The sequence below is a fragment of the Chlorocebus sabaeus genome, chromosome 2, assembly GCF_047675955.1.
Source record: "Chlorocebus sabaeus isolate Y175 chromosome 2, mChlSab1.0.hap1, whole genome shotgun sequence".
NCBI classification, from domain to species: domain Eukaryota; kingdom Metazoa; phylum Chordata; class Mammalia; order Primates; family Cercopithecidae; genus Chlorocebus; species Chlorocebus sabaeus.
The window spans coordinates 48,067,221-48,139,309 of record NC_132905.1 but is presented as its reverse complement, the minus strand read 5'-3'; the positions used below and the strand labels follow the sequence as shown (position 1 = coordinate 48,139,309).

The following is a 72,089-nucleotide window of genomic DNA, read 5'->3' as shown; positions in this document are numbered from 1 at the left end:
TGACTAGGGATGGATGATCCCTCTCTTCAGGTGCTTCGTGGTGCTCTCGCTGCCAGCATAGGTGGTCCGCATCCCTTTGCCCATCTTCCCTGTGACCCCAGCAGTTCCGGGTGGGTGCTCTGGGAGCCCTGGGCGCCAGGTGGTTTCATGACCTTCACGCAGCCGATGGAAGGCGGGCCAAAGTCGACAAACAGCGGTCTGAAAGGGACAGCAGCTCCTGGCACTGAGCCCGACGGCGACGGGACGCTTCCTGTAGGGACCAGGGTGCCCAGACCAGGGGTGCTGGAGCCGGGGGTGCTGCTGGGGGCAGGCGTGATGGGTTTGTAGGACATCCTCAACTCCTGGGCGCTGCGGAGCCAGCAGGCCGCTCCTCGGGGGTTGGCTGCCTGGCCGCTCAACGGAGATCTGATTTGCAAGGTAAATCTATGTTAAACTTTTTAACTGCAATTTTTATTAATCTAAATACAGTTCAGATATTCTTGATGAAAATTTCACATTTGAGTTGAGATGTACTAAAATGTAAAATACACAATAGATTTCAAAGATTTCATATGAAAAAAGAATGCAAACTATCTCTAATAATTTTTATATTGATTACATGTTGACAATATTTTGGATATATTGAGTTAAATAAAATATGCAATTTTAAAAAAATATGCTACATTTTTGTTAAAACATTTCAATAAACTATGAAATTCCTTCTTGGGATAACGTGGAGCAAACAGTGGCCAATGTGTGCAACCAGCCCGCGCAAGTCTGGGTGCCACGAATGTCAGTGACAGCCTTGCGTTCCCGGCAAACTTCGTGGGAATTGGCCGAGCCTTCAGGCTATTAAGGAGAGGCCTCTGGTTGGAAAAAGCCTCTTGAAGCAGGACTGGGGCTAGAGCGCCTGGAACTGGAGGATGCTGAGAGGCTCCTCTGAGGAAAGCCCACAAGACACTCCTGGCGATGCTGTTGCGGGTGGCCATGGCTGCAGCTCAGAGCTCGGGCTTCTTTATCATATTTGTTTTGGTTTTATTTTGCTACTATTTTCTACTTTCTTGATGTGATAGCTGAAATTTTTGTTTGAGAAATTTCTACTTTTCCATTATACACATTTAGTGAAATACATTTTCCTGCCAGCACTGGCTTTACCTGTGTTAAATCAACTTTGATATGTTGTATTTTTATTCACATTAATATATTTGTTTCCCTTGAGACATTTCCCTTAGGAGTGTGCTGGTGTTTAGCGCTATTCACAATAGCAAAGACATGGAATCAATCCAAATGTCCATCAATGATAGACTGGATGAAGAAAAGGCGGTACACATACAACATGGAATACTATGCAGCCATAAAAAAGAATGAGATCATGTCCTTTGCAGGGACATGGGTGGAACAGGAAGCCATTATCCTCAGGAAACTAATGCAGAAACAGAAAGTGAAACACCTAATGTTCTCACTTATAAGTAGGACCTGAACAATGAGAACACATGGACACAGGGAAGGAAACAACACACAATCGGGCCCCTGGATTGAGGAGGGAGAGGGAGAGCATCAGGAAAAATAGTTAATGCATGCTGAGCTTAATACTGAGGTGATGGGTTGATATGTACAGCAAACCACCATGGCACAAATTTACCTATGTAACAAACCTGCACATCCTGCACATGTACCCAGAACTTAAAATAAATAAAAATTGAAAAAAAAACAAAACTAAAATGTGTGCTGTTTATCTTTCAAGTATTTAAGTATTTAAGATTTTGCTATTATCTTACTTTTTTATTTTTAATTGGATGCCATTTTGACTAGAGGATACATTTTACATGATTTCAGTTCTTTTAAAATTATCATGTTTGTTAAAATCCAGGATACAGTCCATCTAGTTTATGTTCTGTGGGCACCTAAATGTTCTGCTGTATTCTGCTGTTAGTGGGTGGAGGAGCTGGTTTTGTGTTTTGGTTTTTGGTTTTTTTGAGGCAGAGTCTCGCTCTTTTGCCCAGGGTGGAGTGCAATGGCCTGATCTCGGCTCACTGTAACCTTCGCCTCCAAGGTTCAAGCGATTCTCCTGCCTCAACCTCCCAAGTAGCTGGGATTACAGGCACCCGCCACCACACCCGGCTAATTCTAGTATTTTCAGTAGAGGTAAGGTTTTGCCATATTGGCCAGGCTGGTCTCCAACTCCTGACCTCAGGTGATGCACCCGCCTTGGCCTCCCAGAGTGGTGGGATTACAGGCCTGAGCCTCCGCGCCCAGCCAAGGGTGGAGTACTTTATAAATGTCAGTGAGCGGCAGCCGCCAATATCAGTAACTGCCGACGCTGCCTGCAGCTGGGGCGACGGGGGCCAGAGCCGGGACCCAGGCTCCGCGCCACCTGCGCGTGCGGAGCACACCTGGACGCTGTCCTCCCGCAGCCTACACCGGCGGGCACAGCAAAGCTGGGGCTCATGTTTGAAGGAAGGAAAAAAAACGAACAAGTAACCCAGCACTGTTCTTTCCAGATCCATCCCCCTGGCCCTCTTGTTTCCCACGTTTTTGAAAACTGGCCACTCTGACCTCAGATCCCTAAATCGGCAGCCACTGAGACCTGGCTCTCAGAAGCCAAAGCCCTGGCACTTTCCAGGCTGAGCGGGACGAGGTGAAGGCAGGCTGGAGGCTGGTCCAGGACAGCTGAGGGCTGATGGTGGGGGGTCCTGGAGAGGTCACCACTGGGGCCGCTACACTTGACGTGGGATTTGGGCCTTTGGGTAGAAGGCATGGAGATGTGGCGCTGCCATAGGAGCCAAGGAGGAAAGAGAACACTCTCCAAATTGTCTTCCAGGGTTTCGGTGAGTATTTTATTAACCCAGAATCTGTCGGGAATAATACTAGGGAGTTACCTTTCCCTGGAGATGGCTCTTGTCAGGGGAGTGAGATAGGCTGGGGAGACGAAGAGGAATGGGAGGCTCAGTTTATAAATATTAAGATCAGCAATGGTGTGCCGCTGGCAGGAGCAGAGCGAGCGTGGAGATTTGGGTGGCTGCAGTTGGTAAGTGGTTGCAATCCAGAGGGTGGGACTGAGGTCCTCCTTTGTCATGTTAGCATCCCGTTTCCTGGGCGCGGGTCTAATGCTCTGCAGGTGGTCATTTCACTCATGGCGGCTTTGTCTCTCTTCTGTCACCCCAGACTCAGCTTCACACTCCAGGGCTGCACACCACCAGCCACCGTCATGTTAACCCCTTCCCAGGTCAATGTGTCCCTCGCCTGGAGCCCAATCTGCTGGACAGCCTGGGACCGTCCATTTTCGGGGTGGCGGGCAACCTGGTGGCCATCGTGCTGCTGTGCAAGTCGGGCAAGGAGCAGAAGGAGACCGCCTTCTATACACTGGTATGCGGCTGGCCGCCACCGACCTGTTGTTCACTTTGCTGGTGAGCCAGGTGACCATCGCAAGGTACATGAAGGGCGGGTAACCTGGGGCCAGCCCCTGTGCCAGTACAGCATTTTCATCCTGCTCTTCTTCAGCCAGCCCGGCCTCAGCATCATCTGCCCCCTGATATCTATACAGGTAATTTGTGTTGGACATTCTCAGAGGAGTTTCATAAGCTTTATGTTTTATCTTGGTTATAAACAGAGTCCTCAAATGCATAAAAAAGAAATCATGCCAGGATTGAATTTCAGCAGGAATAAGTTTATTTTACCTATTCAAAATTAAAACTTTTATTTTCTTTGAAAATGTTTTTGTTAAACATACTTTTTTGAAAAAAATTTAAGCAAATAATAATGTCCCTACTAAATCCAACCAAGAGCAGAACCCACATGTCTGGCATTACTCCTATGTTTGCAGTTTAGCTGCTTGCTTGTGCATTTGCAAATACCAACAGGGGCTCGCTATAGGCTGCATTTGATGGGGGCAGCTTACCTGATGTTATGGTCTGAATGTATCCCCACACTTCATCTGGTAGAAACATAATCGCCAGTGCAAGTGTTGGGAGGATGGGTTTTGGGGAGGTATTCAGGTCATGAGGGTTCTGCCCTCATGGGTGGATTAATATCAGTATGAAAGGACACAATGGAGGGAGTTTGTCTCTCTCTCTTTTGTCCTTCCAACCCTTCCACCTTTTCTACTTGGTGAGGACACAGCATTCCTCTTCTTCAGAGGATGCAGCAACAAGGCACCAACTTGGAAAGAGAGATTAGGCCCTTACTAGATCCGAACCTGCTGGTGCATTGATCTTGGGTTCCAGCTTCCATGAAAAATACATTTCTGTGCTCTATAAATTACCAGTCTAAAGTATTTTGTTACAACAACACAACCAGAGTAAGACATCCGGTATATTCTGCTCTACAGCCCATCCATCCTCCTTTTGTGTAGCTAACACAGACATGTTCTACTCATAGTGATTGCAGAAATGCTAAAAACAAAATAGAAATGCATGCAGGTGCTTACCTCAGCAGCACATACACTAAAAGTGAAATATTACAGAGATTAGCATAGCCTCTGCGCAAGGATGACACACAAATGCATGAAGCATTGCAGATTTTTGTAACACAAAGGATAAATGCTTAAGGAGACGGACACCCCATTTCCCATCATGTGATTATTATACACTGCCTGCCTCTATCAGCATATCTCATATACCTCATGATATACTTAAACATCTATTATGTACCCACAGACATTTAAAATGAAATATTTAAAAAATGTATGAGGGCCTTTGAAGCCTAGGCTTTGAACAGACATATCTTCATTTCTGCCTTCTATTAATTAAAGCAAGTCATATAGGGATATATATTCTGCCTTTATCAGAGAAACTGTAAAGTCATATGACAAAGAGCTCAGGGAGGGGAGTGAAAAATAAGGATTATTAATAAAAATTCATTTCTAGCTTTTCCCATATCCACATAGATTAAGAAATAAAATATTACTAGGACCTTAGAAGTCGCTCTAATGTCCTTACTCAGTGATTATCTCTGACCTTCCTCCTCCATGTTAACAATTATCTTGACTCCTAGCTACATAGATCAGTTTTGTTAACTTTTATAAAATGGAATCATAAAATCTGTATTTGTCTCTGTTGGGACTCTTCATTTTAATAAAATTTAGTGAGATTCATGCCCATTGTTATAGGTAGCCGTAGTGAGTTAATTTTCATTGTGATTTAGTGTTACATTTTAGGAATATGCCACAATTTGTTTATTGTCAGTCATCTACCATTGATGGATATTTAGGCTATTTTCAGTTTGGGGATATTATAAATAATGCTGCTGCAAACACTTAGCAAACACCTGTAAGCTTCTCTTTTGCCTGTATACTAACAATGGGTTTGCACAGGTTAGAAGACTTCTGACTGCTCCACATTCTCTTTAACACTTACAATTGTTAGTGTTTACTTCATTCTATTTTTATTACTCTTTTTTCTTTTAGACGGAGTCTCACTCTGTCACCAAGGCTGGAGTGCAGTGGTGCGATCTTGGCTCACTGCAATCTCCGCCTCCCAGGTTCAAGCGATTCGCCTGCCTCAGCCTCCCGAGTAGCTCGGATTACAGGCATGCACCACCATGCCCAGCTAATTTTTGTATTTTTAATAGAGATGGGTTGGCCAGGCTGGTCTCAAAGACTTCCTGACCTCAGGTGATCAAAGATCTCCTGACCTCAGGTGATCCGCCGGCCTTGGCCTCCCAAAGGGCTAGGATTACAAGCATGAGTCATTCCTTCCAGCCTATTTTATTTTAGTTTATTTTTTTTAGAGACAATGTCTTGCTCTGTCACCCATGCTGGAATACAGTGGTGCGATCATGGTTCCTGGCAGCCTCGACCTCCCAGGCTGAAGTGATATTCCTGCCTCAGGCTCCCAAGTAGCTTGGACTACAGGTGTGTGCCACCATGCCTAGCCAGTATTTTAAATTTTAGTCATTTTGGTAGATATTCATTAAGTGATTTATATTTTGTACAATTTTTATGCTTTTGTGAGTGGTATGAATTTTAAACATAATTTTACTTGTTTATTGATCATATATAGAAGTATAATATTGATCCCTGACCTTGCTAAATGTACTTATTAATTTTAAGTTCATATGTGGATTCCTTTACATGTTTTACATGCACAGTTGTGTCACTTACAAATAATGAGTTTCTACTTCCTTTTCATTTTTATACCTTTTGTTTCCTTATTGCACTGGCTAGAACCTGCAATATGATGTTGAATACAATGTTGAAAAGAAATGGTAATAGACGATATTCTCATTCATTTCCAGGCTCTCAGGGAAAAAATATTATTTTCCCAATAACTGTAACAATTGATGCAGTTTTCGGTAGCTACCCTTTATTGCTTAATTCCATTCCCCTACTTAGCATGTAAGCTCTATGTTCTTTCAATCTCCGTTTGGGGTTGTCCTAGTGATTTCAATGTGTTTTCTGACTTGTTAAAATCTAATATATATTAATACTATTACCACTTTTGAGAAAACGTAAGGACTGTATTACTTTAATTTCATTTTTTCCTCCCCTTTTGTGCTATTATTGCCATGTGATGTATATATTGCCAAAATGCTTCTTTTATCATTGCCTTATATAGCCAATAACCATTTCTGTTTACCCATATGTTTACATTTGAATTGTTCTCAGCCTTTCAGCTGCTGCTTTTAAGTAAGCAAATGACTGGCGGCAGGTGAAGTAGTAGCAAATGTCCACAGATAGCTTCTCCTTGAGAACCTGGGCTTTGCTACTCTGTGGGATTGTGTTCTAATTTCTTGCCACCTTGGTAGATCTGTAATCTCTACCAATAACTATAACTTTATGTGTTTTTATATTTTGTCTAGTTTCTGTTTGTTTTCAATGGGAAATTTTTCCAAAACAAGGTCATCTAGTACTTCTGGAAATACAAATTCTAATATGTGTCTCACTTCCTAAGATTCCAAAAAGTGAGGACTTCCATTTGTAGCCACACTGCAGATTAGATACTAAACTCCTGCTGAAATTGACAAATAATCCTGTGTGTGTGTATGTGTAAAAATGTATATATGTATGTATACATTTGTATATATACAGCATACTTATGCCCATCTGGCAGGAAATCTTCTAATGCCCAAGATTCAGTAAAAGCGGAATCTCAAATAGATGGGTATAAAAGTGAACCAGTCTTCAATTGAATTCATTCATCAAGTTAAATAAACTTCAACTTTTATGCTCTTAGCTTTGTAGTTGTGACCCTGGAGGGTAACCAGAAGGTTAACAACCTAAAATAACGTGGTATAGAGTATAAATATAATACAATAGAATAAAAATATGAGACTGCATTGAATAAGAATTACTTCTGATGTTTGTGAAACTTTTGGTTTACTTGATTGCCAAGTAAAACAAATTTCTTGTGTTGTGTTGGGGTCATGTATTAGACCACAATACCTGTATATAACTAGAAACAGCCACCTGTATGTAGCCAGGAGAAAACTATGACAGTGTTTAAGTAGCACTGTTTGCATTAAGAAAAAAATGGACACATTTAAATATCTATAAACAGGAGAATGATAAATAAATTGTATTATATCCAGAAAATTGAATAGTAGGTAGAAGGAGAACCAGTGAATAATGGCTAAATGGAACAATATGGTCAAATCTTAGAGATAATTAATTAAAGAGCCTGTACTTAAAGAATATTTATGGAATGATTTCATTTATATGCATTCAAAAACATGCAAAACTGAACAAAATAAGAATAGAAACACATGCAGTAAAACTTTTGACATTCTATAGAATGATAAACACAAATTTTAGAAGGCTCAAAAGGCCTACATTTTTGGGGTCTCTGCTCACCACTAAATAGTCTCCTGACACAACTGCATAATGTGACCCTGAAAATTCAAAATGCCTCACAGCTTTGTTTACTATTGCCCAAGTCTTAAATTCAACCAATGCAGGTGAAATTTTTATGTATTACTTTATTCTTTAATGGCCAGCTGTTACTTGTCTCTTAGTGTTTCTGGTAAAAAAAAAAAAAAAAAAAAGAAAAGGTAAGGGTTTGTAAATCCCAGTATATAAAAGTCTTTCTTCCTACTCAATGGAAAGTAGTTGTTCCAATAAACACTAGGTATAGAGGGGAAATCTATCAAAATTAAGAAGTTTAGAAGACGTAAAACAAAACACAGAGTCACATCAAACAAGTGCCTTCTTGTACTTTCTTATTATAACTCTAGGAAAAGGCAATAGTTTTATGAATGCCATTTATTCTTTGAGAGAGGCAATAGTATGTATTGGTAATATTGTTCCCCTGTAGATGCAATAAAATCAGATACCATGGTTATCCCAAATAAGAAGAATTATGCCAATTAAGTTCACAGGTCCTGGGTTCTGGGTCATAGCCCTGAACAAGTAACATATCAGCAAGTGTGAAATCAAGATTTTTCCTTTTCTGTCTAACCTCCATCCTGCATATAATCTCACGTTCTTTTTCTTTGGAAATTTTCCTTCTGTGAACCAAATTTTTCTCCAAAAACTGCTTTGTGATTACACAGCTGCTACCAGGTAGAGCCAGATTATGAATCCAGTCAGAATAAATAGTGTGGTAATCATTATATCATGTAAAAATAGATTTTTTTTCAGGGAAAATTTTACTTTAAAGTTCACTTCTTCCTTATCTAATGAAACGAATAGCAGAGATTATGTTTCAAAGCACTTTGATGATATATGAATTTATTAGGCACAAAACAGCTTTTAAAAGGAAGTTATTACGATGATGAGTCAGTTTCAAAAATCTAAGTGTTTTGGTTCAACTAAGTGCAATTACTCACATTTGATAATTCATTATAAATGCTAGGCTCCATATCTCATTTTTCTTCTAACTATTCAAATTTTATGTTCATCCAACAGCTGTATTCAAGGTAAATTTGAAAAATGTGGATCACTTTCTGTGCTGCTGGGTACCTGTTTCTAGGAATGATGCTTCCTTGTTTTTCTCTTCAATGGCATTATCAAAACTCTAGTCAGTTAATCATCAAAGGAATTGCACAAACAATATTTTTCAATTGCATCAAACATAACAAAGCTTGTCAAATATGTTTTTTTTTTTTTTTTTTACTTTTTAAATGGTTTTATTTTACGTACAAATAATGAACATACGTTGTACCCATAAATTCTACTTTCCAAAATCAGCAGCTTTTTAAAAGAAAACCACATAACAACTTTTAAAAGGCACTGGGATTCCTCTGCTTCTAGATCATTGCTGGGCTAGAAAAATAAAGTTTGTTCTACCAGGAATCACAAGTGAGAACTGAATATTCTCCAAAGTGGAAATTCTAGAGTGTAGTGTCACTCCAGGCAGATTATTCAGTTCTCATCCCCAACATCCACAACTACCTATCAGAAGGGTTAAACCAGGTCAAAACAGTCCAGCAGAATGTAGGTTTCATCAAACAATGTCATTATGCTCTTCTAAGATGCAAATAAACCAAAACAGGAAATATTAAAACAAAAATAATATCTGATACTGCCATACAAATTGTTAGTTCCTTTTTGTATCCCCCTTTTCTATAACATTAACAAAGGGAGTATTTTACTGCAAAGAATATTTTATTTTATACATCACTAGCCATGAATTTTTGCCATTAGTTACTATACAAATGCTGCCTAGTGCCATTATCCAAATGGCATAACCATTTTACATCCACAATTCACTTCTATAGTTATAAGCAGAATTTTCATGATTTACTTAAGTACATCTATCAGTGAAGATTTAACACTGAGATGCAATCTAACATCCGTAATATCTGATGTTATGTAGAAGGCAATGTAGGAAAGATGTATTTTAATCACTTTTCATTTAAGTGACCTTATGTAAAAAATAAGATAATTTAGCAGTTCCAAGTATCCAAAGGGTATTTTCAAATGTACACAAAAGAAATGGTTACAGAGATTTTTAAGGAGCATCTTCCATGTCCACATCCTCTTGTAACTGCTGTACCATTTTCTCTTCCAACTGCTTCCCTTTGCCTGCAAGAGGGGCTCGGATAAGATGGATGTTTTGCTTGACTTCTTTGATATCCTGAACTTTCTGTAGCTCTTTATTTTTCTTCAATCTGTTCATTATAAATTTAGCTTGGCGTTTCTGTTTGATCTCTTCAACTCTCTTCATTGCATCAATAGTTTTATTCCATAGCTCTCGCTGGTATTTGATAGGTTCATTTCTACGTTTTTCAAATTCAAATGAATTATCCACTGTAAGCTCTTTACCAGCTGCTTTCCGGAATGCCTTGGTCCACCTAACTTTGCGAGGATTGCGCTTCTTTTTAAAGTTTTTATGACATTTAGATTTGCAAAATCTGAACACCTTGCAATCGTTGCGGACGAACATCATGCCGTGTCCAGGGTAGATGGGCCCAGAACAGAAATAACACTTCTCGATACGCATGTTGAACCCGCGTGGGACCCCACAAAACAAACGCCAAGCTTGAGAGGAAGTGACACCACCCCGTCACCGGAAGTCGTCAAATATGTTTTTAAACAAAATTTCTATGACAGTAATGAATCAAACACTAACGTCCATCAGGCATCACAGTTTCTGTGTCATCCTAAACTTGTCAAAATGTCATGACCATCCCTATGCAAATTTATCTGCTTGAGATTTTATATGTTCCTTTACCAAAAAAGGATGCTTGAACAATATGCATATCTTTGAACACTCAAACCTAAATGATAACTAAATGTTACAGGGAATAGAAGGTCTGGTTTTTTACATTTTTATGGGTATGTAGTGGGTATTTTTGACTTCATGTGAAATCTCTTTTAAAATACTCTCATCTATTAAGTCATTAACACAGTCTTATAAATCATCCATTGCCAATTAAATTATGAGATATTTCTATGATGCTTGGTACTTTAAATGAAACCCTAGAAGCATGCCTATGATATTAGAAAAGGAAAAAGAAAGATTAAGTGAATTTCTTGCACCGTTTTTTCTGTCCACGAGGCCCCAGAATGTGATCAGTACCTATGATCCACAATAGATTCCAAACTGAAAATGAAAAACTACATCATACAGGGATCTGATGAGGCGAAAGAAAGTCCTCAGCTCAGACAGCATCCAAGCCTACATTCTAATTTGGTAACTAAATTGAGGGTATTTGAATATAATAAGGGTCTGTCAACTAGTTGGCCCATAGACAAACAACATTGATCTTGGTAAATTGATGTTATTTCTCTATATTTGTGCTCCAAAAGATTATTTCTTGATTTTTCATCCCAACATGAATTAACTCTTCAGTGAATAGTCTTTTAAAATTATTTTATTTTATTTATTTATTTATTTATTTTTGAGACAGAGTCTCGCTCTGTCACCCAGGCTGGAGTGCAGTGGCGTGATCTCGGCTCACTGCAAGCTCCACTTCCCAGGTTCACGCCATTCTCCTGCCTCAGCCTCCCGAGTAGCTGGGACCACAGGCGCCTGCCACCATGCCTGGCTAATTTTTTTGTATTTTTAGTAGAGACAGAATAGATAGGCTATTTTTAACAGCGTATTCAATAAAGATTTTTTCTTTTTACGTTCCTCATCAAATTAAGTAGAGTATACTAGTAGAGTTTAACATCAAGCAGACGTCTGTGTTTGTCTCTTGCTCCTAGACAGCATTCAAATTTTAAAATATTGGAGGTAAAAGCCTCTTCTCTGAAATAATAAAATCACATTTTCAAGCACACATAATAGAGTGAAAAACAATTTCCTCCATGTTACTCAAAATAATGTAATAACAAATCTTAATACTAAAACCAATGTGCCAAAATCAAAATAAATCACAAAGTAACAGTGACTAAAGCTAAATTGAAATATAGTACCAGAAATTCATACTGGAAATTAACTGATTTGTCCTGTCTTAAGGAGGTTTTGACAATAACTAGAAGTACAAGTTCCAATGCTTTAACAATTTAGTTAAATTTGCCATTGGCAAAATGCTCAGACAATATATGATGTTCCATACTACCTAAATACTAATGTGTTTGTTCTGTTTTGATGTTTTTGTATTAATATTTTCTATTGTAATGCATTATGTATGCATAAACAATATTATACTTAAGTTACCAAGAAAATAATATGAAGCATAACATTAAGCCCATCACTCAGCCTTCAAACAAGACCATTTCCAATAACTTGCATCTACCATTGTGCCATTCTATTGTCCCACCCCGCTTGTGTCTTTTTAAAAAGATAACTACAATTCTGCATTCTGTGTTTACCAGCTTCTTCCTCTAGTTTTATCATGTGCCTGAAGAGTATACTGCATAATTTTGGGATTGTTTTTAAATTTTATAGTTAGATATAATAGTGTGATCTTCCAGGACTTGCTAGTTTGTCTTGATGCTTCCAAAGGTTCATCCCTGATGTCATGGTTAGATACAGGCCATTTTTTTTTTTATGGCTTCATGTATTCAACTGTGTGAATGCATTCCAACTTATTTATTCATTTCTCTATCAACATGCTTTTGAATCATTTGCAGTTGTAGGAGGCATATTTCTTCCCAGTCCCCTTCTTTCTTTCTTTCTTCACACAAACGTTGCTTCTATGTTCTCTAGGGTGTATGCACAAACTGTTCATTAAATATGTGTTTCTTCTTTATACTGGGCACACAGCTAGACTACATTTTGCAGATCTCCTTGGAATAGTCATGTGACCGAGCTGTAGCTGAGGTCATGGTGAGCCAAAGTCTGATACATCTGAGGTACAGCTTTCAAGTCATGTGGTTGCCCTTCCAATGACCAGCAGAACAGCGTCTCTTTCATTTGTCTCTTTCCCTGTCCGCCAGCAGAAAATAAGGGGCTCAGAATATATTGGAGACACAATGCACAAATAACCTGGATCTCTGAATGTTCACGTGGAAAAAGTCTCTCATGGCAAGTGATACATATTTGGACTATTATTTGAATGAGAAATAAGCTTCTATATTATAGACTTCATTTATACATTTTGTAATGTAGTTGATAAAACTATTCGTATTCCTCTAACTTAGTGGTTCAGTGAGTAGAATTTTTCTGTTTTTTTTTTGAGACGGAGTCTCGCTCTGTCACCCAGGCTGGAGTGCAGTGGTCCGATCTCAGCTCACTGCAAGCTCCGCCTCCCGGGTTCACGCCATTCTCCTGCCTCAGCCTCCCGAGTAGCTGGGACTATAGGCACCCGCCACCTCGCCCGGCTAGTTTTTTGTATTTTTTTTTTTTTTTAGTAGAGACGGGGTTTTACCACGTTAGCCAAGATGGTCTCGATCTCCTGACCTCGTGATCCACCTGTCTCGGCCTCCGAAAGTGCTGGGATTACAGGCTTGAGCCACCGCGCCCGGGGGTGAGTAGAATTTTTCTATCGCTTAAAGGAACATTTAACATTATCTGTCACATGGGACCACAGTGAAGTGAGGTACAATCCAAGAGCACATTAAATTCTGTGCCCTAAGCACCCCACTCTTATAAGGGCTTGCTTCTGGCATCTAGTAGATAGAAACCAGGATGCTGCTAAACATCCTAAAATGCATTTCCCCACAGCAAAGAATTATCTTACCCAGAATATCAAGAGTGCCAAGGGTGAGAAAACCTGCGCTAATTAATATACAAGCAGATAACAAATGAGAACTTAATGAGTGGTAGTTACCCTAATACAGCTTAAAGTCAACTCTTTAGATTACATTTCTGTGGCCGTCCAATTGCATCCAATGGTTCAATAATCCAAATTCAAAATGGCATGCCAATTAAGTAAAGAATATGTCTTAAATATTTTTTTTTTTTACTTTTTAAAATTACACACATGCTCCTAGAAAGTACAAAATACAAGTGCATAGAAAAATAATTACTCTCATTTTAGTAGTGTTTTGTTATATATATTTAATCAACCAACAGATCAGGAACTAAAATGTAAATACTAATATTTGATAATCCACAAATTGTTTTTTTAAATAATTTTACATACATTTATTTTAATTTTTTTAAAATTATACTTCAAGTTCTAGGGTACATGTGCACAACGTGCAGGTTTGTTTCATATGTATACTGGTGCCATGCTGCTGTGCTGCACCCATCAACTCGTCAGCACCCATCAACTCGTCATTTACATCAGGTATAACTCCCAATGCAATCCCTCTCCCCTCTCCTCTCCCTATAATAGGCCCCGGTGTGTGATGTTCCCCTTCCAGAGTCCAAGTGATCTCATTGTTCAATTCCCACCTATGAGTGAGAGCATGTGGTGATTGGTTTTCTGTTCTTGAGATAGTTTGCTGAGAATGATGGTTTCCAGTTGCATCCATGTCCCTGCAAAGGACACGAACTCATCCCTTTTATGGCTGCATAGTATTCCATGGTGTATATGTGCCACATTTTCTTAATCCAGTCTGTCACTGATGGACATTTGGGTTGATTCCAAGTCTTTGCTATTGTGAATAGTGCTGCAATAAACATACATGTGCATGTGTCTTTATAGCAGCATGATTTATAATCCTTTGGGTATATACCCAGTAATGGGATGGCTGGGTCATATGGCATTTCTAGTTTTAGATCCTTGAGGAATCGCCGTACTGTTTTCCACAATGGTTGAACCAGTTTACAATCCCACCAAGAGTGTAAAAGTGTTCCTGTTTCTCTACATCCTCTCCAGCACCTATTGTTTCCTAACTTTTTAATGATTGCCATTCTCACTGGTGTGAGATGGTATCTCACTGTGGGTTTGATTTGCATTTCTCTGATGGCCGGTGATGATGAGCATTTTTTCATGTGTGTGTTGGCTGTATGCATGTCTTCTTTTGAGAAATGTCTATTCGTATCCCTTGCCCACTTTTTGATGAGGTTGTTTGTTTTTTTCTCGTAAATTTGTTTGAGTTCTTTGTAGATTCTGGATATTAGCCCTTTGTCAGATGAGTAGATTGCAAAAATTTTCTCCCATTCTGTAGGTTGCCTGTTCCCTCTGATGGTAGTTTCTTTTGCTGTGCAGAACCTCCTTAGTTTAATTAGGTCCCATTTGTCAATTATGGCTTTTGTTGCTGTTGCTTTTGGTGTTTTAGACATAAAGTCTTTGCCCATGTCTATGTCCTGAATGGTATTCCCTAAGTTTTCTTCTGGGATTTTTATGGTTTTAGGTCTAACATTTAAGTCTCTAATCCATCTTGAATTAATTTTCGTATAAGGAGTAAGGAAAGGATCCAGTTTCAGCTTTCTACTAATGGCTAGCCAATTTTCCCAGCACTATTTATTAAATAGGGAATCGTTTCCCTATTTCTTGTTTTTGTTAGGTTTGTCGAAGATCAGATGGCTGTAGATGTGTGGAATTATTTCTGAGGGCTCTGTTCTGTTCCATTGGTCTATATCTCTGTTTTGGTACCAGTACCATGCTGTTTTGGTTACTGTGGCCTTGTAGTACAGTTTGAAGTCAGGTAGCGTGATGCCTCCAGCTTTGTTCTTTTGACTTACGATTGTCTTGGCAATGCAGGGTCTTTTTTGGTTCCATATGAACTTTAAAGCAGTTTTTTCCAATTCTGTGAAGAAAGTCATTGGTAGCTTAATGGGAATATCATTGAATCTATAGATTATCTTGGGTAGTATGGCCATTTTTACAATATTGATTCTTCCTATCCATGAGCATGGAATGTTCTTCCATTTGTTTGTGTCCTCTTTTATTTCACTGAGCAGTTCTTGTAGCTCTCCTTGAAGAGGTCCTGTACATCCCTTGTAAGTTGGATTCCTAGGTATTTTATTCTCTTTGAAGCAATTGTGAATGGAAGTTCATTCATGATTTGGCTCTCTGTTTGTTTGTTACTGTTGTGTAAGAATGCTTATGATTCTTGCACATTGATTTTGTATCCTGAGACTTTGATGAAGTTGCTTATCAGCTTAAAGATTTTAGACTGAGATGATGGGGTTTTCTCAATATACAATCATGTCATCTGCAAACAGGGACAATTTGACTTCTTTTCCTAACTGAATACCCTTGATTTCTTTCTCTTGCCTGATTGCCCTAGCCAGAACTTCCAACACTATGTTGAATAGGAGTGGTGAGATAGGGCATCCCTGTCTTGTGCCGGTTTTCAAAGGGAATGCTTCCAGTTTTTGCTCATTCAGTATGATATTGGCTGTGGGTTTGTCATAAATAGCTCTTATTATTTTGAGATACATTCCATCAATATCAAATTTATTGAGTGTTTTAGTATGAAGGGCTGTTGAATTTTGTCAAAGGGCTTTTCTACACCTATTGAGATAATCACGTGGTTTCTGTCTTTGGTTCTGTTTATATGCTGGATTACATTTATTGATTTGCGTATGTTGAAACAGCCTTGCATCCCAGGGATGAAGCCCACTTGATCATGGTGGATAAGCTTTTTGACGTGCTGCTGGATTCGGTTTGCCAGTATTTTATTGAGGATTTTTGCATCGATTTTCATCAGGGATATTGGTCTAAAATTCTCTTTTTTTGTTGTGTCCTCTGTCAGGCTTTGGTATCAGGATGATGTTGGCCTCATAAAATGAGTTAGGGAGGATTCCCACAAATAGTTTAAAGTTCAAAAAAATGGAAATTACAGGACTAAGAAAATTAGAGTGGATGAAGTGAATGAAGTGTGACATAAAAGACAAAAACAACCTTCTCTCATAACCTGTCCATGTCTTACCATGTGCTTCTAACGTGTCGTTCCAACATGAATTCCTGGGTCAACTGGTCTTAGATTTGGTGTCTGCCCAAACTGTAATCCAATTTATTAATTTTCCTGGCTGACCTCAATGTTTGGCTGGAAATCAAGCTCTCTTCCTACTGTTGTGCATCCATTTCTCTGCTTCCTATGCCAGGCTCCATTTAATATTTATTATATTCAGGAAGTCCAAATGGAGGCAGTATAGCAAAGTGTTCAGGAGCAGAAGCTCTGATTCAAATGCAATTTTTACCACTTTCTGAAATAGAGACCTTAAACTGGATGGAGTCTTCTTGTGACTTACATTCCTCTCTGTAACATGATGATAGTAGGATAATGTGAGGGGCAAAAAGAAGTAACATATGTACAATACTTAGAGCAATAGGTACACATAGCAAGTACTCCCAAAAAGGTCATCTTTATTATACTCAAGTACTTCATTGACCATCTTGCTCTCATATTTTGGGATTTTCTTATTCTTGTCTGTGTGACTGCTTGCTTGATTTATATTTTACTAATTGATTTGACTTCTAGTTCCTGATCTTTCTTCTTGATCATTGTCTTCTGTTTTACTCTCTGTTCTGCTTTTTGTTCTCATGTTGTATATATTATTGATTCGCCCATTTATTCAACAAGTGTCTATGGGATGCCAACTATGTTCTACTCTAGTTATGGCAGTGAATAAAGCAGACAAAAATATCTGCTCTCACAAAACTTAAATTCTATGAATGCATAGAACTGCCCTCATAGAGCTTAAATTTTAGTGGACACTCCATTCATGTCTGGAATCATGACAAGACTCTTGATTTCTTCATGGTTACAGATCCGATTTTCTTAGCTAAATTTTAAATTCCATGTATCGGTTGGCTGTTCTCACTATGCCTTCCAGTCCTGTCTGGTATAATAAATGACAACGGTTGACCAAGTCTTGACATTGGTTCCAATTCCATAAGTTGCAAAAATCAGTGCACAGAAATTAAAACTAGGGCAATGCTGGGTGACCATTTCTCTGATTCTTGAGAGATGTTTATTCAATATTTCACTAGGGTTGAAGCAGGTAAAAAGTACTAGAGGTAGCAGACTGCATGCAAAGTGCAAGAAATATTCAGGGGGAAGTTTACCTTGGGATTCTAGATGCTGTGATTTACTTAGATCAAAAGGAGAACTTTTCTGGGCATGCCGTTGGTCACAGGGTATTTGGAAATTTCCGCATCATTTGTAGATGTCCTAGAGATATTCTTACACTTCTGACATTGTGTTTTTATGTCATTGTTGTCCAGGATCCCAGTAAAAATCCCATTCTGACAAGGGTTTTGTAATTTTATTTTTGGTGATTATATAAAATACAAAAACAAGCTGGATAGAGTATATGTCTGATAAAATACACCAATTCTTGCAAAAATTATGTTTTATTAAGCATCACTTCAACTTGCAGAAAGTGAAAATCCTTTGCTATTATACAGCTATCTAAAAGTTAATTTTCTTTTCCTACTTTGGGTTTTATGTATTTCAATGTTGCAATTTTGAAAAACAACCATAGGTAAATTACACAACTGGCTTTAGAAATGAATAATCATGCATTTTCTACATCAGAGAAATGGGGCCTTAAACATATCTTTGAAGCAAATAGAAGATATTCACTTCGCTACTGATTAATGCTAGATGTCTTTTCAGTACACAAGGGAAGGATTAACAATATGTAGGAACATGTAAATGGGGAAAATCAGTCGCTGGTGCCAAAGGCACCATAATGATTGCCTTCCTATGGAACAATAATCCCAGTGTTCATCAAATAGAGAACGGGGTTCCTCTTTGGAATATGAAAATCAAGTTTTGTAGCAGTTAAGGGCTATTTTGTGAGAAAACTTCGAGTTGATAGAAGAACAGCAATGCATGCTCCTGTCATTTGTATCAGAACATTTGTGCTTCAATATAAAGATATTGAACATAGAAACCTACCAAGTGAAACTTCCAAATTCTGAGCAGGAAATAGTAGAGTCAGACAATGTTGAGCACTTTTTAGTTGTTTCTGATGTGGACATTATGTGTATTTTCTCTCAAATTTCTTTAACTTTTTGATTAGCTATGTTAGTTTATATGCAGAAATTGTTTTCCAAGTGAATGAAAAGGCTCAAAACCAGTGACTTAATTATACTATATTATCTAATTAAGGTGAAGTACTTTGCAATCCACACATTTGAAATTTATGTACGCCAAGAATTAGACTAACATTCCTCCCTAGTTCCAACTAGTTCAACAATGAATTTTATTATTTCTTCATGCAGCAAATTAATGCACTACTGGAAAGGTTTAGTCATGTTAGGGTGCATGTCAGCCAGATGACTGTTTAAGATATGACATGTGAATCTCTTGCTCTGTCAATTACATAAATTGTTTTTAAATTATGCTGTAGATCTGGAAACTATCTTACAAAAAAACAGTAAAAACACTTACTAAGCATCAGAGGCCACAAACTATGGATTATGCAACTTAGCTTTTAGTAAAAGCAGACACACAAAGGTAGTACATCCAATGCTGTTTTCTGTCTCATATAGAAAACCATATGAATTTAATCTGGTTTTGGATATTCCTGTGAAATTTGAGGAACCTGTGTTACATATACACCTATAAATCTATCTTTGAAATGGGAGTCTCAATATTTCATTGCAAGGACATGTGAAATCCTAGAATCTTGGTCTATCTAGTGTCTGAATTAGGCTAATTCTAGAAATTTTTATAAGTATTCCATCTAGGCTACCATTGGAAGCACAGTCTTGGCACAACTGAAAATGACAAATGCAACGTGTAAGAGTGTTTCAAGAACCATATTTGTTTAGTTAGCGCTCCTGTAGGTTCTACATTTCTAAGCACCACAATTTTAAACTTTTAACTAATAAAATAAAAATGCAATTTTTTTTAACACAGAGTGGCCCTTTCATTATTTTCCTAAGTGGTTAAAGCAAAGTGATGGAAGGATTCCTCAGGGTAGTGAACTTTCTCTTCCTTAGTGAAAGATTGACTGGATACAGGCTGCTGACAATGAAGTATAGACTGGCTTCATTCAAAAACAGCAGCTGTAGCCAGTAAAGTAGTTTAAAATAGAATAAAATTACTATGTCTGCCTTTCATTGCCTTTGATTCGTCTCAATAAAATTCGCATTTAAACTTAGTAGGATTATCTTGCTTTGCTATGCTTCATATAAAAAACACTGTTCCCATACAAAGAAAGTTTAATTTCTTTTCCAACATTATTTTCATTATACTTTACTACCACTATGTATGTTGGCACTTTGTATAAACATTCATTAGCTATGGTACAAAAAAGTATGTGTGTGGTCAATCTAAATAAAAGGTAAATATTTGTTTCAATAATGCTAGTTGCATTTTCATTAAATATTTGTCTTTCATATACAGCAACCAGATGTAACCTAGGGTTAGTCTCTTTCCAGTATGCAGAATTTAATTAGACTGTTGCCTTAAAATCTTATTGTCTGTAAAAAGCAATGTACCTTCCAAATTTAAAATATTTAGATTCCATTATCTAGTTTGTTGATTTATATATGACATAATTCTGCTATTAGAGCCATGTCAAAGTAACCATATGGAAGAGTCATCATATTATTTATGTTAAAGAAAATCAGTCTTTAAAGTGAAGCTATTTAGCTTTCTCTAATAAAGCAAATATTCACTTCTTAGATATAAAAATTGTATGAAAGGAGTAGTAAGTGTTCATAACAGTATAACACTCATCTATTAGAACATAGCCAATGAATGTATAATAATGACAAAGCAGACCAGTACTGACAGGTGTTACAAGGTCAAACTGTATAACTGTAGAATAACTGACAGAAGAAAGAACGTTCAGTTAACTTGGTTATGTATTAGCATTATTTAAATTGTATTAGTTAATCTTCATTTTAATTTTAAAAGTTGTATTAGGGAAGTCACTTTTCTATAAGTTACCTAAACATATTTTACCATATTATGAATGTTAAACTGATTCTAAATCCACTAGGATAAAATAAAGACATGTAAATTACATACAGCAAATATAAATTTTGGAGTAACTTATGAATTTAGATTGTATTTTCAGGTATTAATTGATGCTTTCACTGCAGGAGGAGGGGAGAGTCAAAAGGGTATGAAAAGAATGAGTTATTTAGTGTGGCTCTACATGACTGAAATTCACTAAAGGTAATTGACAACTTCTTTGTCATGCCCAGCCTGGTTCTCAAATCAGTTAGTGTAAATCGTCCCACGTGGTGAAGTTTATCTATTTATAACACACTTAAATCTGGGAAATCCACAGCTACACAGCATTAACAGCAGGTCAACAGAGAAGTACATCTGAAATTCAAAATAAACAGAAGAAGACCAGTCAATCTTAGGCTTGTTAAGTACATTTTTATTGATTGTATTTTCTTCCTTCAGCATGAATCAAAAGGACAAAAACTGGTCCTGTGGCTTTTACTCTTTCATTATCCCAGACAAGAAAGAAAAGATAGTATAGAAAACAGGAACATAAAATAGCTGTTTCTGCAAAAATGATCACCTTCCTCATAGCTTCATAATTTACTCCAAGTCCATAAGGGCCTCAGTTCCTGTGATCACAATGATGGATGACTCCACTTCAGCTACAACAGGCAAAGGTGCTGCAAAGTATCACTCTGCAGGATACACAATAGAACCAACAAACCAGCAGGACTGAATGACAAGCAGGGGTGCCAAGGGGAATTCTCTTCAGTGGAAGAGTAGATAGTCATTCTCTGGAATTATTGAAAATGCAGCTTGTAAATATTGCTCCCATTGTGGACACATGCATGTGCGACTTGACAGAAATGGGCAATGCTGGCACAGAAGAATGCAAAAATATTTTCCACTTCAGTGCCCATATTTCTCACATGGCCAGATTTTGCATTAAACACAGCTCTAGCTCGATGCCCAGTGGATTGTTGAGAATGTAAGTATACATATTTATATAGCTGGGACTACAGGTGCCCACTACCATGCCCGGCTAATTTTTGTATTTTCAGTAGAGACGGGGTTTCATCATGTTGGCCAGGCTGGTCTTGAACTCCTGACCTCAGGTGATCTGCCAGCTTTGGCCTCCCAAAGTGCTGGCATTACAGGCATGAACAACTTCACCGAGCCTATAGTATGACATTTCTAAATAGGTACTCTGAGAATATGAACCATTCTCTGGAACAAAATTGATTTTATTTCCATGAATATACATTTTATTTATCTTTGAAGAAAGTCCCATAATGTACACAAGGGATATATTTAGCCCATAATGAATATTCATGAGAATGCAGGTTATTAATAAACTTAGTTGTTTGCTTTATACTTCTGAATTATTTTTATATGCACTTTTCAAAATATAAGCAATTTTTAAATGCATTTTCTACTCTGAATTAGGAAAAATGTGTTTTAAGATAAAATTATTTTTATCAATTTAGTATCAATTAAAAACAAATAAATAGGATACATATACATCACCTTCCCAAGCCCCTGATACACAGCAGGCATTTAAAAAGTAGAAAAAAAAAAGTTGTAGTAAAATTAAAATATACATGGATATTACATTATTGTATCATTAATTTTATCCGTTCAGGAAGGGCCAAAATATTATATGAACATCTTCACAGAGACTCACAAATGCTTTTCACTCCAGCCGCAAAGAGTCAAAGTTTTAAAGGAAACTTGTTTTATGTGGTATTTTAATTTAGTTTAACATATTTGATATTTTTTAATTAATTACACATTTTAAAAATTCAAATTACCTAGGGGCTATGACATATACAAAACTGTGGGAAAATGACATTTATGTTTTTCTTTCCTTGAGAGCATAGGTCTTCCTTTCTCCCACATTTTATTATACATCACATATACACACATATGTAAATATATATATCAATCAATGTATAGCATGTATTTGAGTATTGAACATGAGATGGTACTGAGATTTAGCAGGGTCAGAACAACGTTAGAAGCAAAATCAGAAATGATCAGGATAACACTTAAGTCATATCTGCTTAACTTTATTCCCATATTCTTGCCATTCAAAATGTTGGACAGGTGAATGGTTGAGTAAACTGTGGTATATCCATACAATGAAATACTACCCAGAAATAAAGAATATACTTTTGACACATGCAATCACTTGCATAGATCGGAAGGGCATTGTTCTTAGTGAAAAAAAAGCCAATATCAAAAGGACATATAGTATTACTTCATGTATATAACTTTAATAAAATAACATACATAGAGAAAACAGATTAGTGATACCCAGAGGTTAGTGATTGTAGAGGAATGTGAGATGAATATGACTATAAAATGTGAGGAAGACAGTTTTAGTGATGGAAGAGTTCTGTAACTCAATTGTAATAATGGTCATATTAATCAACACATGATAAAATTGACATAGACCTATGTATTCACATTGTACCAATGTCAATGCCTGGTCTTGATATTGTACTACATTATACCAGATGTAACTCTTGGAAGAAACTGTGTAGAATGGTACATGAGACCTTTGTATTTGAAACTTCCTATGGATCTGTGATCTTTTCAAAATAAAAAGCTAAAAAAGGCTGAGTGTTCGATAAATAAAATAGTAACTACCTTTCATCCAATTCTTACCATATAAAAATGCTTCACATACATTAACTCATACAATTCAATCTATAGCAGGATCATATTGATGCCATTATTATTCCTAATTTACAGCCTAGTAGCTTGTTCAAGGTCACATAGTTAATAAGAGGAAGGGTTATGATTTTAATCCAATAACCAGCTCCAGAGGATGTGCTCCCAATCGACACATCACAGCATTTCTCAAAAATAATTCTGGATAGAAGGAAAGAAGGGAGAGAAGGAAGGGAGGGAGGGAGGGAGGGAGGAAGGAAGGACGGACAGTCGGAAGGAGGAAGGAAGGAAGGAAGGAAGATACAATAGCCTGTATATTTACTCAAAGTGAGGACATCATAAAACCCTTTTAACAAACACAGCCTGAGTTTTCAAATTCCCTCTCCATTCAACTTCCTTGACTATAGAGTCCTAATCAGGGTTAAGGGAAGGAGAAATCAAACTAAAGATCATAATGCTGCATGTATGTGGCATCGCATTGCTGGAGTTCTCTGAGTAAACCTTTCTAGAGATGGACATTTTGCATTCTATTGGAAAAGTTATCGTAGTTATAATGTTTCTGAAGATGCATTTGCCGTAATGAAAGTAAGGGGTCACATACAATTTGATAGACACCAGCACAACTGACAGGAAAAACTTCGTAAAGTCGAAGGAACTGCCTTTGTTATATCTAATATTCTGTCACCCCAGATCTGTCTTCTTAAATCTCCACATTACTTAGCCTAACACCATTTTTTCTATTTTCTAGAAGAACCCACCACATTGATCAGGTTGATTTATTCACATTTTTCCCAAAAATGCTAGGTACATTCCTTCCTAAATCCATCAGTGAGTTATAGTCCATATTCCCCAGGGGATGAACTATGTTCACCAGTTATGACTCTTACGGGGAACTTCACAAAAGATCGTCAGTGGCATCTATTGGTACATGTTGGACATTACCTAAAAATTTAGCAACCAACAGGTGCTATTCTTATACCTATTGGTCATGCCCAGGCAGTTACGTGTAAAATAATTACACAGAGTTTCAAAATTTCAAGATGTTTGCCCACCTGTATAGTGCCCTTCACTCTCCTCTCCAGCTCTCCAAATAATATCCATAATTCAAAGACCAGTTCAATCCCACAGGCATATTCCCAGAATAACTTCCCTGAAAACATTGCTTAAATTAATGAAGAACATCTATGGGCAGTGCATCTTCAAGAGTTCAAGATCTAGTGGAAAAAAAGAAACAAAGACGAAATTTCAATACAATGTGATGAAGATTGTAAATTCTTTCTCTCGCGAATTTTCATTGCTTGTTTGAACATTCAGGAGAATAGTACTCCTTTCCCATTAAATGTATAAATAAATGTAAGAATGAAAATTGGCCCTCCCTCCAAATTCATTAAACATTAAATTTTTAAAGTAAAAGATATGAGGGCTGTAAAAAGATTAAAATTCTTAATTATTTCCAATATAGAAAATAATTGAAATAGATAAAAACACAACCAAATAGAAATGGATATCGCTGAAAATCACTTTTTTTTTTTTTTTTTTTTTTTTTTTTGAGACGGAGTCTCGCTCTGTCACCCAGGCTGGAGTGCAGTGGCGATCTCCACTCACTGCAAGCTCCGCCTCCCGGGTTCAGGACATTCTCCTGCCTCAGCCTCCGGATTAGCTGGAACGACAGGTGCCCGCCACCACGTTCGGCTAATTTTTTTGTATTTTTAGTAGAGACAGGGTTTCACTGTGTAAGCCAGGATGGGCTCGATCACCTGACCTCGTGATCCGCCTGTCTCGGCCTCCCCAAGTGCTGGTATTACAGGCGTGAGCCACCGCGCCCGGCCTAAAAATCACCTTCTTAATTAAATTAGTACCAAAAGTGAAATTACTGTTCTATCCATATTGGTGACATTACTTCTTAAATTATTCAAATGAAAATATATTCTACCTGTGAGTTCAGGAAAAATTGACAATAAAGGAATAGTATCATACACAAAGAAATATAGCTCACAGTTTTCACCTAGCAACGAAGTGTTAACAGAACAAGTTACAGATTATTCTACAATACAAAACAATCCTGAAGTGTTTTTATAAAATTCAAATTACAAATGAAATGATGTTCTTATTTCGGCAATGAATACAGAAGTGAAATGACTTGATTTTTCTGACGACTGTATTTTTCGGTGTTCATAGGGGTTTAACACTTTAAAGATTCCCTTTTATTCCTTAACTAATATTCTGTTTGTGAATGTAAACACCTTTTTCAGTTCCACTTATTCTGCAGAAGGACCCTTCCATATCAAGGATTAACACAATATGCATCATGGATTCAAAAAGTTCAATTTTCAGCTCTCCTTAGCAAATCATGAGAACCATCTGGACTGATTAATGTAGAGATTGAAAGTAACTGATCCTGCAATTGAGAAGCTTTTTGAAACATGAAATTAAACAAGATGATATTAAGCATTCTGAAGTTCATCAGAGTGGCACATCAAATGTGGTACTAGCTGTTCATTTTCCTTCGTATTTTTATAAAGACTCTTGACTAGCAGAATGGAACAGAAACAGAAGGTAAAATAGCTAGATATTGATGCAGTGATCAAAGACACACAGCTGGTTTACTTTGTTATAATAAGCATTTTATGGGGTACATGAAGACTTTGATCCCTTGATAAATGTCATTTGTAGGCGAGCAATTATTAATAGGATTGTAAGTCTTAATATACAAGGATCACCATTAATAAAAGTAGACTTTTGTAAAGTGAATTAGCAATCATTTTACTTATGAATAAACACATACTATTTCAGGTCATTTTCTTGTTGTTTCTTGAAAAAAGAAGTCTTTTATAAGTCCAGGTAAATGTTATCTAATTTTCGCATCATATTTCATGGTTAACAAGTCTTATTTTCTTACTTTACTGATTTTTAAAGCTACATTTCATTGGGGATATATCTTTTGTTTAAGGCTGGGTAACTGATAACCTAAGCCAAGACCCAAAGTTTGTTATTTTCTTTATTTCCAGCACACAATATTTTCCATCATGGTATATTACATCTTGCTAAAGAAGCAATGTTTCTTTAGCAAGACAATTGAAAACCATGAACATTGGTTTACTAGAAAGATTTTTATTGTTCCATATTATTTACAACTATTTGCTTATTTCCATGTATAAAATGACATTGATTCAATAGACTTCTTCCACATTTGCATGATATTTAGCTATACCACTAACTCAGGCACTATCCATACAACTCCAGAATTAAAGCAACATCTGACAAGAGGATCCAGTGTGACCTCCCAACTGAATTAGAAGATAGGCATTTTGTGATTTGAAGAAGACACCCTGTGAATTTACAAATGTCCAGAAAGTGATACAAAAGAAAAACAAAAGACTTCAGTCTAGTTAAAAGTAGTGCTACTATTTCTTGAAATGCAGAAAGCTGTAATAAGTATCATTCCCAAATCTGGGGATAAAGTACAGAAAATGGCATCTCCCAATATAATCTTGGACATATTTGTCATTAAGGAGCACAATGAAATATGACAAATGGTACAGCAACTTTTAAAAATTGCTAATAACTCTTTATCTCAGTAGTAAAGTTTAAATACTGATCCAACCTGACACATCTGAATATAACATACCTATTCTGAAAGACAAAAAATATGTATTGATATTTATATTATATTTAATAAAATCATTGAATATAGAATTATAGAATTGTGCATATTTACCTAGAAAATATTACCCCAATTTTGTTTTTTGAAGCTTCAAGAGAGATTTCTTGGAGAAAATGAGATTTTATAAGCAAAGCTAGCAAAAAAAGGCAAGAGATTATGGAGAAAAAGGCATATTTTAGATACAAAACAGCTTGAGAAAAGCTTCGGGGCAAGAAGTAATGCACCACTGGCCAGTGTAAAAGGCAGTAAAATGTGTCCAAGCAAGTGGTGAATCTATCCTATTCTTTTTTGTATATCTCGACAATTGATTTCAAACACCCACATGGAGCCCTGAGACCCTGGGTGTTCACCTAATGTAAGCCCCAGTGTAGGAGCTGAGATCAAGTAATTGAGTGAAAATGCCTAACAATCAATAAGCAAATTAGAATGAGCTCACTGTCAAGCATTCTCACCCTCATCCCTTTGCTGCATTAACTGAGCAAACAGCTCTCTCCAACTATATAGGAGAAGTGTTAGTACTCAAATTAAAAGGTAAATTTAATAATTTTCTTACCTCTGTATGAAAAAATGAAGCAATGTGTACCAGGTTTCTTCAAATATATGCATATTGCAATCCACCTTATAAGTAGATTTACCCACAATGGTAACAGCTAAAAGCAGGCCAGGCGCGGTGGCTCACACCTGTAATCCCAGCACTTTGGGAGGCAGAGGTGGGCAGATCACGACGAGGTCAGGAGATCGAGACCATCCTGGCTAACATGGTGAAACCCCATCTCTACTAAAACTACAAAAAATTAGCCGGTCGTGGTGGCGAGTGCCTGTAGTCCCAGCTACTTGGGAGGCTGAGGCAGGAGAAAGGCATGGACTCAGGAGGTGGAGCTTGCAGTGAGACGAGATCGTGCCACTGTACTCCAGCTTTGGCAACAGAGCAAGACTCTGTCTCAAGAAATAAAAAAGAAAGAAAATATTCTGCAAATGTTGAATTTAAATACATATTTCAGCTTTCATATAACTTATATGATATTCAAGCTATATGCACTAGTTGATATATTGTTTCATATTATATAATATACTATATATATTATATACTGGATAATGTAAAAATGGTACCTATTATGTTGGTGACCACAATTTTGGCAGCCTTAGAAAAACTTCAGAGCATAAGCCAAAACAATTAGAAATAGCATGGCTTTAAATTAATTTTTTAAAAATCTTAAGGTGACAAATATTCTGTCATCTGTCATGCAAAGCTCGTTCCACAGAAGGGCAAATTAGGAATCCATTACCTGGAATAACCATTCCTCATGCCTAGAAAAAGAATCTCTACAAGTAGAATTCTTCTTGTTCAACATGCCCTTATAAAATGGCACCAGACTGAATCATTTTTTCTTGACAATCGACAAGACAATCAGACTGTAATTATAGCTTCGTCACTGAGAATTGGTCAACCATTTCAAAATAGGTAGGTTTTCTTCCTCCGATGCTTCTACTGGGGCTTGAAGGATTGATAAATGTGCTTCTATTCCCTGTCAGAGTTTGAACTAAGTGAGAGAGAGGCAAAGATTCAGGCAGATGGAGATGCGATGGCAGCTTTGTTTTTAAAGAGCTATGGGGAGTCTTTGCGGTAACGATGGATTTTTCTATTACTGTGGACACACATACCTTCCCAGCCACAAGTAGTGCTGGACAACTGCATGCCTCCCCATCCCACCTCCCACCCCAACAGATACATCGGCATTTTCTTTAGATGCTTATGAAAATAATTATTTTATCACTATATCCAGATAATTCCAGATAGCCATATGCTTGTTGAGGTGAAAAAATCTTTCTAAGATACAAACAGAAAGCATATGTCATTGAAATAGACACTAGATTATATTTCACATATGCAATATGAGCTCTGCTTCTTTGACAAGACAGGTGAATGAAGGATTCATGTTTGAATGATTGGCATTAGTCCAAAGTATTAAATAATGAAAGTGTCCATATTGCATATTCTCTGCCCAGTAAGATCTTTTAAAATGTCACCCACACAAATACAAGCAAGGTCGTATTTTTTTACAATGAGGCATCAAATTCAAAGGCAGAGAAGAAAAATAATGAATATACCTCTTAGGCTAATTGTTTACCTTAGAGGATTTAATGATATGGAAAGTTGAAGTTTAGAATGAGAGAAAAGCACCAGAAAGAAAATAATGAGTCTCCTGCCTTTCACATCTGGTAGTCTTAGAATGAATGTCAGAATGGTCACAGGTCAAATATTGGCCCAGTGTGCTTTCAAATAAGTAACACTGAACGCCATGTTTTAGAAGTACATGATTGTCCTTCCTGATGCTAATCTCAACACTTAAGGACATGCTTGCCAAACATCATAATTTCTCTTAATAACTCATATCAGATAAATCTCCAGCAGAGAACTCTGCTCTGGCCTCCAGACTCATGCCAAGTAGCCTAAGTACTATCTCCACTTGGAGGCAAAATAGGCATCTCAAAGTGAACATACCTCGAAAAGAGCTCTTAATCTCCCTCTATTCTGCTCCCCACCTACCCAGCATCTTGCCCATTCTCACCTTCTCTCATCACGTTCCTCATGTCAGGAGGTAATAGACTCCATCCTTATAGTTATACAGTTATTAAACCACAAAACACCTTGCTTATATCCTTGGCTGCCCCCCCCCCCCCCGTTTTTAAAAATTATACTTTAACTTCTGGGATACATGTGCAGAATGTGCAGGCTTGTTACATATGTATACATGTGCTATGGTGGTTCACTGCAACCATCAACTGTCATCTACATTAGATATTTCTCCTAATGCTCTCCCTCCCTTGCCTACCACCCCCTGACAGGCCCCAGTGTGTGATGTTCCCCTCCCTGTGTCCATGTGTTCTCATTGTTCAACTTCCACTTATGAGTGAGAATATGCAGTGTTTGGTTTTCTGTTCCTGTGTTAGTTTGCTGAGAATGATGGTTTCCAATTTCATCTATGTCCCTGCAAAGGACATGAACACGTTCTTTTTTATGGCTGCATAGTATTCCATGGTGTATATGTGCCACATATCCTTTATCCAGTCTATCATTGTTGAGCATTTGGGTTGATTCCAAGTCTTTGCTATTGTGAATAGTGCTGCAATAAACATACATGTGCATCAAAAAGTGGGCAAAGGATATGAACAGACACTTCTTAAAAGAAGAAATTTATGCAGCCAACAAACATATGGAAAAAAGCTCGTCATCACTGTGCTGAGTCCATCCCGCAGACCCTGGCCAAGCAACAGAAGAAAGGAGTACTCAAACACAAGTATACAAGGTAAGAGCCGGCTAAGGGGCTGCCAGCACTAGGGGCAGAGGAGAGTTAGCAGTCTCAATAAGCCAGAGCTGCTTGTATTTATTCAGTACTGCTATAATGTGCAAGGCCTGGAACCAACATAATTGCTGGGTGATTAACATTATTGCTCCCCTAACAGGGGCAGTCTCATGCTCAAAAGTTCAAAAGTCAGTTTCCCAGTGACATAAGTAAACAAGCCTATTTAGATAAACTCCTTTACTTTTCCTTGCACCTATTTCTCGCCCTTAGCCTCAGGGTAAGATAATTAGCTACCTTCATCTTTATTCTCTCATGAAGCTTTTGCAAGACCTTCCAGCCTTTCAAGAAGGCTTGTGTCTTTCCTGTTAGCTTCTCCCACCACCCTGACCGACATCCTACATCACTGGTCACTAGAGAAATGCAACTCAAAATCACAGAGAGATACCATCCCATGCCAGTTAGAATGGCAAACATTAAAAAGTTAGGAAAGAACAGATGTTGGAGAGGATGTGGAGAAATAAGAATGCTTTTACACTGTTCATGGGAGTGTAAAATTCAACAATGAATTTTATTATTTTTTCATGCAGCAAATTAATGCACTACTGGAAAGGTTTAGTCATGTTAGGGTGCATGTCAGCCAGATGACTGTTTAAGATATGACATGTGAATCTCTTGCTCTGTCAATTACATAAATTGTTTTTAAATTATGCTGTAGATCTGGAAACTATCTTACAAAAGCAGTAAAAACACTTACTAAGCATCAGAGGCCACAAACTATGGATTATGCAACTTAGCTTTTAGTAAAAGCAGATACACAAAGGTAGTACATTCAATGCTGTTTTCTGTCTCATATAGAAAACCATATGAATTGAATCTGGTTTTGGATATTCCTGTGTAATTTGAGGAACCTGGGTTACATATACACCTATAAATCTATCTTTGAAATAGGGTCTCAATATTTCATTGCAAGGACATGTGAAATCCTAGAATCTTGGTCTATCTAGCGTCTGAATTAGGCTAATTCTAGAAATTTTTATAAGTATTCCATCTAGGCTACCCTTGGATGCACAGTCTTTGCACAACTGAAAATGATGAATCCAACCTGTAAGAGTGTTTCAAGAACCATCTTTGTTTAGTTAGCACTCCTGTAGGTCCTACATTTCTAAGCACCACAATTTTAAACTTTTAACTATTTTTATTTTGCTAAGTGGCAGGAAATTAAAACCGTGGAGGAAAAGAAAGAGAGAGAGTAGTCAAGGAAGTTAATCGCTACATTCTTGCCAGGCTCTGATTAGTTCTCAGTGAGTCTATGTGTTACATGTGGCAAAAAAGAAGAGGAGGAAGGAGTCAGTTGTGCATTCATCCTGGCTCCCAGTAAATCTACATTTTACATAAGTTAAAGTAAGCATGTGAAATTACAGCTATCTGTTTGGGAACAAAAGGATGGCAGTTTTTGCATGACTCAGGTTCCAAGCTTAATTTTCCTTTGTCATAGTGAGTTTGGGGTCCCGAGATTTTATTTTCCTTTCACACTTTCTCCTAATATAAAGCTTCCTCATAGATGCCTTCTTTTTTCAAACATTAACAGCCCTCGTGGTTTTCTCTCCTTTTAAGTACAGAAAAACATAATACTGTATAATAATCTTATGTGTCTTAAATACAAGACTGCTTAGGATTCACTTAAAATTTAAAAAAGGCTCCACATTTCTGGCTTTTAGGTGGATTATGATTTCAACCACAAATCAGAGCTTTTTAACATTGAGTTTGAGTTTCACAGACCCAGTAAAGTGGAAATATAGACTTTTTCTTAAAACAGTGTTATGACAGTCAAAAGAATCATGGCCAAACTTAATTACGTGTTGTAAACATCATTGCAGTTTTTTACTGAACTATCAGACACTTTCCAATGCCTATCACAGCATATACTCTAAGTAAATATTATGGGTCCAGGCACACTGGCCCAGGTCTATAATCCCAGTGCTTCAAAAGGCCAAAGCAGGAGGATTGCTTGAGGTCAAGAGTTTGAGATCTGCCTGGCCAACATACCACAACCCCATTGCTAAAAAAAAATGTTTTTTTTAATTAGCCAAACATGGTGGCAGGTGCCTGTAGATGTAGCTACTTGGGAGGCTGAGATGGGAGGATCACCTGAGCCCAGGAGTAAGGTTACAGTGAACTATGTTCACACCACTGCACTCCAGCCTGGGTGACAGAGTGACACCCTGATTCTAAAAATAAAAAATAGATTAAAAACACATAAATACATAAATAAGTATTATAGAATCAGCAAATAAATAAATTGAACAAACGATTGAGTAAAATTACTTGGTAATGAGGCCTTTCTTGTCTATCCTTACACAAAATAAATCCCCAGGCCCCGACATCCCCCTTACTATTCATGTTTTCCTCCATACCATTCATAGCCATGTTGTACTACATATGTATTTGTTTATGGTCTTTCTCTTGCTGCTAGAATGTAAACTCCGTGATAGAAGAGATGTTGGTGTTTTCCTTTGTATTTTATTCACTGCTTAATTCCCAGTGCATACAGTAAGCACATAATAAATATTTACTGCATGAATATTTAAGCAAGTCACTTCCCTAGATTTCTTCGAATTATTTATGTCACTTTGAAATTAAAATCTCTCTTCTATGCATCATTTTTTCTTCAATCTTCACTTTTAATATCTGTCACCGGCAAACTTAACAAGTCTGCTCTTTGTCCAGGTCAACAATGAGAATTTTTAAGCACTTTATTCAATATGTACTGAGTGCTCCTCCATAATGGACACTCTACTATACATTTCTGCCTTACTTGTGGAATGTATTCAGTGTAATTACGCCACACACGTAGACTTCCAGATCCTTGTGTCAAACTTACTTTCCTTGGCTTTGTGGGAGAACACGTACTCTTATGAAGCTCAGTTTAAGGCAAATATTTCTTAAAAATACAAAACTGATGGACATATGTATGCAGGGTTCCTTCTTATACGTCTTTTGTAAACAATGAGGTTGCATTTCTCCTTTAGTGTTTAATGTGTTTCATCAGATAATGCTCTACAAGTTTTATCAAAGTTTTCTGTCCACGTTTTGAGGGTGTATGAGAGTGAAAAAACTGCAGTCTGCTGCTTCACTAATAAAACTAGGACAAAGGCCATTTAAACTTAAATATGTGAAACACTTGGTTTTATTAATTTCAAGCATTTTAAATGTCTAAATTTGGACTGGAGTAAAGACATTTCATCGAAAAACAGAAATATTTGTACTTGTTTATTTTTTAATCTTGATAACTTTTAATAGTTTACAGCCACAGTGGCAGCTTTTACATGTGTACATGCATTTAAATATAGTTTCATACCATAAATAGCCATGTGGCAAAATACCTGCCTCTAGGCAAAAAACAAAACAAAAAAAAAACAAAAACAAAAACAAAACAAAAAACAACACTTTGCCATTACATAAACACCTTTAAGTAATACTGAAAATAAACGTGAGGTAATTTTTTATCTAAAGTGACTGTAGCCTATATTAAGACATATTCACTGTAACAATTCAAGTTTTAAAATCCTTGTTTTATAACTCTAAAATGTGCCTTTTTAAAAAAACACATCTTTACATTTATTGCTATTGTACATTTACTTGGCAGGAAACAGGGATGTTTGATGTCTTGCAATGACAAAATTATCCTATTCAATAGAATATTATCTCACATTCTGCATGACTTTCGAACATACTGTAAGACAATTACATAAGTGAAAAACCAATTTGTAGATATCTGAGTGAGTACAACCATTTAATAAATGTGAATAAAAACATTTCAGAACATTTTAATATACACTGCATTTTCTGATAGTAAGATTTTAGGTTAAAATAAGATTATACTTTAAAAAGTTGACCATTTTGAAAAAAATCATATCACTGTTTGCAATGCCATTTTCATACTTGAGATGCTAGTCCAACATATTGCTTATCCATTTGCTTTTGTTTGATTTTATTGTTATTAGATTCATGATAATGCTCAAATACACACATACACACACACACAATTACTTAGGTTTTTTTTTTTTTAATTAAAAGCCCAAAGAAAAGTGCTAACAATGTTCAGTTGAAATTTTGAAATTGGATTTTATAATTCTGCTCACATAGCAGAAGTTGAAATGGTCGATGAAGATGTAGTTTTTGAAATAATGAAGCAAGTAGTGATATCAACAAAACCAAGTGAAAATTATACAAGGAAACACAATAATAAGTTATCAAAGGAATTATATATAATATACTTTTTCTTTGTGTTGACAAGACATGATTTAATCCTTTTTAATATTTTCCCATCTCATAAATAAATAAACTAGCTTGTTAATACTTTGTCTAACTCTAATTTTTATTCTGTTACCAATGTCAGTAATACTTTATTTTTCATTATTTCTCTTATAAAGTGACTTCTGAACTTCCTAGTTTGTTTAAACTATCACAAGGTCAGAAAACCAAACACTGCATGTTCTCACTCATAGGTGGGAGTTAAACAATGAGAACACTTGGACACAGGGCAGGGAACATGACACACCGTGGCCTGTCATGGGGTGGGGGGCCGGGGGGAGGGATAGCCTTGGGAGAAATACCTAATGTTAATGATGAGTTAAGGGGTGCAGCAAACCAACACGGCATATGTATACATATGTAACAAACCTGCACGTTGTGCACATGTACCCTAGAACTTAAAGTATAATAAAAATAAATATATAAATAAAATAAAATTTAAAAATAAATGCAAACATATTAATCATAAGTAAATGAAATATCTGATGATCTCATTATGTCTGGTAGTAATGTCATCTCTGAGTACTTAAATATTCATCTATATATTCCTTTGCTAAATTTCCCTTTATTTCTGTTTTATATTAAACTTTTTTTTAGAGAGCGCAACTCCACATAATCTTTTATTAATGTAGAAAGGTCATATTTAGCAAAAGACACAAGGCAGGGAAGTGTCAGGCCTGAGGCCTGAGCCCCTGCTGAGGGAGGAGGCGGCTCGGGTCACGTGGGAGAAGTGCTGGGAAAGGCTGAGTGGTGGGGGCCGCAGAAAGTTCCAGTGGGCAACCTGTCCGCAGGTCATGGGTAGGACTCACGGGGACCTTGCTGCTAACTCTTGTTGCGTTGGCGGAGTGGGGTGGGGGGAAGGGAAGATCCTTAGTGCTGCTACCTGGAGTGAGAGCCGCCCCTTTGTTCCTGAGGGCACCATCAAGGGACACAGGACAGGAAGCCCAGGATGGTTAGTGCAAGTAGGGATGAGGGCCAGGGAGAAGCAGGTGCTCTGGAGTGGCCGGGAAAAGTCCAGACACAGAGGCTTAGGAGCTTCCTGTTAAGTGTGTGGGTTCCGCCCTGTCTCTGCCAGGCACTCTGACTAGGGATGGATGATCCCTCTCTTAAGGCGCTCCCTGGTGCTCTTGCTGCCAGCAAAGGTGGTCCGGATCCCTTTGCCCATCTCCCCTGTGACCGACAGCAGTTCCCTGTGGATGCTCTGGGAGCCCTGGGCGCCAGGTGGTTTCATGGCCTGCACGCAGCCCATGGAGGCGGTCCAAAGTCGTTAAACAGCTGTCTGAAAGGGACAGCGGCTCCTGGCACTGAGCCCGACGGCGACGGGATGCTTCCTGTAGGGACCAGGGTGCCCGGCCCAGGGGTGCTGGAGCCGGGGGTGCTGCTGGGGGCAGGCGTGATGGGTTTGTAGGACATCCTCAACTCCTGGGCACTGCGGAGCCAGCAGGCCACTCCTCGGGGGTTGGCTGCCTGGCCGCTCAGCTGAGATCTGATTTACAAGTTGGCTGTACGCCCCCTACTAAATCTATGTTGAACTTTTTAATTGCAATTTTTATTAATCTAAATACAGTTCAGATATTCTCGATGAAAATTTCACATTTGAGTTAGTTGAGACGTACTAAAATGTAAAATACACAATGGATTTCAAAGATTTCATATGAAAAAAGAATGCAAACTATCTCTAGTAATTTTTACATTGATTACATGTTGACACAGTATTTTGGATATATTGAGTTAAAATACGCAATTTTTTTTTAAAAAAATCTATGCTACATTTTTGTTAAAAACTTTAAATAAACTATGAAATTACTTCTTGGGATAGAAAAGGGGACATTATTAAATATTTACCTAAATTTTTTTCAAAAACGTACCTTTAACAAAAACACATTTTCAAACAAAACAAAAGTATTTTAATTTTGAATAGGTAAAATAAACTTATTCCTGCTGATATTCAATCCTGGTATGATTTCTTTTTTATGTATTTGAGGACTCTGTTTATAACCCAGATAAAACATAAAGCTTATGAAACTCCTCTGAGAATGTCCAACACAAATTACCTGTATAGATATCAGGGGGCAGATGATGCTGAGGCCGGGCTGGCTGAAGAAGAGCAGGATGAAAATGCTGTACTGGCACAGGGGCTGGCCCCAGGTTACCCGCCCTTCATGTACCTTGCGATGGTCACCTGGCTCACCAGCAAAGTGAACAACAGGTCGGTGGCGGCCAGTTGCATACCAGTGTGTAGAAGGCGGTCTCCCTGTGCTCCTTGCGTGACTTGCACAGTAGCACGATGGCCACCAGGTTGCCCACCACCCCGAAAATGGACGGTCCCAGGCTGTCCAGCAGATTGGGCTCCAGATGAGGGACACATTGACCTGGGAAGGGGTTAACATGACGGTGGCTGTGGTGTGCAGCCCTGGAGTGTGAAGTTGAGTCTGGGGTGACAGAAGACAGACAAAGCCGCCATGAGTGAAATGACCACCTGCAGGATGTTAGACCCACGCCTAGGAAACAGGATGCTAACATGACAAGGGAGGACTTCAGTCCCACCCTCTGGATTGCAACCACTTACCAACTGCAGCCACTCAAATCTCCAGGCTCCCTCTGCTCTGCTCCTGCCAGCGGCACACCATTGCTGATCTTAATGTTTATAAACTGAGCCTCCCATTCCTCTTCCTCCCCGCCCCCGGCTAGCCTATCTCACTACTCTGACAGGAGCCATCTTCAGGGAAAGGTAACTCCCTAGTATTATTCCTGACAGATTCTGAGTTAATAAAATGCTCACGGAAACCCTGGAAGACAATTTGGAGAGTGTTCTCTTTCCTCACTGGTTCCCCTGGCAGCGCCCCATCTCCACGCCTTCTACCCAATGGCCCAAATCCCATGTCACGTGTAGCGGCCCCAGTGGTGGCCTCTCCACGACCTCCCACCGTCAGCCCTCAGCTGTCCTGGACCAGCCTCCAGCCTGCCTTAACCTCGTCCCGCTCAGCCTGGAAAGTGCCAGGGCTTTGGCTTCTGAGAGGCAGGTCTCAGTTGCTGCGATTTAGGGATCTGAGGTCAGAGTGGCCAGTTTTCAAAAACTTGGGAAACAAGAGGGCCAGCGGGATGGATCTGGAAAGAACAGTGCTGGGTTACTTGTTCGATTTTTTTCCTTCCTTCAAACATGAGTCCCAGTTTTGCTGTGCCCCCCCAGTGTAGACCGCTGGAGGACAGCGTCCAGGTGTGCGCCGCAAGCACAGGTGGCACAGAGCCTGGGTCCCGGCTCTGGCTGCCGATCCCCCCAGCCACAGGCAGCATCAGAAGCTACTGATGTTGGCGGCTGCCGCTCACTGGCATTTATAAAGTACTCCACCCTTGGCTGGGCGCGGAGGCTCAGGCCTGTAATCCCACCACTCTGGGAGGCCAAGGTGGGTGGATCACCTGAGGTGAGGAGTTGGAGACCAGCCTGGCCGATATGGCAAAACCCTGCCTCTACTAAAAATACTAGAATTAGCCGGGTGTGATGGCGGGTGCCTGTAATCCCAGCTACTTGGGAGGTTGAGGCAGGAGAATCGCTTGAACCCGGGAGGCGAAGTTTACAGTGAGCCGAGATCAGGCCATTGCACTCCACCCTGGGCAAAATTAGCGAGACTCTGCCTCAAAACAAAACAAAACAAAACAAAAAATACCCCTGCTCCTCCACCCCCTAGCATCAGAATACAGCAGAACATTTAGGTACCCACAGAACATAAACCAAGATGGTCTGTATCCTGGATTTTAACAAACATTAGAGTTTTAAAAGAACTGAAATCATGTAGAATGTATCCTCCAGCCAAAATGGCATCCAATTAAAAATAAAAAATAGCAAAATCTTAAATACTTGAAAGATAAACAGGACACATTTTAGTTTTGTTGGTTTTTTTCTTTTTTACATTTTTATTTATTTTATTTTAAGTTCTGGGGTACATGTTCAGGATGTGCAGGTTTGTTTCATAGGTAAATTTGTGCCATGGTGGTTTGCTGCACCTATCAACCCATTGCCTCGGCATTAAACCCAGCACTCATTAACTATTTTTCCTGATGCTCTCCCTCTCCCGCCCCCATCCAGGGGCCCCAATGTGTGTTGTTTCCTTCCCTGTGTCCATGTGTTCTCATTGTTCAGGTCCTACTTATAAGTGAGGACATTAGGTGTTTCGCTTTCTGTTTCTGCATTAGTTTCCTGAGGATAATGGCTTCCTGTTCCATCCATGTCCCTGCAAAGGATATGATCTCATTCTTTTTTATGGCTGCATAGTATTCCATGTTGTATGTGTACCACATTTTCTTCATCCAGTCTATCACTGATGGACATTTGGATTGATTCCATGTCTTTGCTATTGTGAATCGCGCTAAACAGCAAGCACACTCCTAAGGGAAACGTCTCAAGGGAAACAATTAAATATATTAAACTGAATAAAAAACGACATATCACACTTGATTCAACACAGGTAAAGCCAGTGCTGGCAGGAAAATGTATTTCACTAAATGTGTATAATGGAAAAGTAGAAATTTCTCAAATATAAATTTCAGCTATCATATCAAGAAAGTAGAAAAGAGTAGCAAAATAAAACCAAAACAAATATAAGAAAGAAGACCGAGCTCTGAGCGGCAGCCATGGCCACCCGCAACAGCACCGCCACGAGTGTTTTGTGGGCTTTCCTCAGAGGAGCCTGTCAGCATCCTCCAGTTCCAGGGGCTCTAGCCCCAGTCCTGCTTCAAGAGGCTTTTTCCTACCAGAGGCCTCTCCTCGATGGCCTGAAGGCTCGGCCAGTTCCCACAAAGTTTGCCGGGAACGCAAGGCTGTCACTGATATTCGTGGCACCAAGACTTGTGTGCAGGTTGCACACATTGGCCACTGTCTGTGCCACGTGCAATGACGCCGCCTGAGGCGCGCACACCGCACGCGCACGCGCATAACGGCTTGGCTTGCCTGTAACGGCTAGGCCTGGCTCTGCGTTCCTGGCTTGGCTCGACTTTCCTCGCTTGGCTCGGCCTTAATTGCTTTGCTTGGTGTTTCTAGCTTGGATTGACGTTTCCTCCCTCGCGTTCCTTTGCTGGGCTTGACCTTTTCGCTGCTGGGCTTGGCATTCCCTTGGCTGGCTTAGGTGTTTCTTTTGGGCGGTGGGGGGCGGGGGTTGGCCCTTCCTGGGGGGGGCGTAGGGTCACCCCGGGTGGGCGTGGGCTTTCCCCGGCTGGGTGTGGGTTTTCCCGGGTGGGTTGGGCCGGGCTCCCCTGCTGGGGTTGGCAAGTTTTGGCTGGGATTAACCTTTCTCTTCAAACAGATCAGAAACCCAGAGTTTCCTGCTAGTTGGTGAAACTGGTTGGTAGACGCGATGTGCTCGCTACTACCGGCCTCCCCTGGCTGTTCAAAGCAGATGGTGGCTGAGGTTTCTTCAATACCCGCTGCCTCCCCTGGCTGTTCAAAGCAGATGGTGGCTGAGGTTTCTTCAATACCCGCTGCCTCCGCTGTGAAGAAGCCATTTGGTCTCAGGAACAAGATGGACAAGTGGCGCCACCACTGCTTCCCCTGCTGCAGGGGGAGTGGCAAGAGCAACGTGGGCACTTCTGGAGACCAGGACGACTCCACTATGAAGACACTTAGGAGCAAGATGGCCAAGTGGTGCTGCCACTGCTTCCCCTGCTGCAGGGGGAGTGGCAAGAGCATCGTGGGCCCTTCTGGAGACCAGGACGACTCTGCTATGAAGATGCACAGGAGCAAGATGGCCAAGTGGTGCTGCCACTGCTTCCCCCGCTGCAAGGGGTGCGGGGAGAGCAAGGTGGAAGCTTGGGAAGACTACGACGACAGCGCCTTCATGGAGCCCAGGTACCACGTCCGTGGAGAAGATCTGGACAAGCTCCACAGAGCTGCCTGGTGGGGTAAAGTCCCCAGAAAGGATCTCATCGTCATGCTCAGGGACACTGACGTGAACAAGACGGACAAGCAAAAGAGGTAACTGGGCCTGGGCTGGGAGGAGGCGGGACGTGGGGGGATGATGGGGACATACCCCTCCTGGCGGGGTCGGGTCCTGGTTTTCTCTTCCGCAGGCCCCACACCACCCTGGGTGTGGAAACCTCAGAGAGGTCAGGGCACAGGCCCTTTATGAACAGCAGCACAGAAACAAAATTTTAGCTGATTTCCTATCCGATTATAATTTCCCTTATAGAACACTACTAGACTGTTTGAAAGTGACTTAAATCGCAAAATTAAGTCGATGCAGCAGATTATTTTTAATGTACACATATTAAAAAATGTTCTATACATTATAGAAAGGTGTATATTGAGAACTAAGTCCCATAACAGATCAACTTCTGGGCTAAATATTTTTCAAATAAAATCCAATGTGGATTTTATATCAATGTACCCTATGTAAATACGTCCTTTACTGAGGAACCTTACAAGGAAACTGAAATGGGAAGATGGTTTGTGTCATTGAATAGGAAGATTCGTTTTTCTTAAGATGTGAGCTTTTTCTGTGTTTATCACTTTCACATAAGCAAAATAAAAATAGCAAAGTTTTAGCATTTTTACACTGCACATCCTGTATTTTATTGCTGTAATAAATTAATTTTTGGTAACAGAATGGAAAAAGACTTGCTTTTCCAGATATCAAAATGTGAATATGCTATTTCCACAAATTGTTTGCTAACAGCTGAAAAAATATCAGTGAATGGAACAGAATAGGAAATCCAGAAATACCCAAATATATGTAAGAATTTAACACTTGATAATGGTGATGTTTCATATTGATAAAGCAAGATTAATCATTAATAAGTGAAATGCATGCTGTTTGTAGAAAACTAGCTAGATTTTTATGTCACAAAAGTAAGTTCCTGGAGTATAGATTAAAATTTTTAAATATACAAAAGGAGAAAAGTACCAGAAGAAAACACGAAAGCCTATTTATATATGCAACTATTTATTTATTTATTTATTTTTCTGGGACAGAACCTCACTCTGTTGCCCAGGCTGGAGTGCAGTGGCACAATATCAGCTCACTACTACCTCCGCCTCCCGGGTTCGAGCAATTCTCTGCCTCAGCCTATTGAGTAGCTAGGATTACAGGTGCCCGCCACCGCACCTGGCTAATTTTTTGTACTTTCCATAGAGGCAGGATTTCACCATCTTGGCCAGGCTGGTCTTGAACTCCTATCCATGCAATCCACCCGCCTCAGCCTCCCAAAGTGCTAAGATTACAAGCCTGAGCCACTGAACCAAGCATATATATGCAGATATAATAAAATAAGCTCAATTTAAGATTGGGCAAGGTACTTTTTTGCATATCTACCAGTGACCTGTGCACATAGGAAAACGTAGTGTTCCTGGTAAGAGAAGGAATTTAAGTTAAAGAGGAATGAAATACTGTTTTCTATTTAAGTTAGAAGAGGAATGAAAGGCCGGCCGTGGTGGCTCACGCCTGTAATCCCAGCACTTTGGGAGGCCAAGGCAGGTGGATTACGAGGTCAAGAATTTGAGACTAGCCTGGCCAGCATGGTGAAACCCCGTCTCTACTAAAAAATACAAAAAATTAGCCAGGCATGGTGGCATGCACCTGTAATCCCAGCTACTCAGGAGGCTGAGGCAGGAGAATTGCTTGAACCAGGGAGGCGGAGGTTGCAGTGAGCTGAGATTGCACCACTACACTCCAGCCTGGATGATGGAATGAGACTTCATCTCAAAAATAAATAAATAAGTAAATAATAAAAATAAATAAATAAAGGAATGAAATACTGTCTTCTATCCACAAAGTTTGTGAGGGTGAAGAACAGTGGTACTTATGTAGTTGCTGAAAGTTTAAGCTGCTGCAACTTTTCTAACACACTTTGATGATAAGAACCACATGTTAAAAATGTGTATGCCTTTTACCTATCAACTCTATTATACTGAAATATCTATATGAAACAGACACATCTGTTTTTCTTAGTATTGCTTAAAATAGCAGTGTATTCAGAAGAGCTCACATAAAGATTTTATGCAAAAATTTCAGTGCATCCATAGGATGAAATAATATGTAACCATTGAAGGTGTCAGTAGATACAGAGATACGTTGACATGCAAAGATGTACTTTGCTATATGAAGTGAGGAAAAAATCAGTTTGTTATACACCTACACAAACAGAATCTGCTCTTGTGTTACCTGAAAATATGTAGAAAACATAATCAAACTTATTTCTGGGGATTTGTAAGTGAAGTTCTTCCCTTTTTCTTATCTGTGATTTCTGCAATGAATATCTGAAAAGTTTTAGTTAAATTTCACTAGTAATGAAACAATCCTTGGGAAGAGAAGGAATGTGCTACTTGCATAGATACAAATAATTTCTCACATTTTATTATTTATTTTTATTCCTGTGGATAGCTATCTTCTGTGAACTTTTACCCTCTTGAGAAGTAGAGGGTTTCTGTTTACCTGTTCCTGTAGATTTTATTGTATATACATTTTATTATAAAATTATCTTTTCATTATATATAAACATGTGTAAAAGGTATGAATTAATTATTTTATTTTAGTTATATATTTATGAAAACTAAAATAGCAAATATAAATGACCATTGCTATTGTAAATGTATTGCTCTACTCAACAGGAGCATTCTTTAAAAATATTGAACTCCCAAGCTGTGTTTATGCATTCTTTCAATCCGTGTAGTCATCAAACATAAGCCAGACACCTATTATGTAAAAGGCATATTCTACCATCTCTCAGGATCCTTCCGTCTTTGAAAACCTCATATTTACCTGCTGGGCCTGAGCAAGTTGAGAGATTTAAAATTGGGGCATTAGGAGGTAATCTCAATTGAAACTTTTCCTCCCTCCTTTCAAACAAAAGCATTTGTGAAGGTAGACAATAGTAAAAGATAACCCTCCACTACCCTTCTGAAAATGTATAAGTCTTGGGTAAAGACTGTTTTAGTACTTTTAAGAACTAAAATATGGTACACAAGCTGCATGGAATACTATGTAGTCATAAAAGAAAGAATGAGAGCATGTCCTTTGCAGGGACATGGATGGTGTTGAAGGCCATTATCCTTAGCAAACTAATACAGGAACAGAAAACCAAGTACCGCACGGTCTCACTTATAGGTGGGAGCTAAATGATGAGAACGCACCGACACCTAGAGGGAAGCGACACACACTGGGGCCTATCAGAGGGTGGAGGTTGGGAGGAGGGAAAGAAGCAGCAAATAGAACTAATGGGTACTGGGCTTAACACCTGGGTAATGAAATAATTTGTACAACCAACCCCCTTGACACATTTTTACCTATGTAACAAACCTGCACATCCTGCACCAGTACCACTGAAAGTAAACGTTGAAAAAAAGCTCCACAAATAGTTTCATAAATGTGTTTTAAAAGGAGAAGAATTATAACAGTCTTAAATCCTATTATGAATGATTGGAAATATCTAATGTACATACATTGTATAAATCTAAGTATTGATAAAAATGAACCCATGCCATTCATTTGAATTTCAAGCTTTCTTTGGCTTAAAGTTTTTGAAAACCAAAGTAAGAAATAGATAATTTTAGAAATTTGTTTGTGTTTTCACCTCAGCCCTCTTATTCCATACTTCTTTTAAGAATTAAAATTTATCTAAATGCTAGTCATCTGACTGGAACCGCCCCAGACCTGTTATATTGTAACATATTCTACTTAATGTAAGGCACCAGGGATTGTATGATGCCCCATTATTGTGTGTCTCAATAAGGGAATTATTTAAATCCTGCCAATTATAGTTATAGTAAATCATGAATTATAAGTGGTATTTCAGTGTGAGAAATGGTAAAACATAGAGACAATGATCATCTTAGAATCACTAAAATACATCGTTACCTGTAATCTTTAAAACATACCTGAAAGTGTAGGTATAATTGTATCATCTCACTAAATTCAAATGTTGTCTTTAGTGGTATTAGTAAAAATTATAATATCTTACAATTACTGAGCTGTTATTTGTGTTAGGAACTATTCTATATCTTTCGTGTAGAGTCTTATTTAAGCATTACTGTGGTTTCCTCTGAGAAATGGACTCTTTTCATTCCCATTTTATTGATGAGGAAATTGAGAGCCAAAAAGGGTAAGCAACAGCTGGGAAGCATCAGAGCTTCAAGTAGGATTCCAGCCCACGTTGAATGCCACTCAAGGGCTCTGCTCTTCCTATTCAAATAGGCTGCTCTTTCATTCATACAGTGAGTCATGAGGTAATAAGTAGTGTGCTTTCTTCAAAGGGAAAATAAGTTTGTTTTGAAGGCAGAGTAATAGCAGGCTATTCTGTGTTTGTTATTGCATGAATCATTGATGTAGCTGTAGATAGTGCACTACAATTTCCTAAAAAGTCTTCTCACTGTCATAGGACTGCTCTACATCTGGCCTCTGCCAATGGGAATTCAGAAATAGTAAAACTCCTGCTGGACAGAGGATGTCAACTTAACGTCCTTGACAACAAGAAGAGGACAGCTCTGATCAAGGTATGCAGTATTCAACTATATCAGCGTGAGATGGCTTTGATTTCAATACATAGCATAAAAATGAGTTTTCTCATTTAAATGGAACTAGTTGGTGAAAGCTGTGGAATGTTATTTTTAATTCTCAGGACTTATAATTTATTTTTGGTCTAATACTGACAGGCTGTACAATGCCAAGAAGATGAATGTGCATTAATGTTGCTGGAACATGGCACTGCTCCAAATATTCCAGATGAGTATGGAAATACTGCTCTACACTATGCTATCGACAATGAAGATAAATTAATGGCGAAAGCACTGCTCTTATACGGTGCTGATATTGAATCAAAAAACAAGGTATAGATCTACCAATTTCATCTTCAAAATACTGAAATGCATTCATTTTAACGTTGACCTGGGTAAGGGCCAGTTTTCCATATTTGGAAGCTCAAGCATAACCTGAATGAAAATATTTTGAAATGAGTTAATTATCTAAGACTTTATTTTAAATATTGTTACTTTTAAAGAATCATTCGAGGGTACAGTTGTTTTTTTAATGCTCTTGTGGTTTATGTTTTTTTAAAAAACACTGAATTTGTAAAAGGTAATACTTTTTTTTCATTTTTTTCCTGCCAGATTTTTTTTCCCCTAATGAATGTAAAGTGACAAAATTTGCCCTGGAAATAGGTTTTACATTAAAACTCTAAGAAAACTCAAACATGGTTCAGTGAATAGTAATCCTACTACTTTGGCAAGTTCCCCAAAACAAACAAACAAACAAATAAAAAACAGTAATAGATATGAGGTGTTATATTTCTCAGTGACAAGTCTTAAGATATTTCTGATTGTGCATGAGGCAGAAGCGGAAAGGGAAAAAGGCAGCAATCAGAAATATCACGGCCAATTTGGAAATTAGGTAATGGAGGGAAAGACCATGAAGAGGTTTTCCGTGTGTGTGTCTCTGCACGTGTGTGTGTGTTGCTATTGATCATTCATTTGTTTCCTTTGTATGGTGAGACAAGGTTCTTTTCAATTTTAGAGAATGACAGTTTTCAGTTTGGGAGAGGGAGTTAGTGGGTTGTAAACTGCTTAGAGATCAATTTCAGGAGGCCTCTGAGGATCCAGATTGGCAGTGAATAGGTGGTAATGTAGTGGGAAACACTTGAGCAGAGGGAACGACAAGTAATTAACTGACTTAGTGTCCTATTCTGGTAAAAATGGCCAATTAGAGTCTCAACTCTGCTTTCAACTCTAGAATATCTTGATGGGAAGGTGGGCGATAAGGGGTTTATAAGGAACAAGATCAGGTTGGATTTTGAGTTTACTAGACCTTGTTCTACTCTTACCGGGGAAAATTATGCGATATTTTCAGCAAATGAGTCTCTCTCCTTCTCTTTCCTCTTTTTGGCCAAATCCTCAAATGATAAAGGGAATTGGTTATGTGGATGAGAGATGAGACTGAAGTAATCGTCTATTGCACTAGCTTCCAGCTAGAGTTGTGCATTCCATTTACCTCAGGAAAATTTTTAAATAATCCACAAGTCTAGGCTTTCCCCTGAAGATTTTGATAGAGTAACTCTAATAAAGCCTATATATGTACATTTAAAAATGTTTCCTTGAAGCCAGGCATGGTGTTGCATGGCTGTAGTCCCAGCTGCTGGGGAGGCTGAGGTGGGAGGATTGCTTGAGCTCAGGAGTTCGAGTCTAGCCTGGTCAACATAATGAGACCCTGTCTCTAACAACAACAACAACAAATTTCTCAAAATCTGGATACATTCCTGCTTAAGAACCATGAATACATAAGTGTAATATGTAAATTCTTTTATCTCAGAAACTTAAGATATTTCTAGAAGAGTTGGAGTTGGATATGTGCTAATTCCTTTAAATCTTTCCTTTCCAATAACATTAATCTAACTTTTTGTTTGTTTGTTTTTGAGATGGGGTCTCAATCTGTTCCCCAGGCTGTAGTGCAGTGGTGTGATCACAGCTTACCACAGCCTTGACCTCCCCAAGCTCAGGTGGTTCTCCAATCTCAGTTTTGGTTTTTTTTTTTTTTTTTTTTTTTTTTTTTTTTTTTTTTTTTTTTTTTTTTAGTAGAGATGAGGTTAATGCCATGTTTTTCAGGCTGACCTTGAACTCCTGGGCTCAAGCGAATCACCCGCCTCAGCCTCCCAAAATGCTAGGATTACAGGTGTGAGCCACCATTCCTGGCCAAGTCTGACTTTTATATGTGGTTGAGACATTAAAATGAATATTATTGGCACTATCTATCAGCTTACAGAATAATACCTTTTCCTTTATACCTTCAGTTATTCCCTGCCATTCAGAAAGTCTTTAGAAATTTGCAGTGAGTAGTCTTTCATTAAGTAGAGAATGGCCCTCTCAGGATTTTGTGTCTCTTTGTTCAGTTATTCAAGTGCTTAGGTCAGTAAGTCATTGTTAAGAGCAGAGTTTTCTCAATTAGAATTGTAGCGAATTCTAAACCTTTTTTAAAATCAACTGAAGCTGTATTGTGGACTATCCATTATGTCTCTTATGTTTGCAGAGCTTTGACATAATCAAGATGGCAGGTTTAAACACTAAAAACCATGGAGTTATTAAGAAAATACAGAAATTCTGTTAGTTTCAGTAATCCTATGAACTGATGATTTAGTTAACAATCTTGAAAAAGTAAATACAAATAGATTTTAAATGAATGAAATGGACAAATTCTTCAAATGGGCAGTAGGAGTATTAATAGCAATTTTTATTGCACATTGGAGCTTGAACTTTTGGTAAAACATGTGAAACTAAAGAAATATTTTACATTCAAATTCTTGCTTTATACACGAGAATTTTGTCTTAGGGTTGGATAATATAGAGATAAAAGATACATCCCCTGCCTTCAAGAAGCTCTTTGTTTAAATGGAAAAAAAATCATCATCCAAAAGTGCCATGCCAAATGCTGGGTTAGAAGCAAAGAGTCTTGGAAGCAGTAAATGTTGAAAGTGAGTTTTTGAGATGATCAGAGTTGATGTGGTCAGGCAGCGAAGGGGTGTTTCCAAGGGAAGCAGCAGCATGTGGGAAAGCACAGAAGAGTGAGATGGAAGCAGCTACTTTTGATTTACTTTCTATGAGTGTAAGTCCATGGGATCTTATATAAAGTTTCCAGTTCAGTTGAGAAATACATAATTTTTTGAATTACATATTGTTTTTCTTTTATATTGTTTTACAGCATGGCCTCACACCACTTTTGCTTGGCGTACATGGACAAAAACAACAAGTGGTGAAATTTTTAATCAAGAAAAAAGCTAATTTAAATGCACGTGACAGATGTGGAAGGTATAGTTATTTCTTTTAATCTGTATGTTGTTCGAGATTGATAGCAGTCACTCAAGTCTTGGGGCATAGTGATCAGTATCAACACAAATCAGTTAAGTAGAAAAAGAATTATTTGGACTGGGCAACATGAAGAACAGTTTTAGTAGGATTCATCTTCTCTTATTGTATTGACTGATGTTATTTGTTGTATGATGTTTTTGGTTAGATGATATTATGTGAGCTAAAGGGATTTCATGCTAATTTTATGAAATGTGAACTTTAGCTTTTAGTTTACTTTATGACCCAGTATTGAACTTCTTGACCTTTTCTAGTAGTTTTTAACCTCTGTGTCTTATATGCTTTTCTGCTAAATATGCTGCATGAAACATAAATAGGAGTTGAAAATCCTTTTTTCTATTCAATGATTCTGCTTTAAGTTGCCTTGTTTGAGGAATATTAATGTTAGCTTATCCCTACTTGACAATTAATTGCTATTCCCACACACTGTGGGTCCAACAGCTTTTTCCTTTTTTATTTCCAGTGTATTTTGATGGTTTTATTTTTAATTGGTATGGAGAGAGGGAGTGAAGATAGTTTTAAGTGGATACACTTTTCCTTTAATGAAGGCAAGCCGTAGGTGGGTGATAAAGAGAAAAGAGCTAGGCTTTGGATTCACACAAGACTGGGTTTAATCCCTAGCTTTCTTACTTGGTAAGTGTGTGACCTTGGGAATCTTATTTACCACCAAATGTGTTGTCATATATGAAAAGTAGGAGAATATATCCTTCAAATTGATTGTGCATAAGTAAGGAAGATATATATGGCATTTAATTCAGTGCCTAGCACATGCTTATTGGCATCATTAACTGAAACGCCTATGACTGTTCTTACCATTATTATTAATATTACTGCTTTCAGCAAGCAGAGAGCTCTTACTTATCTTACCCTCTAGCTGATTTTCTATTACAGCATATCAGTCTAGGGAAGCTGTAAGGAAATCTTCACTCATAACTTTGTCCACTTCAGATAAGTGGCCCTAGCATTGTTTCTTGCCCATTGAAAGACTTTAAATTAATGTCTTCTACTTTGCAATACCTCACAGAGATAAGAGGTTTCCTTGTTGTCCCTTCCTTAAAATCTTGTTGGTATTTTACAAAGATGAACACTTAAACACCCAAGTGCGTATGTGTTTTAGTGCATGTAAATCTTTAATTCTGCATGGACAGGCAAGATGTTAAGTTGATAAAGTATATCAAATTAGCTTTTAAAATAAGTTTATTACAGTTCCTAAGGGAGAAATTGTCTCTGTCATTTTAGAAATGCTCTGATACTTGCTGTACGTTGTGGATCAGCAAGTATAGTCAGCCTTCTACTTGAGCAAAATATGGATGTCTCTTCTAAAGATCTATCTGGACAGACGGCCAGAGACTATGCTGTTTCTAGTCATCATAATGTGTAAGTGTTTACATTAAAAGGCGAGTTAATGCTAAATTGAGGTTTAAAATAATTATAACAATAGCATCTTACATATCAGGTGAGATGTCATAGTGCGGTTCAGCTAGTTTTAGAGTGGCAGTCAGTTAGTCCCCTGCATCAGCCAGAAATCAGAAAAAAAGCAAGACAATTTAGAAGTACCAATGGATACAGGATTCTTTATCTCAGGACTTTTAAGACCTTGATACTTAGAGATCCCAACATTGTTCATTTCATCCAAGTATAACACCTATGGATGGGATTAAAAAACAGTGTCATATCTTTCATTTTTCTGATTAGTTATTTGTGTCTTGAAATGTCCAGCTTAACAGAAAGCCTTGTACTGTCTTCTGGAGACTATTTCCTACATACTCCTTGGATTTTTCAATAACTGAAGGGATTCACTAAATCCAAGGAAGACAGTCCCTTTTATCAAGTCAGAAGGAGGAGAATAAAAAGGACATTCCAGTCATTCTGATCTTTCCCTTGTTTCTGTTGCTGCGTTGTTGCCACTCAAACTGGTCCTGCTGTGCTCAAACTGGTCCTTTGCTTTACTATTTCTCTGAGCATTTAAAAAATGTTATCTTGTTAAATCTTTATAACAACCTAGTGAAATAAGGCAGCAAAGTCCTCACTTTGTTGAAGAAGACATTGAGCCTAAGACAAGGAAGTCATCCAAGAACAAATAGCTGTTCATTATGGAGCTAGGACTTAAGCAGAGTTGGAATGCTTTCTATTATGTCATGCTAATGCAAGCTAATTTACTGGGTCACACTGCTCTCGATTTATGAGCATTTCACCCTACATTTTTGTCGTCTTTACTTAGAAGCTTCAAGAGAAGTTTGTAGAATGTACTCATAAGTGGATGGGATAATACTGTTAAGTTCTGATATTATGATATTGTTTGAAATACTCTAAGAATTTTACATTTGGTAAGTTTTTTACATCAGTATTAAAATAGTAATTTGGTTTATTACATTTTTATACATAGAATTTGCCAATTACTTTCTGACTACAAAGAAAAACAGATGCTAAAAATCTCTTCTGAAAACAGCAATCCAGGTAACACTTGTGATAGTGAATTACTTTAGGTCAGTTGTCCGCAATCTTTTTGGTACCAGGGACCAGTTTTGTGGAAGACAGTCTTTCTATGGGCTAGGGGAAGGTGGGGATAGTTTCAGGATTATTCAGTCATGTTATGTTTATTGTGCTACTTTATATTATTATTACATTGTAATATATAATGAAATAATTATACAACTTACCATCATGTAGAATCTGTGGAAGCTCTGAGCTTATTTTTCTGCAACTAGATAGTCTCGTCTGGGGGCAACATGAGACAGTGACAGATCATCAGGCATTAGATTCTCATATGAAGCACACAACCTAGATCCCTCGGATGGGCAGTTCACAACAGGGTTCATGCTCTAGTGAGTATCTAATGCTATCACTGATCTAGGAAGGGGCAGAGTTCAGGCAATAATAGGAGCCATTATTACTGGTTGGCTGTAAGTACAGCTGAAGCTTCCCTGGTTTGCCTGGTGCTCACCTCTTCCTGTGTGGTGTGGTTCATAATAATCCATGGACTGCTACCGGTCTGTAGCATGGGAGTTGAGGACTCTTCTCTGAGTGGTCCTATCATAGATAAAAAAGTAAAAGTAAGGAACTTTTGATCTCAAAAGAATGCTGAAGCAAAGTTATGTTACATATGCTTGTCCCAACAAGGTCTCACTATTACTGACTTCATTCCTCCTCATTTGAAGTTGGAAAGAGACACATTTACTTTGTTGGAACAAGATGTGCTCTTCTACCTGCTGGTTAGTTGTCATGATAACAGCAATTTTGTTAGAACAAATGCTCTGCTACCATTTGCCAGAAGATTGTCGTAATATTGCTCAACTCTAGTCTCAGGAGATTATAATAAAATTAGAAAAATGTTTCACAATAACAAAAATGCTAGTATGCTACCTGGTTGTGGACACCTAATACATTGTATAACCCAAACGGTATGAGGACACCTTTAATTTAGCCATCAATTTATCAAAGAACTTTTGTAAGTTGGGTTTTGTAAGTTGCAGGAGATAAAGATGGAGCAGATGTAGTTTTGATCCTTAAGGTGCTCATAATAGAGCTGTCTCTATTTCATTTCTGTGCTTTTTCAATAGAATTTACATAGAAAATATTTCCATTTATGTTTTCACTTCACTTAACAGATAACTATCGAATGTCTTTTAGATACTAACCATTTTTCTAATGCAACAGAACACAACAGAACACAATTAAAAATACAGACAGGAGCTTGTTATTATCATTGTCATTTTTTTTTATTTTACTACTTTATTCAGTTCTTACTGTGTACTAGATGCCCACTGGAAGCTTATAATTGATTATATATTGATTATGTGCCAGACATATGTGATGAGGAATGAAAGTTTTGGTAAAAAAAAAAAAAAAAAAAGTAGGTATGATTCAAGGGAAGCATGCAGAGTGAGAAGAATTTTTCTAGGTAAAGCAGCAGAACAATAATGTTTGACAGAAGGAACATGCAACAAGATTGTGTGTTGGCCAGAAGGAACATCTAAGGAGATATGCCTGTTTGGCAGGAAGAGCAGCAAGTGCAAAAGACAAGATGTTTGAGTGAACTTTGCAGGGTTTCTGAGCACTTCACTTTTGCTAGCACCAAAAGTGTGAGATACCAGAGGTTGGGAATGAGGCGAATACTTACCTAAGGCAAGTTTATGACAGACTTTTTAATACTACAGAAATGAATAGGTTTTATCCTGTGGGCCATGGGAAGTTTACCAGGTAGAATGCTTTGGACTGCAAATACTGATGAGCAGTGGTGAAAACAGTAGGAACCAGAGTTGTTTTGTTTGTTCAGTGATATCCTAGGGATCCCTCTTGTCCCTCTTTCTGTGCTGTCGACAGTGTTTTATTCATGTCTCCTTTCATGGTTGGGTAATCTGCAACAGCTCCAAACATCTTGTTCTCACAACACAATATCTCAAGGGCTTCTTTCCTTCACCTGTGTTTTCTAAACAGGGAGAAAACTTAGAAGCACATAAAGGGCTTCCTGTAACATTTCATTGGCTGTGTTACACTACCTGCTCATTCCCCAACCAGGCACTGGGAATGCAAATACGTGATTAGCTTAGAATTAATGTTTCTCTTTCTGAGGCTGAGGAGGGAGATTGGGATAATAAACATCCCAATAGACTAGTGTTTCTTCTGCAAGAAAGACTAAGGAATGTATTGGTAGGGAGCCGACAATGTTTGCTGCAGGGGCTCATTGGAGACATTGGAGCAGGGGAGTCACAAGATTAAATTTGAGTATTAAGGCATTCTGGTTATGGTGTAAAATGGGTTAGCAAGCTTTTCCTGTAAAGGACCAGGCGGGAAATACTTTAGACTATGTGGTCTCTGTCATAACTACTTACCCCTGCTGTTGTCTGCTGTTGTAGTGTGAAAGTCATCATGATTCTGTGTAAGCAAACAGGCATGACTGAGCTCCTATAAAACTTTATTTACAAACCATAAGGCAGATTTAATTTGGACTGTGGCCTATAGTTTCCTGGGATTGGTGGAAGGTTACCATGGAAAGAAACCAGGAGACAAAGGAAGCTTTTGCAATAGTCAGCTATAGTTTCCGTCACACATCCTTGGACTAGTATCAATGTATTATAAGGTTTTCACCCATCCATGGTGGAATAAAGTTAGGAATCTCAGTTACTCATTTTAATATGTTGGTCTTTGTTTTTATGGTGTTATGCCTTTTTGTTTTGCTTAATTTTTTTCATGTAAGAACTAACATTAGTAGTTGATGGTTTTCTTTTAAATAGAAGCCATTTTGTAAATGTTTATGTTCCCAGTGGCAGTGGGAATATAAAGCAGAGGCAGAAGAGAGGTATAGTCTATAGATTTAGTGATAATTGAATGAGAAAGGCTTGGGGGACTGAGAGAAATATCAGATGATTTACAGGTTTCCAGGTTGTACACTAGTATTTAACCTGGACATGAGGAAGGAGTAGGAAATTTTCTGGTGAATACAGAAGAGCAAAGAGCTGCAGGTCAGCAGGAATGACCATTTTTTTCCTATGCATGCTTAATGGAATATTCATGTAGGATATTTTGAGTAGGTAATTGGATAACCAGCATTTATAACTCACATCCTACTAGTTTGACTCTCAGTAACAAGATGTCAAAGATCAAAGAATCTGAAAGTTGATGAAAATGTCCATGTGTATCACCATCAGTGACCGAAAGTCAGCATCCACAGAACACAGAATTGGGACAGGTGAACTGAATAGATAAAGATGAATATCAGAGTTGTGTTCCTCTTAGGGAATGATAGTCTCCATGACCTGGGTGAGTCACGGCTGCCAGAAAAGAAAGAGAGCAAGGAGTGTATTAAAGAAGCACAGCAAATTCAGTCCTAGAGTGCCCTGCTTGACTTCATGTCATAGTTCTGATTTCTAAAATACCACTTTCTGCAAAATGTGCTTTCTGTTTTTCCCCTCTTGTAGCCTGCAACCAAACAGAATCCCTTCAGTGGGACATTTTTGTGTTCTTCCTTTAAAAACAGCAACATATAAATAACAAAAAGAAGTAAGAGAAAGAGTGTTTTTTTATAGGCTAGTATTTAACGTAAACTTGAGAGTGAGTACCAAGATTATACTTAGAATTTACAGGCCGGGTAGGAAGATGAGATAGAAATCTAAAGATTACTGACTCAAACACAGTGTAGTTTCATTGCTTTATTGTCACATCTCTGAGTTCACAAGTATGAATTATATTCATATGCACTATAAGTTTAGAAAGCACCTTCCCAAACCAAATATTAAGTGATTTATTATAATTTCTTTGACTTATTATAGAATTGACTTTCCAAGTGCTCATGAGAATTACTGAGAATTTGCTACATAGTAACAGCTCAGCTGTGTCCACAAGAGCTATCTGTCACCTTGTCTTAATGACTATTGGCTCACTAGGAATATTGGTTTTGGCATTAAAATGATATTTTTCTAAATGCAGATAGGATCAGGGATCACTCTTGAACATTAATGTCCAAACGTCTTAAAATTACACATAAGGTTTCGTAATCTGACTTCTGCCCCACTCTCCATCTTTAGCCCTTTTCCCTGTGCGCCCTTTCTCTGGCATTACTGAGCTGCTGGTAATGTCCTACTCACTCGTTCACTCTTTCAGGCCTCGCTCCTGCTCTTGCTGCTGTGTGGAATGCTGTTACCCTTTCCTGCTCTCTACTGCTTTTAATCTGGCTAGCCTCAATATTTCAGTCTGTGCTTGGGCATATGTTCTAGAAACGCCATCCCTGATATGCTTTATTTTCATTGTTTTTAAACCCTAATGCCTCGCATGTATGTAGCAGGACTCAATAAGAAATTTCTGAGTAAAATAAAGACTGTTTTTACAAAGATGATGTGTAAGACTGTTCTCTGCAGTCTTGGAGCAGAGGGGACAGACATGTGGGGGAATAATGTACAGTTCAGGTGGTAAAGATGCAGTAGAAAAATCAGCAAAGTCAGAAGGCAGCCTCAAGGAAGGAGGTACCTTTTTATCTGGGGAAAGACATGCAGAATCAAGGAAGACTTCACATATCATTGTTTTAAAAGATGAAAATAAGGCCAGTTGTTGTGTCTCACAACTGTAATCCCAGCATTTTGGGGGACTGGAGGAGGTGGATCCCAAGGTCAAGAGATCAGGAACATCCTGGCCAATCATGAAACACCATCTTTACTACAAATAGGAAAATTAGCTGGGCATGATGGTGCATGCCTGTAATCCCAGCTTCTTTGGAGACTGAGACAGGAGAATCGCTTGAACCAGGGAGTCAGAGGTTGCAGTGAGTTGCCACTGCACTCCAGCCTGGTGACAGAGAAAGACCCTGGCTCAAAAAAAAAAAAAAAAAAAAAAAAAAAAAAAAAAAGAAGAAGAAGAAGAAGAAAAAAAGAAAAAAAGAGAAATTTGTCAGAATAGTAGAGGGAAACATTTTAGATATTAGGAAGACATTGTGCACTAATAAAGGTGTCAGTAGTAGTTTTGGAAATCACTTATAAGGTACTATTGTTGCAGAAAACAGGAGGCAGGAGAGACCCAGTGGGTCAAACAGGAGGATTTTATTTAGGTGCATACCAGTTCAGTGGATTTGCATCCAAATGCTGAGTCCTGAACAAAGACAGAGCCTGGCTTATAAAGGCAAGCTTACAGAAGCAGAACAAAGGCAGGTAATCATATAGTGACAGTTTTGCAACCTCAGCATAGCTTGTGAATTTGCAACTACATTGAAGGAAAAGAGGAACTTGCAAAATATATGCATTTGTACAAATAGCTATGAGTAAATGCTGAGGGGAAGGGGAGACGGTAAAGGAATTTGTTTTCTTAGCCTTGCTCTGGGATGTCTGGACCCATACTTGTGGGCTCCGGCTTCTCGGACAGGGTCAGCACGACCTTACCTGGGCCCTGCCTGTTACTATCCTTAGAGTCAGAGTAGCTAAGTGCAGGAAAATTTGTTTCTCTTTAAAACTAAATTTCCTTTTCATTACATTTACTGCCTCATGATTAGGAAGTGGAGAACAACATACTGTGTTACCTTATAAGTTTCTACTGTATTTTAAAGTTGTGTTTCTGGTGGTTTTGTTCATTTATGTTGGGTGGATGAATTTGTGAGTGAATCTCATCAGGTGTCTCCCCAAGTGGTTTGTTGAAGTCTTAGAGAATGATTTCCTAAGTAACTATTTCATGAAACACTAAACACTCAAGTTATGAGATACAATAAAATGTTGTCTTAAATCTATTTTTATAAAGGCAATACTTTTTAACTATTCTAAGTGGTTCATTGTAACTGAATATATGGATTTCTCAACAGAACAAGACTTAAAGCTGACATCAGAGGAAGAATCACAAAGACTTAAAGGCAGTGAAAATAGCCAGCCAGAGGCATGGAAAATTTTACTTTTAAATTTTTGATTTAATGTTGTTTTCTTTGCTTTAATAATATTAGGTAGTCCAAATGAAATCACCTTTCAGACTAGGTTTTGAGAATCAGTAGATTCTTTTTTCTAAGAACTTTTTAATAGATTCGTAAAATTTAATAAATTCAGCAATCTCATTAACGGAAGAATCAATAGATTCTAAGTTAGCATTTGAAACTTAACTTAAAAAACATAACCACTATAAAATTTAAAATACTCTTACTTTACAATATTCTTATTTAAAACATTCTTGTCTGCCTTTTTGATTAGCTTATAGGTAATCTTTCCTTTTGGAATAGAGGCAAAAGAAATTCCAGAACTTTGTTCTTTTATTCTTATAACACCCTGACATGATAAAGAAAGTAACATCAATTATTGGATTATCTTATTAAGCATGGAATTATGAACAGTGTAACACTGATGGTCCCTGAGCTGGATTCGTGGTTGAAGAGTAATCACGGCCAGTGATTGAAAATCTGCAGTTTTATGTTGCAGTCACTGATAGCAAGGTGAAAGATATATTCTGCCTTGTGGTCTCTCATTGACCTCAGCATTTCTTTTCAGGGAGGGAACCAGGTCATAAAAGCAACCCAAATGCCTATTACAAGAATCATATATTCCAGAGTGGGACCTTTGGTATTAGTGCAGAAACATCAAAACATTCGAACTTACTGTAGTTGCGGAAAATCGGTACAGATTATTAAAATTTTTATCCACTGTCATTAGTACACATTAGAATATATTTGAACTGGACTTAAGCAGATAAACTAGATACATAACACTATCACATTACAATATATAATTTCAATTAAAATTTAAGATTTGCATTTCTTTCTGTTTGGTGTTGATTTCAGCTCCTAATAATTGAAAGTGTGCCTACAATCCAGTTAGTAATCTGTAGAGGCTCACTGGTTAGGGTTTGGTGAGGTAAACTCTTTTCAAGTGAGGAAGACTTTGCAACACTACAAATCATCTGTTGATGCATTTTTGGCAGATTTAACACATAACAAATTAAGTGGAGTCCAAACAAATGGTGACAAAGTGAAGTTTGCTGGTTCATGTTTTTCTTCTCCCGTTGGCTAAGGTGAATTATTTTTCCCATGTTAGTCAGAAGCCAGTGATGTGGCAGTAGCTGAATGTAGATTAAAAAGTTAATTTTTAATTTTAATTATTTATTTTAACAGTTACATTTTAATTTTAATTATTTTCTAATTTTTCATTGTCTGTACTTGATTACTTAAAATAAAATTATTTTAAAAACATGCATTCCAAAAGAGGAGACATCACAGAAATACAACAAGCAAATTAACCTTCTATTTTTGCATTTGCAGGAAATGTCTCAAGAACCAGAAATAAACAAGGATTGTGATAGAGAGGTATACCATTATATTCAAATGTTTCTGTTGAATTAGATTTTTACATTATGTTGTTGAATAAAGTGTTGTTAGTGTAGGCATACATGATCCTATCATGTAAGTAGCATAAATCATCAGTGAAAAATTTAATATTTAACTCAGAAAGAATTCTGTAGATTGAGTTTTAAAGAGATACAAACCCCAGAGATATTCTTTCATTATTATGGAATAATCCTGAATGGTGCCGTAAAGTGCTAGGTCATGCCACTTTAGGAGCTTTGGATCAATCATTTTATCTTTCTTGGTTTTAGTCTGATTATCAATAGATAATGTGGCTAAAGAAGATAATTTTTTATTCTGTGTATCTTCCAGCTAGAAAATTGTATGGCTATCGAATGTGAAATTTGGGGAGCATCTTATTTTCTGGGCATCCACGCTTGTACCTCAGCAGTTTCACTCTGCTCTTTGTGTTGTGGCAAACTTTGGTTCCCATGTTTCAGTGAGAACCATCATGTTTTTGATATCCCAGGGACCAAATGAAAAAGAATGATCAAAGGCAGTGGGGGGAGAAGAATATCTCAGTGCAGAAAAGGGCAATCTTCCTTTCTATTCCTGAAGCCCCACAGTGTCTCATCCTCTAAATCTGACTGCTTAATGTGAGATCTAGGTGGTAAAGACAGAAGAAGACATATTTTGCATCTTTGTCTTTTTATTTATGTGTTCCCACGAGTCAAATGGGATAAATACATATATAAGATTCTAAAGAGTGGTTGGGAATAAAAGCACAAAATGAAGGAGGGCCCTTTTTGAATTTTGGAAAATTCTATTTTGTTCAGTCAAACAGAAATGAAGCAAATTTTACAATGATATGATAATTACATCTTAAAATTAGATAGTAATTGTTCTGTATATATGATCAAACTTAAGTGTGAAATATTTTTAATGACTACACTAATGACAAACTGAGTCAATTGATAAAATCAATTAAAAATGTTCTTTTTATTCAATAAAGTGAATATCCTTAATATCCTTAATATCAAACTTCCACTCAAGGCTGAAGAAGAAATGAAGAAGCATGGAAGTAATAATATGGGATTACCAGAAAACCTGACTAATGATACCGCCGCTGGCAATGGTGATGATGGATTAATTCCACAAAGCAAGAGCAGAACACCTGAAAGTCAGCAATTTCCTGACACTGAGAATGAAGAGTATCACAGGTAAGCCTATGGCAACATTTAATAGGAGATAGCCATATGCTGTCAAACTAATCCTAATTTGGGCTAATATTCATGATTAAAATTTTATATTTTTCCTAGGATATTCAGCCTTGCCTGGTAATCAGAAAAATGGAAATCAGCAAAAAATGAGTTACAATATTTTTCAGTCATTGATTTATTTGAAAAATAACAAGTATTGGCAAATGTGAGGGGAAAGGAATTTCTTTACTTTTTAGTGAACTTTTATTTTAGCCTCAGAGGTACATGTGCAATTTGTTTTTTAGGTAAACTGTATCATAGAGGTTTGGGCTACAGATTATTTCATCAGCCACATAATAAGCAAAATACCCAAAAGGTAGTTTTTTGGTCGTCTCCCTCCAGCCATGCTCCACCCTCAAGTAGACCCGTTTCCCTGTTATTCTCCTCTTTGTGTCCATGAGTTCTCATTGTTTAGTTCCCACTCATGAGTAAGAATATGTGGCATTTGATTTTCTGTTTCTGCATTAGTTTGCTTAGAATAATGGCCACCAGCTCCATCTGTGTTGCTGCAAAGGAAATGGTCTCATTGAAAAAGACATGTTATACACTGTTGGTAAATGCATTTGGAACATTAATTGAGTAGCATATTCACACACACATATATAACATAGTAAGGATATATATGTATGTTAAGGATACTTGTATAGATTTGTTACGTATATACTTACATATAAGAACATTTATTACAGCATCATAATATCAAAAGATGGATCTTTATCAGTAGGAATTTATCATTATTAAAAGTAAATCCTTACCAATAGGAAATAGCTCAATTTTCATTCCCAGAAAATAATGTAGTATGGAACCATTTTTTACAAATGAGGTTAGATCTAGAGTATACTGATTATTTCACAATTAAAATGTATTTAAAACCTTTACTTTGATAACACATCTTAAGATAATTTTGTTAGAATTCTTGTAATATCTGCTGTGTTGCAAATGGAAGCTATATGCTCCATTGACACTGTACCTTGATTGCTAGTTATTAAATTTTTGTTGTCAGTGCCTGAGTGCTGAAATATTGGATCTTCAATCTGAATATTGCCAAGGGATTGTATGGGGATCTATATTTAATATAAACATTTCAGTATATTGGGTAAAACGTTTATTAAAATGTATCAAAGGATCTTTCATCTACTAAACCAGGATTTGGTCAGATTTTTCTGCAAAGAGTCAGTTAGTAAATATTTTAGGCTTTGCAGACTGTATATATGTTTTTGAGACAGGGTCTCTGTTGACCAGACTGGAGTGCAGTTGTGTGATCACGGCTCACTGCAGCCTCAACTTTCTGGCTCTAGTGATCCTCCCACCTCAGCCTCTCTGCTAGCTGGGACCACAGGTGTGCAACATCACACCCAGCTAATTGACTCTGTGAACTGTAGAGTGAATAAGCATGGCTGGGTTCCAAGATACTTACAAAAACAAGCAGTGGGATTCGGCCCACAGGTGCTAATGTGCTGACCTTGTGCTAAAAGGAAGGTGCTGCTAATGCAATAACTCTTATTCATAAAAGTGTCCTGCATGTGTGACATTATCCTTCCTTTTAGAAAAGGATATATTTCAGCATTCACCACACCACATTTTTCCACAGTGACTTCATATAATTTTTAAGTTTTCATTTATAACATAAGACTATTTTCTGCATTTCTGCCACTTTATTCCTGTTAATAGAACTCAGTAGTTTACTGTGATCAATTACTTTGTATATTTGATGAGTATCAACTGTTCTAGAATTGGCTGATTTTTATCAAGCCAGAAATACTCTCCTTGAAATGTTTAGTGTTTCTTGATCTTTATGTATAAGCATGAACAAAGTGATATTCAGCTTATGGAATCTAGAAATGTTTAAGGCGACTTTTAGTTCTATAGTTTTAAGAATTTAACACCTCAGTCTGTCATTTTTAATGTCACATGTGTATAATTTTATAACTTTTAAAATATATAATTGTTATGTAAAATTTGAAGACTACACTTGTTATATGAAATTTGAAATTAATTGTCTATTATTTTCCATGACTGTGGAAGAAAATTACAACATTCTCAGCCTTGACTTCTAAGTATGATGTCCTTAAAAGAACTGTCTACACTCATGAACTCAATTTTCTTTTCATTCACTCTTGATCTCACACCAGTAAGTCTTCAGTTTCAGTACTCTTCCAACGTTGTTTTTCCTCAAGATTATCACTAATTTTTTTCTGTAATAAATCTAGGCATTTTTCGTACACTTCATTTTATTTAATCTGTTAGCAGAATTTGAGCCAATGGAGGACATCTCTCTAACAGCGTCTTCAACTTGGCTTTCAGGACCTCAGTCCCTCAGGCTTTTCCTCCTGCCTTTCTAATCCATTAATCATGGCCTCTTTTGCTTGCTCCTCCTCATCTTTCTCCATTTGGACATTGTTTTTTCCCAGGGCTCAGTCCTCAATCTTCTCTCTCGTGACTTTTTCTGTTTTTGAGACAGAGTTTCACTCTGTCACCCAGGCTGGAGTTCAGTGGTGTGATCTCGGCTCACTGCAACCTCCACCTCCTGGGTTCAAGTTTCTCCTGCCTCAGCCTCCTGACTAGCTGGCATTACAGGTTAATGCCACCATGCTCGGCTAATTTTTGTATTTTTAGTAGAGACAGCATTTCCCCATGTTGGCCAGCCTGGTGTCGAACTCCTGACCTCAGTTGATCTCTCTGCCTTGGCCTCACAAAGTGTTGGGGTTGCAGGCATGAGCCACTGCACCCAGCCCCTCGTGACTTTTTCTACCGTGTATATGCTAGTGATTTCCAAATGTATGTCTCTGGCTCAGATCTCTCTCCCTAATTCCAGATTTCCATATGAGCCTGCCTACTTGATATCTCTATTTGGTTAGCTATTCGGTATCACACACTTGTCAGACCCAAAATTGGGCTACTGATGGCCTTCCTGAAATCTACACCTCATGTAGTCTTTCCTACTTTGGTTAAGGGCAACTCTTCCAGTTGCTCTGCCAAAAATCTCATTGTCATTCTTGACTCATCTCTCTCTCCGTCTCTGACACCTTACATCTATTCTCTCAGTAAATCTTGTCAAGTCTATCTGAAGAACATGTCCAGAAGCCAGTCATATCTTCTACATCTGAGCCACCCTCATCTGCAGTCTACATGAGTGTCATAGACTGGTAATTGATAGTCCTGGCTTTTAAAAACTTCCCTTTTCATCAATTCTTAACTCAGTGGATTTTACTTAAAATATAAGTCAAATTGTGTCAGTCCTGTGCCCCAGCCCTTCTGATTGCCTCCCATTTCACTCTGAGTATGTGTCAAATTTCCTCCTAATTCTCTCCCTTGCTCTGCTTTAGCCACACTGAACTTCTTGCCATCCCTTATCTACCCCTAGTGCTTAAAGACTCCAAGCACCCCTCTGTACTTGGCAGTTCCCTGTGTCTGGAATGCTTTTTCCCCAGATATCCTCCTAGCTTACTCTTTCCATTCCTTCAGTTCTTTATTTAAAACCTCCTTTCTGCTAAGAAGTAGAAAAAGGGTAAAAAGAAACACATTATGGAACAACCACTTTCTGAGGAAGAACCATGTACTACCCAGGTGCATCATGCTTAAGATTCAACTAGGGGTGTACCAGAGAGGCTCTCTAATGTAAGCAAGGGAAGGATCAATGAAACAAAGTGATTTATCATCTCTAACTTCAAATCCATTTGTATCTTGACATCAACACTCTTAACCTTATATCATCATTTCTTAGAATCTTTGATATACAAATAAAAGGGTTTTTGTATTAGAAAGAAAGAAATCCCCTTTCTCAGCAGAGACTTTTCTGACCATCCCAACTTTCCCACCACCCGCCCCATCAAACACATAAACATTTCATTTTCCTGCTTTAGTTTTTCTCCTCTAACGTACAGTATATTTTGTCTTCTCTGTCTGTTGTTATTGTGTGTTTATCTCACTCTCATGAATAGGGATTTTATTTTTCACTACCATATCCTCACTGCCTAGAAAAAGGCCTAGCATATTGGATGTAGCTACCTAATAAATCCTTATTAAATGAGTGAATGGAGTTTATCCTGGGTATGTTGTTTGATTGATTCTCACTTTAAAATTTTGACATGGGTCATTCTATTAGTTTTGTCTGGTAATTATATGCATTTTAATAATTGTTTTGGCTTTTTATAATAAGCTACATTCTTTATATTAATTTTTTTATTTAGGGAGAAAAGCCCAATATTGTGGTTATTCATTATTTATTCTTTTATTTGTAATCATAATTGTAATTATGGTAAACTGAGTCAGAGGAATTGCAAACTTTACTTGTATTTTATTTACTTTGATTTTTGAGATGGAGTCTCACTCTATCGCCCAGGCTGGAGTGCAGTGGTGGGGTATCAGTTCACTGCACCCTCTGCCTCCTGGGTTCATGTATTTCTCCTGCCTTAGTCTCCTGAGGAGCTGGGATTACAGCGGCATGCCACCACACCTGGCTAATTTCTGTATTTTTAGTAGAGACTACTAAGTTCACCTTGTTGGGCAGGCTGGTCTCGAACTCTTTACCTCAGGTGATCCACCCACTTTGGTCCTTCAAAGTGCTAGGATTACAGGTGTGAGCCACTGCACTTGGCCACCTGCTTTAAAAAAAAAAAAAAAATTGGGGTGGCACATTTAATGGACTTACAAATTCTTTTCAAGGGATTATGAACCTTTGGTATTTGAAATAAAAAGACAGAGTTGGAAATTTTTTGCTTCCTATAGTAAGAGGAATACTGGTCCGGCACTGGCTATTCTGATGGAGCAGATGCTGCTGCTTGGCTGTATTTCAGAAGCAAGCTGCTCACATCTGTATTGGTTGGTGAGCAAGACCAGTGGTCATTGATTGGTTGACTAGATTTCAAACTGGCTCTGGGTGGCTTCTTGTTACCATTGGTACAGGTCATTTCTTTTCTAAGTTAGACTCAACTTTAACTGAACATTTTCTGTTTAAAAGTTGCCTTCAATTAACTATGTTCAAAATGAAACTATTTTATATTCCAAAATTTTAGACCTCATTTTAAAATTGTGGTCACGATGAATTGGTTAATAATAGCTCTCAGGAAGATCTGTTTACATTTTTAAAAATACATATTTCTTTGCATAATTTATTCCTTAAAATTAATTGCCTTGTTTCTGTTATTGGTATTTCTAGAAGCTTTTGTTCAAGTCCTAACATAATCTCCAGTAGGAGATTTTAGTCTCTTTGTCACTTAATATATGTATATGGTAGTGATATTCTCTTTTTAAATTCCTTTTCTTGTTCACTGTCTTCTCTGTACAATAACAGTAATATGCTTATACATTTTTACCTCATTAAAAATAATTACAGTTTTCAGGTCATGTGATGCCAACGTGTTTGTTCCTTTTGCTTGGTGTGTGTGCTGCTATTCAGGCTCTGTTGTGGTTCTACATGAATGGCAGCTTTTTAAAATAACTCTGTGAAGAATGACATTGGTACTTTGATAGAAATTGTATTGGATCTGTAGACTTCTTTGGGCACTATGATCATTTTCACAATATCAATGCTTTCAGTCCAGGAACATAGGATGTATGTTCATTTATTTGTGTCATCTCTGATTTTCTTCAGAGGTGTTTTCCAGTTATCCTTTTATAGTTGACTCACCTCCTTCATTATGTATTTTCCTAGGTATTTTACTCTTTTGCAGCCATTGTCAAAGGGACTGGGTTCTTGACGTGACTCACAGCTTGGTTGTAGGTTGTGTATAGTGGTACTACTCATTGGTATTTGTACATTTTGTAGCCTCTGAGACTTTACTGCATTCATTTATCAAGTCTAGGAGTGTTTTGTAGGAGTCTTTAGGGTTTTCTAGGGATAAGATCACATCATTGGTGAAGAGATAATTTGACTTTCTTTTTTCCAATTTGGATGTCCATTATTTCTCTTGCCCAATTGCTCTGCCTAGGACTTCCCAGTTTTATTCTTAACATGCATGAAATAAAAGTAAAATCAAAAGTGATTAATGATTACTTTATTTCACATCTCTGTCGCATACACAGATAAAATTAATTCAAAGTTGTATGTTAAAAACACAATATTAGACCCTGTCTTGTTCCAAAAGGAATTTCTAAGTTATCTATAAAATACAGAGGAATCAAGAATATAAGTGGAAAGTGTTTCCCAAAAATAAATATAAAAAGTATGGGTTAACATAGGGCTTCCCAATCCCCAGGCCATGGACCAGTACCAGTCCCTAGACTGTTAGGACCTGGACCACAGAGCAGGAGGCTAGTGGCAGGTGAGCAAGCAAAGTTACATCTGTTTAAAGCCACTCTCTGTCACTCACATTACTGCCTGAGCTCCTCTTCCTGTCAGATCATTGGTGGCATTAGATTGTCATAGGAGTGTGACTCAAACCCTGTTGTAAGCTGCTTACACAGGGTATCTAGGTTGTTCACTCCTTATGAGAATCTAATGCTTTATGATCTGTCACCATCTACTGTCACCCCCAGATGGGACCATCTAGTTGCAGGAAAACAAGCTGAGGCTCCCACTGATTCTACATTATGGTGAGCTATGTAATTATTTCATTACATATAAGTAATACTAGAAATAATATGCACAACGACTGTTATGTGCTTGAATCATCCTGCAACCATCCCCCAACTCAGGTCCACAGAAAAATTACCTTCCACAAAACCAGTCCCTGGTGCCAACATGGTTGGGGAGAGCTGGGTTAAGAGATGTGAGACCCCTTTGCCTTGTCTTGGATTAATGTGCAGATATGCATTGTGTGAATGACATCTGATGGCACCATGTTGCCCTGTAGATCATTTTAGGGACACCTCCAGTATTTCATGAAAATCAAAATTTCTTCTAGTGATGAGCAAAATGATACCCAGAAGCAAGTTTCGGAAGAACGGAATGCTGGAATATCAAAAGAAGAGATTCTGACTGATAAACAAGAGCAGATGGTAGTGGCTGAAAAGAAAATGAATTCTGAGGTATTTTCTTTAGTCATTTTCAAATGTTTTAATATGTGTATTTATTTAAAAGACAACTTTATGTATTTTGGAAAGTACATAGGATTTTTTAAACAAGTGCAATGTTTAGATGCCTATGTGTACATTGTGGAAGGGTACAATGCTTAAACAGTTATGAATAAATGCAATTCTTATAACTGACTGTAAAAATATTAGAAAAGCAGTATATTGATAAAACTTTCTTCAGAAAAAGGAACTTAAAGAACTTTAAGAAATTGCTTCTGTCCAAATATATGCATAGCTAAGGTTCTTACAATGGTGTGGTTGATAGATTAGATATCAGAGAATAAACCCAATTTAAAAAATATACTCAAGCATATTAATCTTCTATTTTATGCATTTGGGTTTTTTATAATTCAGAGAAAGGCTTTTCCAATTCTGAAATTCTAAAAATCCTCTAGTGACTTATTTTTCATGGTCTTTAAATAAGTATTTCAACTTTTTGGAATTTACACATTTTTAGATTTGAAGTTTTGTCCAACTTTTTTCCAGTTAAATATCCACTATGGGAATTCTTTCCTTATACAAATATAAATGTCATACTTTAATTTCAGAAGAAATCATGATATGTCATTCTCTTGAGTGCTAATTAAAAGTTCCCTTTGTTTACTTAGGTTTCTCTTATCAATAAGAAAGAAAAAGATCTCTTGCATGAAAATCGCATGTTGCAGGAAGAAATTGCCATGCTGAGACTGGAAGTAGACAAAATAAGACAGCAGAGCCAGCTAAGGGAAAAGAAACTTTTGGAGGAAATTGAAAGTGTGAAAGCAAAGAATGATAAACTTCTAAAGGCTGTAAAATTAAGGGAGGATCATTAACAAAAATCAGCATTTAAGTACAGTGGACAGCTTAGCATTTTGACAACTGAGAATAATGATAAACTTCTTAAGGCTGTAAAATTGACTGAGGAAGCATTAGCAAAAATCAGTATTTCAGTAGAGTGGACAGCTTAGCATTTTGACCACTGAGAATGCTCAGTTCTGAACTGCAGAATGTAAGACACAGCTAGGAAACACTGGAAAAGGAAATCCTATCATGTCGTTTTAGACTGACTACTGCCCTACATGACTGTGATCAATGTCAAATAGATGAAAGAGACTTCTTTACAGAGAACAAACATGAACAGGTTTATTTACAGGAAAAAAATGAATTCTCATATATCTAACCTAAAAGATAACAGTGAGATTCTTTCTGAACAACTCTAATGTTGACAGCAAAATTAACAGCCTAAACATTAAACTGCATCACACAGGATAAATTCTGAGAGACAAGATGGGGCAGGCCCCCATCTTTCCTGTTCAGACAACTTAGTTATTCTAGTGTGTGGGCTTTGGAGACTACAAACCCATCAAGGGCAGAAGAGATCCTGTGGTACGGCACAACTGCTTTACCAAATCATGGCCAGACTGCTTCTGTAAGCAGGCCCTGATCCTGTTCCTCATCACTGGACAGGACCTCCCACCTGAGGCCTCTAGCTACTCCCACCAGTGTTCCCTGGCCAACGGAGATTTGAAACCTTCCTGGGACAGAGTTCCCAGAGAGAGGGGAGGGCCACCACCTTTGCTGTTTGGGTACCTAGTCGTTCTGGCCCATGGGCTTTGGAGAGCCCAAGCTGACCAGGGGTGGAAGTGGTGTCTCAGTGCAGCACAGCCACCCTCCAAAAACGTGGCCAGACTCTTGTTTAAGTCAGTCTCCGACCACATTTGTAATCACTGGGTGCAGGCTTTCAACCAGGGTCTCCAGCCACCTTCACTGCTGTTCTATGGCTGACAGAGGTTTCAGACCTCCCTGAGTCAGAGCTCCAGGGGAAGGACAAGACTGTCATCTTTGCCATTTGGACAACTTAGCCATTTCAGCCTTCAAGTTTCAGAGTATCTGAGGCAACCAGGGGCTGAAGTGAACCCCCAGCACAGCATAGCCACTCTACAAAAACGTCACCAGACTTCTTTTTTAAGCAAGTCCCTGTTCCTGTTCCTCCTGACTGTTCAGGACTTCTCAACTTGCCTCCAGCCACATCCTACAGGTGTGTACAGATTGGCAACAGGTTCATACCTCTGAGGTGCAGAGGTCCCAGAGGAAGGGGCAGGCTATCATCTTTGCCTTTTTGCAGACTTCACTGCTGATACCTTCAGGCACTGGAAAATAGGAGGCCATTGGGGACTGGAGTGGACCCCCAGCATACCACAGCAGCCCCACAGAAAAGTGACCAGACTGTTATGTGGGTGCCCATTTCCATATCTCCTCAATGGGTAGGCCCTCCTGGCAGGGTCTCCAGCCAGCCCCCCACTGGAACTATCAAGCCTGTAGCAACTTGGCAATTCCCTGGACTGAGCTTCCAGGAGCAACTAAAATCCTCTCTGCCGCTGCCTCTGCAGTGGAACTGTCCTTGCTTCCCTCAGAATATCAAGGGAGCAAAGACCCTAAGTGCCATATCGACACCTCCAACAGGCTGCAGTTGACCCAAGGAACACACCAGTCCATTTCCCACAGGTACCACACACCCTGCACTGTTCATCACCAGACAGGGAACCCTGGCTTGGGCTCACAGCACAGACCCTCCATCCTGGGGTGATTACATTAAATAACTGCTAACTTACATCTCTCTCGGGTGGAGCCTCCAGGAGACAAGGAAAGTTGTAGAGCAACAAGTCAGATGATATGCAGCCCAGAGGGCAGGGACAGCTATCTCTCTAGCTCTGCTTGCTCTTATGAGACACTTTATCCCAGCACTTAAGGAGTGCTGCGATCAGACCAGCCCTGTCTCATGTGCAAGATTGCCCAGCACAGATCAGGTCTAAGAGTTACCTTCTTTAAAAAGGGGAGTTGCTTAAAAAAGAAGTCTGGCCATGTTTGTGTAGAGCAGTTGTGCTGTGCTGGGGTTCACTTTTGAGAGAGTTCTCTGAGACCTGATCTCTGCTAGGCAGTTTTGCACATCAGGTGAGGCTGGTCTGACCTCAGCACCCCTTAGTCAGCTTGCCTCTCCCAGGACCCCAGCCAGGCCACACCTGCTTACAGGACACTCTCGGGTGCACACACCATAGCTTCTGTACCAGTGAACCGTGCCTGATTAGTGGAGAGCTGCAGCAAGGTGGCCCCTACAGCCATGCACCAGCCTGCACATCACCTCTCCATACTGCAGCCCTTTATATGGAAACTTCTCACATCCCTTTGCTGTGTGTGTTTACACAGGTGGGTTTTTCTGTACTTGCCCTGATAGCACATGGGAGTGCAGCACACACCCCAACCCACACCAACTGCCACTGAAGACGAAGCCGTGGTTGGAACAGAGCCAAAAACCCCACCCCTGTCAACATCTCACCCTTGAGGTAATGCTGTGCAGAGAAAAAGGGACCTTCTTATATCCTGAGCGACCACTGCTGCTTTGGGGGAGGGGGGGCTCAGAGAAGGCACCCAGATGTGCACTGGCCAGCAGTCCACCCCAAACCAGCACTGCCTCCAGTGTAACAGCACACAGAGTCAGCAGGGGCCCCCTGGCCCACACCCCAGCTGTCTTGCCTCCACCCCCGGTCAACGCTCGCAGGGAGGCAGGGACTCCTGCATCCACTAGCATTCCGCCACAGCTGCCACACTTGGATCCCCTCAGTGCAGTGGACTCCAAACCTCAAGGAGCCAGAGAACAAAGATGGGGCCCAATACACATTCCCCAGAGTTAAAGCACACAGTTCAGGAATTGGGACCTGCGTGTTGGCCCCCTAAAATCCTCCAAAAACAAAACCAGTTGGCTGAGTCTGCCTTACACCACAATCAAATCCTCAAGGTCATCAGATATAATAAAAGAAAAATACCCTGTCCAAAGGTCAGCAACCTCAACGACTGAAGGAGGATAAGCCCATAAAGATGAGAAAGGATCTGTGCAAGAACACTGAGAACTCAGAAAGTCAGCATGCCTCCTTTCCTCCAAATGACTGCATCAGCTCTCCAGCAAGTGTTCAGAACTGGGCTGAGGCTGAGATGTCTGAAATGATACAAGCAGAGTTCAGGATACGGGTAGGAATAAAGTTCACTGAGTGAAAGAAGTACGTTGTCATCCAATACAAGGAAGCTAAAAATCATTGTACAACACTGCAGGAGATGACAGACAAAATAGACAGTACAGAGAAAAACATAACTGACCTGATAGAGCTGTAAACCACACTACAAGGATTTTCATAATGCAGTCACATGGTGATTGTGTGTGATGGCATTATGAAAATTATTGTAGTGTGTGTGGGCACCGGAGAGTGCCCTGTAAGCAGGTGTGCCCAAGCTGGAGTCCTGGGAGAGGCAAACAGACTAAGGATGGCAGAGGTCTGACCAGCTCCATCTCATGTGCAAAACCACCCAGCAGAACAGACGAAGCAGAGGAAAGAATCCCAGATCTTGAAAACTGGCTTTCTGAAATAAAACAGGCAGACAAGAATGGGGGAAAAAAAGAATGAAAAGCAATGAACAAAACGTCCGAGAGATATGGGATGATATAAATGACCAAATCTGTGATGAATTAATGTACCTGAGAGGGATGATGAAAATGGAACCAACTTGGAAAACGTACTTCAGAGTATCATTCATGAGAATATCCCCAACCTAACCAGATGACCAACAATCAAATTCAGGAAATCCAGAGAACCTCAGTAAGATATGCCATGAGAAGATCATCTCCAAGACACACAGTCCTCAGATTTTCCAAGGTCAAAATGAAAAAAAATATGTTAAAGGCAGCTGGGGAGAAAGGCAAGGTCACCTACAAAGGGAATTCCATCAGACTTAGCAGACCTCTCAGCTGAAACCCGACAAACCAGAAAAGATATTCAACTTCTTAAAAAGAAATTTCAACCCAGAATTTCATGTCCAGCAAAATGAAGCATCATAAGTGAAGGAGAAATAAGATCCTTTTCAGACAAACAAATGCTGAGGGAATTCATTATCACCAGATCTATCTTACAAGAACTCCGGAAGGAAGCACTAAATATGGAAAGAAAAGACCATCACCAGCCAGTACAAAAACACACTGAAGTACACAGTCCAGTGATGCCAAAAACCAACCACATACACAAGTCTGCAAAATAACCAGCTGACAGCATGACGACAGGATCAAATCCACACATACCATGACTAACCTTAAATGGAAATGGGCTAAACGCTCCAATTGAAAGACACGGGGGCAAGCTGGATAAAGAACCAAGACCCATTTGAGTATGCTGTCTTCAAGAAACCCATCTTGCATGCAGTGCCATACATAAGCTCAAAATAAAAGAATGGAGAAAAATATTTCAAGTAAATGGAAAACAGAAAAAGCAAGTGTTACACTCCTAGTTCCTGACCAAACGGACTATAGCAATAAAGATAAAAAAAAGACAGAGGGCCGGGCTTGTTGGCTCACGCCTGTAATTCCAGCACTTTGGGAGGCCGAGGTGGGCAGATCTCGAGGTCAGGAGATCGAGACCATCCTGGCTAAGACGGTGAAACCCCGTCTCTACTAAAAATACAAAAAATTAGCCAGGCACGGTGGCGGGTGCCTGTAGTCCCAGCTACTCGGGAGGCTGAGGCAGGAGAATGGCATGAACCTGGGAGTCGGAGCTTGCAGTGAGCTGGGATCGCGCCACTGCACTCCAGCCTGGGTGACTGAGCGAGACTCCAACTCAAAGAAAAGAAAAAAAAGAAGGAGATTACAAAGGTGGTCCTGACCTTTGATAAATCTCATTATTGATTGATACCAACCTGGGCTATCTT

The 72,089-nt window shown here is 38.5% G+C and overlaps 2 protein-coding genes, 1 non-coding gene and 2 pseudogenes across 3 annotated transcripts; 2 read left to right on the top strand and 3 right to left on the bottom strand.

The window, feature by feature from the left end:
• The window catches only part of LOC103218376 (cyclin-dependent kinase 2-associated protein 2 pseudogene), a 440-nt pseudogene extending 39 nt beyond the window's left edge, over window positions 1-401 (bottom strand).
• Window positions 402-4,397: 3,996 nt separating this feature from the next.
• On the top strand, window positions 4,398-4,501 carry LOC119622795 (U6 spliceosomal RNA). Its single transcript, XR_005239353.1, has one exon. It is a non-coding gene; the product is annotated as a U6 spliceosomal RNA (small nuclear RNA).
• Window positions 4,502-9,123: 4,622 nt separating this feature from the next.
• LOC140709461 (probable ribosome biogenesis protein RLP24) lies at window positions 9,124-10,424 on the bottom strand. The gene has a single exon (XM_073008369.1). It carries the CDS (start codon window positions 10,356-10,358, stop codon window positions 9,867-9,869), a length of 492 nt encoding a protein of 163 aa, XP_072864470.1. The 5' UTR covers window positions 10,359-10,424; the 3' UTR covers window positions 9,124-9,866.
• Window positions 10,425-35,460: 25,036 nt separating this feature from the next.
• On the bottom strand, window positions 35,461-35,964 carry LOC140710345 (cyclin-dependent kinase 2-associated protein 2 pseudogene; annotated as a pseudogene).
• A 4,002-nt stretch (window positions 35,965-39,966) lies between these two features.
• Window positions 39,967-68,129, top strand: LOC140708624 (POTE ankyrin domain family member G-like). The gene is made up of 13 exons (XM_073004827.1): window positions 39,967-40,487; window positions 44,885-44,999; window positions 45,159-45,332; window positions 48,190-48,296; window positions 49,593-49,730; window positions 50,740-50,810; window positions 56,632-56,702; window positions 58,069-58,113; window positions 59,146-59,312; window positions 66,197-66,320; window positions 66,974-67,150; window positions 67,250-67,294; window positions 67,680-68,129. Exons 1-13 carry the CDS (start codon window positions 39,967-39,969, stop codon window positions 68,127-68,129), a joined length of 2,205 nt encoding a protein of 734 aa, XP_072860928.1.
• The last annotated feature ends 3,960 nt before the right edge of the window (window positions 68,130-72,089 follow it).

Bases quoted from the DNA above. Each gene is read 5' to 3' on its own strand.
- LOC140709461 (XM_073008369.1), bottom strand. From the start codon at position 10,358: ATGCGTATCGAGAAGTGTTATTTCTGTTCTGGGCCCATCTACCCTGGA.
- LOC140708624 (XM_073004827.1), top strand. From the start codon at position 39,967: ATGGTGGCTGAGGTTTCTTCAATACCCGCTGCCTCCGCTGTGAAGAAG. The intron at 40,488-44,884 runs GTAACTGGGCCT...TCACTGTCATAG, and splicing joins AAGACGGACAAGCAAAAGAG to GACTGCTCTACATCTGGCCT. The intron at 66,321-66,973 runs GTATTTTCTTTA...TTGTTTACTTAG, and splicing joins AAAAGAAAATGAATTCTGAG to GTTTCTCTTATCAATAAGAA.